The sequence below is a fragment of the Alosa pseudoharengus genome, unplaced genomic scaffold, assembly GCF_046254945.1.
Source record: "Alosa pseudoharengus isolate Yale_2024_CS ecotype anadromous, Long Island Sound unplaced genomic scaffold, YU_APseudo_1.1 YU_APseudo_1.1_scf_4, whole genome shotgun sequence".
NCBI lineage: Eukaryota > Metazoa > Chordata > Actinopteri > Clupeiformes > Clupeidae > Alosa > Alosa pseudoharengus.
Genome location: NW_027468774.1, coordinates 27,585,974 through 27,657,753, shown reverse-complemented (window position 1 = coordinate 27,657,753; position 71,780 = coordinate 27,585,974). Strand labels below are relative to the sequence as shown.

At 41.4% G+C, this 71,780-nt stretch overlaps 2 protein-coding genes across 12 annotated transcripts; one reads left to right on the top strand and one right to left on the bottom strand.

Moving 5' to 3' along the window:
* Nucleotides 1–1,189: 1,189 nt before the first annotated feature.
* Nucleotides 1,190–7,248, bottom strand: emc10 (ER membrane protein complex subunit 10). 3 transcript variants are annotated; one of them, XM_076265713.1, is made up of 8 exons: nt 7,145–7,248; nt 6,711–6,768; nt 6,478–6,590; nt 6,236–6,349; nt 5,918–6,102; nt 4,686–4,779; nt 3,094–3,196; nt 1,415–1,504 (listed from the first exon to the last, which is right to left on the bottom strand). In XM_076265713.1, the coding sequence occupies exons 1-7, from the start codon at nt 7,241–7,243 to the stop codon at nt 3,110–3,112; spliced, it is 750 nt and encodes a 249-aa protein (XP_076121828.1). In that variant the 5' UTR covers nt 7,244–7,248; the 3' UTR covers nt 1,415–1,504; nt 3,094–3,109. The 3 variants fall into 3 exon arrangements, with proteins under 3 accessions (XP_076121827.1, XP_076121828.1, XP_076121829.1); XM_076265712.1 differs by lacking the exon at nt 3,094–3,196 and having other exon boundaries at nt 1,190–1,504; XM_076265714.1 differs by lacking the exons at nt 3,094–3,196; nt 4,686–4,779.
* Nucleotides 7,249–19,296: 12,048 nt separating this feature from the next.
* mybpc2a (myosin binding protein Ca) lies at nt 19,297–66,244 on the top strand. 9 transcript variants are annotated; one of them, XM_076265711.1, is made up of 39 exons: nt 33,306–33,321; nt 33,589–33,609; nt 34,362–34,382; nt 35,176–35,196; nt 36,712–36,732; nt 36,844–36,870; nt 36,992–37,012; nt 37,422–37,442; nt 37,871–37,891; nt 38,451–38,471; nt 39,023–39,043; nt 40,677–40,691; nt 41,664–41,744; nt 42,950–43,098; nt 44,056–44,173; nt 44,357–44,408; nt 45,009–45,026; nt 48,105–48,161; nt 49,139–49,305; nt 50,054–50,186; nt 50,332–50,456; nt 50,775–50,880; nt 51,125–51,288; nt 52,850–53,015; nt 53,245–53,351; nt 53,459–53,488; nt 53,600–53,742; nt 53,954–54,113; nt 54,356–54,460; nt 54,890–55,078; nt 55,574–55,708; nt 56,098–56,265; nt 56,436–56,524; nt 57,022–57,214; nt 58,885–59,024; nt 59,171–59,330; nt 60,146–60,282; nt 65,446–65,632; nt 65,741–66,244. In XM_076265711.1, exons 13-39 carry the CDS (start codon nt 41,687–41,689, stop codon nt 65,773–65,775), a joined length of 3,291 nt encoding a protein of 1,096 aa, XP_076121826.1. In that variant the 5' UTR covers nt 33,306–33,321; nt 33,589–33,609; nt 34,362–34,382; nt 35,176–35,196; nt 36,712–36,732; nt 36,844–36,870; nt 36,992–37,012; nt 37,422–37,442; nt 37,871–37,891; nt 38,451–38,471; nt 39,023–39,043; nt 40,677–40,691; nt 41,664–41,686; the 3' UTR covers nt 65,776–66,244. The 9 variants fall into 9 exon arrangements, with proteins under 9 accessions (XP_076121824.1, XP_076121821.1, XP_076121822.1 ...); XM_076265703.1 differs by lacking the exons at nt 33,306–33,321; nt 33,589–33,609; nt 34,362–34,382; ... (4 more) ...; nt 37,422–37,442; nt 37,871–37,891 and adding exons at nt 19,316–19,352; nt 30,182–30,193; nt 30,282–30,302; XM_076265706.1 differs by lacking the exons at nt 33,306–33,321; nt 33,589–33,609; nt 34,362–34,382; ... (4 more) ...; nt 37,422–37,442; nt 37,871–37,891 and adding exons at nt 19,299–19,352; nt 30,182–30,193.
* The last annotated feature ends 5,536 nt before the right edge of the window (nt 66,245–71,780 follow it).

The window sequence follows — 71,780 nt, the reverse complement described above, 5'->3', positions numbered from 1 at the left end:
TGCATACCTATGCATACCAATATCTAAACCAACCAAAGCTTGACTGAAACATTGTAAAACCATTGACTTGTTTTAAATTAATTAAGAGACAGGTCCTCCTCAGATCGATCCTGCTGAAAACTGCTGGTTTCATCTCAAGCACGCACGTATTATGAACGCACGTTTTTTTTTTTTTTTTTATGTAGCCAGTCGCCGACATTAAAAAAAATGCAGCTATATTTCACAACTTTTGCGAAGTAGGCCTACTGGGAAAGGCTGGCAAGCAAGCTGTTGACAGATATTACAGGTATTATAACTTAGACAGATATTTTCTTCCCTAGGCTAGGCCAGCAACACACGTTGGAAAGATGCAAACAGATCAACTTAACATATTTCCTCCTGATTGCAAAAACGTTTGTTTTCTTTTTCTGTCAGTCCGTGGTTCCTTCCTTCGCAGCAAATTATCAGACGAGTGACAGAATCACTGCGCATAATTTGACCAGCAGTCTTCACGTCCATAGTTTGTGAAACCATGATGCCCAGCGCAACTCCAAAAAGGACAAATAAGCGTCCGGCTTATGGCTGGGCCGGACAGGGCTTTTAAAATCCATAGGCTATGTCCTGCCTAAATTCCAACGTATGGCCACCCTATCGCTAACTGGCTTACCAACTCTTTCTCCCGCTCATTCTACCTCATGTAGGCTACCTGCATATCTCTCAGGCCACGGCTACACCACGAAAACGTCAGGCATATTTGTACATATTATTACCGTTTTCACACCTTTAACCACACCCGTGAAAACATCTTCACTCTGTAACCACTACACTTCCTCCCGTTGCCTTATAGTCACTTATACAATTGCGTTTTAAATACACGAAAAACCGGATAGAGACATTTCACTCGCTCTTGCACTTGCTGGCGGTCCCATACGCAAATTTAATACCTCCCTTTCAAAAATTCAAGACATCCCAGACAATTTAAGACTTTTTTAGGCCTTAAAAACCGAAAGTTGTATTTAAGACTTTTTACGACTTTTTAAGGATCCGCGGGAACCCTGTTGTACACATGGCAGTCCAATGTGACACAATGGTGGTTTGTCATTGAGTGAGAGGGAAGGGTAACACACAGGAGACATACAGAGGGAGAATGGACCAGATAGACTGTAAATGCACAGACTGTGGTAAAAACGTATTATAGGCCTACACAACATTAGTGGTCATATTCTCTACGTTTTATTTCTTTCTTCAGTTACTTCAGTAATAAAAATGCAGTACAATTCACATCTCAGCAGGAGTTCATGGTCATGTGTTTGTGTGAGTGCACATTTAGTTGAACATAATTTAGTTATCAGTTTCCATTCATTCAGCATTATACACAACAGGAAGTTATCCACTCATGCATGTCACATCGGCATGGCGATCATCGGCCGCCTCCATTGGCTGCTCCACCGCCAGCCCCGCCCCCAGACTGGTCTTGTGCCCCGGACATCATGAGGAAGAGGACAAGGGGAACAATGTACATCCACTAGAGAGAGAGAGAGAGAGATGTGGAGAGGTAGACAGACAAAAACAGTGTCAGAGGAACAGAGACAAAGATTAAGTTTGGTTGAGTGAGTAGAAAAAAAAGAGAGATTGGAAAAAGATGAGGGGAAGAAAAGATTTGCTAGTTTGTCATCAGGTGTGCTTCAGTACAAATGCCTTAGTGTTGTCCTGGTTAGATCCGGTTGCTCCAAGAGAGAGACAGAGGGAGATAGCCCTAGAGACTGCTGCTGCTGCAACAATAGCTGGTCATTACTGGAGAAGTCATCCAATCATAGGTGATCCCAACATCCTCCAGGTACCTCCAAGTTGGTGACATAACCAATCAAATTCCGAAAGCGCCCTTTAGCTTGTTTAATCAGCCAGCCTGATCTACTAGCCTGTGTGTCAAACCTGAGGTGTACTAAGAGATTCACATCACTAGAGAAAACAAACACCAACTGCAGTGCTGGGGCTCTCTTGTACAGACCACCGCCCGAGGAAGCATGTTAAGCGGTCCCCAATCAACCATTCTGAAGTGTTGATACCGAAATGTTTTCCCCACATTGGTGACACGGTTCCATACCAAAAATATGTTGTCGAAATGTCAAATATGCTATTTTTTTACAGAGACAATTAATCTTGCATAAAGCAGAGTATCCATATATAGCTGTACCAGACATAGTGGTATGTTTGGATTTGCACTGACGCTCATCAGTATGTACTGTACACTGTTGCAAGAAAAACAATGTAAATATCTCTTGTTTGAAATGGATAGACAACAAAATGTCAACAGTTGGCACTATTGTCTAGAAATATTTTTTAATCTCGAAAGTCAACAACAGGCTTCGCTGGTATGCTTCCCCTCGGTGGCTTCAGGCTGGCACCTGGGATGACACATGGGTACCTCCCCAAGCAGTGGCACACGCAGCCTGTCAGAGAGGGCTTAGTGTGATGATGGCCACGCCGGGTGTCACTGATTGGGGATTAGATGCAGCAAGGTTGCTAATAGCACCATTAACTGATTGGTGATTCCCACTACAAACAGAATGGACCCCCCCCCCCCCCCAAGTGTCTCTCACAGCCCCTCCAGACAGAGAGGAGGAAGAGAGTGAGAGAGGGAGTGAGAGAGCGAGAGAGAGAGAGAGAGCGAGAGAGAGACTGAGGGGAAAAGAGTGAAAGACAGACACAGAACAGGCACCGGGTCAAACTGTCAAGAGTAGTATGTCCAGTCTCTCTTGACAACTGTCAAGTCAAGAGTATTATGGTAATTTTGTGTTCACATGATATTTTTATGGTGTTGCATATGCATGATTTGCTCCAAAATGTCCTGCATGACAGTATGACCCAGGAGAACAGGAACTATAACGGGCGACAATCAGACAAGCAAAGCAGAGCAAACAACGAAATTAGTTCTGACACTTACTCGGCTACTCACTCACTCATTCACTGAAGCCCACAATCACACACACACACACACACACAAACACGCAGTGACTGGGTGAGTATGGTGGCACGTGGACATTTGTGAGCATAAGTGTGATGGATACAGAGAGAGTGAGGAGGAACTGGAGTGAGCCAAGGTGAGACCAGTACTTGAAATGAATGGGAATCAGCTCTGCTCTCTGTCGCCCCCTGCTGGGGGCTGTGCTGAACTGGTGGCCATGAGGAACACTGCACCGCCCAGAATCAAATACCACTGGAACACAGTACAGACCAGCACAGAGTCAACAAAAAGCACAGCACGGCACAGTCAGAGCTCTCAGTCATCAAACACAGTCTAGCACAGACAGACACAACACACTATAATCTATAGATGCAAGGGGGAAAAACACAGTCAAGACACAGCACCGCAGAGTTTACACAAAATCTGTAACACAATCTATAAAGTTCAAAGGGGCACAGACATGAGAGAATGCGCTTCTAACAGGAGATGGGTGTCAAACTTAGATGGACTGAAGTTGTGGACTGAAAAGGGTTGAGCCAACTCATTGAAAGAAAATGGTTAAATAGGCCATGTCGCAGACAAGACAGACACAGGGCAGGGCAAAGGAAACGGACGGGTACAGAGTGATGACCACACAGGGAGAAAAACTGGAGGACAACAGAATCAACAAGATCACTCAACACAAGCCAACACTGATGGAAGAGAATGATGGAAGAGATGAAGACTTGCTAACTATATCAGCCTATCTATTATCCAATTGATAGGAATTATGCTAATAGTAATTAGGGGGAAAAAAATTACGTTTTTAGAAGGTTCAATAGATTTGATTTCTGTTCAGTCAGTAAGATCCTATTGTTGCCATAATCCAAGCTCATTTACATGACCCCCCCCCCCCCAAAAAAAAAAAACATGCACAACTTGTGAAGAAAGTTTTGGTAAATCTTGAATAATAATTCATGAATCTAATAATGTATGTTGTAAATAATGTCAATGAGCACATTTTCATGCCAGGAATAAACTGTTTTGAATTTGTTTATTGCCCAATTTCCATTTATGTCAATATTCCGTTTAACCTGTTTACATGCAAGTAGAATGTCACGTTTTGAGCATATTCCTTTTTACATAGCAAACGACATTATTCCGAATAAGTCAGCGACGCAACCCACAAATAGGCTCCCAACGTCATGACGTAAATCTCTGCTGGTGGAATTCCCTCTTTTGGTTGATTAATACAGCGTCTTCAGGGTCTTCCACCTGTATTTCACTTGTTCAGGCGTATGTCGATAGCCAGCCTCATTAAGTTTTTTACAAATCTTTTTTAAAAAGTCGCTATTACGACATTTTCTCACGTCGATGAACTCCATGACATTTGCATGATTGCAAGACATAAGTTTGTCTCCTCGTCTTTCCAAAAGTGTGCGCGTTGTTTCGCCATGATTAGGAAAGTGTGTGAGGCAATTGGTTAATTTTATCTTAATTCTGTGCGAATTGAGCATGCGCAGGCCTACAACACTGTTCCTTCTGGGAGGCATATGCTAGGGTGTGCAAATGGTTTATTAGTAAGCTGAATATGGCCTTTTTCAGTTTATTTCAATCAGAATAAGGTGTTTACAAGACACACGCAAATTCAGTTTATTCCCAATAAACTTATTCGAAACTGTTTATTGGCTGCATGGAACCGCGCTCAATGATGCAAACAATAGTGTTATTCCAAATGTAACTGAATTGTATGCCCACTTACATATTTGGCAAAGAAGGACTTCTGCTCTTGTGGGTTTTTGACTTTCTTCTCCATTTCCTGCTTTATTTGTTCAATAAACAGAGCAGTCTCTGGCCTGAAAGGGTGTGATAAGGGTTGGAGCCAGCCAATCACATACCAAACAATATGTACTAATTAGTGCAAGTAATCAATCATAGTGCTAAACAGACCAGGGCCCACTTCCCCGATAACGACGGAGACACGCTCTTAAGAGGGTTTTCTACGATTCATCTTACGATCGTTCGTTTGGTTTTTCCGACTGTTTCCCGAACATGCTCGTAGCGTGAACGCGCGTGCACTGCTCTTAAGATGCTCTTAAGGGGAGCTGTCCACGTTAATAGTTCTGAAATATCCTCTGATTTGACGGTGATGTCAGGTGACTGCACGTCACAGCTATAGGCCTACCATTTAAACTTTGACATCTGCATGTAAGCATCCCAAGTAGGTTATATACCACACAGAGACATAAATAATTGTAATTATTTTAAGATTAGATTGTAATGCAATAATTAGATGCAATAATTTTTCGCGGTGCCACTTAAGAACACGTTTGAAGATAAGAAAGAAGTCGAGTAGGAAAGAGAGGAAATGTGTAGGCTTAGATTTTGATGCAGTAGGCTACAGACTAAACCACATGTTGCTTTCTCTGCTTTTTACCTCATAGGCCTAATAAAATATTCACTTAGCAAAGATAATGTCAAACTATTCTGGCAACGTCTCGTTTCATAACTTGATTGCATTTTTGTAAAGTTGTAATTCCTCTGTATGTCCTGTTGGTGACCTCAGTGAGAAGTACTGTTAAGACGCTCTTAGCCGGTAACGAGTACTCTGGAGCACTCGTAGATCTACGAGTGTTTTCACGATGCTCTTAAGCTACGATGGTTTCGGGAAACAGTCGGCAAATCTTAAGACGTTCGTAAGAGGGACTTTACGACGCTCTTAGGCTTAAGATGCTTTCGGGGAAGTGGGCCCAGGCTGGGAGGAATAGCAGGTGGTAAAATCTCTATTTCTTGTAGAGAAAAATGTTAAACCTAGACCTTACATTCTCCGCTCTGTGAAAGTGTCAACACAGATACAATGGTTTAAATATAGCATAAACTTGTCAAATAACTAAATGTATAATGATATTACAGATATAATACTCGTTGTAGGCTTTGTCTTGCATAACTTGTCTATATACAGTCTAGAGGTGTCCAGGAATTGGGCTGACTTACGGGGGAGCATTGACAGGACCCATGACGCTCAGTGTGGTGTTAAAAGACTCCAGATCAACCTCGTCCTCCACCTCAACTCCTCGACAAGCCCCAGGTAGGGTCACTATGGAAACGCCAATAAGGTAGCCAGTGACATCAGTGTGAAGAGTGATGACATCACTCAGGTGTGACTCCACCATAGCACACTGAAAGACCAAAAGAAAAGAAAATATAGATAGATATACTAAAAGAAAATATGTCCACATACTATCATGAAAAAGACATTGTAACACAATAAAGACAGGGGGCTTTTTTGTTGTTGTCAGAGAGAAAACATACCGCTCTCACAAAAGCTGTGAGGTAGCCATCTGTCTGCTTCTCTATTTGCCTGTCTGCTTGTAAAGACACTCGGGGAACTCGGATTCGGTAGAGGCCATCCACAGCAGCGACTTCCTACTCCACAGAAAGAAAGGCTTGAGTGATTGTGATTTTTTCCCTAATGGCAGAAAAATGCATACAACAAAGCAGCAAAACATGAAGATGCACGGTGACCTTTGACCACCAATCCATCCTTCCCTCACCTTCAGCATGTTCCTGTCCTCCTCTGATAGCTGACTCTGAGAAATGGTGACGCCAGGCTCTCTCCCTGATCGCAACTCCAGCGAGCCTCTCCGCCGAAACCTTGGCAAATCATCTGAATGGGAGAACCAGACTCACATCAATGTCAATGTATGTACAATGTACAATGACAATTGTACATTTGTATGTTCTTTTCGACATGTGCTCCTGTTGACACTGCCTTCGCCAGACTCACCTATTTCAAATGAATGCTCGAGGAGTACAGAGAAGTCCGTGTCCAAAGCATCATTTGGCTATAGGAAAATACATATTGGCATACGTTTAGGGATCATTCAAGAATGTGTAGCAGCTAAGCAAGACGTGCAAGCTAACGTTACAAGAGGTACGTTACATCAGCGACCGCACGAATTGCTGTTTTGACAGGATACTATTTGACTTATCTCAGTTATGTACACCAAGTCTTAACGTTTCATAACTTCGACATTACGACATTTTAATAAGTGAATAAAAAAATGCAACGTTGTTAAATATCTCGGCTTATGCTGTTAGCTGAGTTGCTAACTTTAGCTAGGACTAGAAGCTAAAATAACGCTACATGAGCATTGGCTGTCCAGCTGTGCGAGACAAACCTCTACACGATCACGGAACTGAATTCATATAATAACTTACTCTTCTACCGAGATTGCAGCTTGCAAATTCTGTCCACAACAGCAATATAAATGTTGACAGAATCGACAACGAAATGTATGTTGGTCTGGATGAAGCCATTTTGTTTGGCGTAATGCAGGAAGAAGAGAAGTACAAGTACAAAAACTACTGTAGAAGATATAGAACTACAAATGTGCGTGTGTACGTATGCGTGACGTAAGCACTTGCAAACCTGAAAACAACCTCTAGTCGGAGCTGTAGAACCAGTTGATGCAGAACCATATTATGTCTCTTATCTGAGTTGATGACTTGATTAATGGTCATAAATGGTCATATTACAGTTTAGACTTTATGAAAACGCACATATTGCCCCCCCCCGCCCATATATTTTGTTCAGGCTATCTCTTCCCTATCAGACTGAATTAATTTCTGTGACTTAAGAAGTAGCCTAAGTCTAACGTTTTACTGTAACACCGCCTGTTTCTGGCCAAGGCCTAGGGGCGTAGCACAAGATTTCTAAAGTCATTAATAAGGTGTGTAATAGAGTCACTGGTGTCCAACAGAGAAGTATGTCAATGCTGTATAAGGAACAGGCAATTAAGAAGGCTGAATCCATCCTGTTAAATTATACCCACCTCTGCACAGCGAATTTGAGATCTTACCCTCTGGTTCCCGTTTTAAATATCCATTAGCCCGAACCAACAGATACAAACACTCCTTCATACCATCTGCTGTTCAGTTACTGAACTCTAGGACACGGAGATAACCCTCTGCCCCATACACTTCTTGTTCTATTTATTATTTTTAATTCTGTGCTTCGACTTATTTTAATTCTGTGTTTTGACTTATCTTGTGGAAGCGTGTGTGTGTGTAACTTTGCATGCTACCTCTGCAAAATAATTGCCCTTCTGGGACAAATAAAGTGTTACTACTACTACTATACCTTGTGCAACATTGAGATAGCAGAGTTCTATCAAGATGACTGGCATATGTTATGGGTCGTCCTAGGAAGTTAGGGACATTTATTTGGGATTTTGGTGACATAAGACTGTAATACACCTTTCTTAAAGGAACACGCCACCCAATGTCAGTAATGTTCTTACCTTAACTTTCACGAGTTGAGTCATACCTCTCCCGTGTCGGCACGTGCACTCAAACGCTCTGGCGCGCGGCGCGAATGTGTTAGCATGTTGCTATGCTGGCGGGCTCAGACGTAGCCATAAAGGGAGGAAGATAGCAGTAATCAAAAACATCCACGTTTTCCCTACTTAAATACAGTTGCACGAGTAGTTGATAAAAATGTGTAAGGTCACACAACATGAAACGTGGCAATTTTCCAAGCGAATAAACAGGAGAACTACAATGTGTGGCGCAATAGCACTTGGGCATGGGCGGACTGGCCATCTGGCATACCGGGCATTTTCCCGGTGGGCCGACGCACCTTTTGGGCCGATATAGAATAGGCTATATATATAATTTACTGTAATGATTTTGGCCAACAATCGGCCCAAAGGAAGGACAATCAGCGGCCCATTTGTTACATTTCCATATTGGCACTCGACTGATCCAATAACAGCTCACGTCAGGCCCCACCCCTCGCATTTTGGCTCAGAGCTAGGATTCTGTGAGGCATCAAAAGTTAATCGAAGTTGCCTACACGAAATTGCGGCGGGTGCCGGTAGTGACAATATGCTAAAGTAACACCAATGTAGGAGCTTCAAAAATACAATATTGCAAGTAGGCTAGCAGATGTCAGCAACATGTTGAAGTTCTTTGAGTTTGAACGAGGATGTAAGCAAGCATACAGAGCAGAGGGACAGTGAGCAGGAGGTGGAGCCTAGTTGAGGCTACATGATAAGAACTCAGTGGTGGAGCAGGCTAAGTGTGACATGCCATGCTGACGATGATGATTATGATAACTTATTAATTGCGATAATGTAACGATATGGTAATGATAATTATAGTAGGCTGATAACATAGGCCTAGTAGGCTAAGGCCGTGCTGTGATTATAATAACAAATAGCGCAACTTAAATGTTCTAAATGAATGATTTGCAAACCCGGACAGCAAAAGTATCAAATCAATGTTAATTGTTGGTCAGATTGATCAGTTTCCGTCAGACGCCCAAAATTCAACATCGATGGCATGAGTGGTGGTTGGTCTCTCAAAGTAAAGCATCGAAAGGGTTCTATCTGGGAAGGGTTATCATGGTAAAGATGGGCTAAAAGACTGTAGACTGACGGAAATGTAGGCTACAAAACATTAAGTCATATTCATGCACAAGCCAACTAAGCTATATATACAGTGACCTATACGATATGCTACTGGAAGACATTAAAGATAATTAGTTAATGTAGCTATACTGTTCCAAAATGTACCAGCAATGTAGGTAGGTAGTATAGCCTACAGGAATAAAATATTTCCAGCAACAGCCCTGTTTATTTCGTGTGGTTTCAATTGTCCTACAGTGATTAATGTCTACGACAATCTAGGAAATTTATCTCTTTACACATAGGCTTCAGTAACTGTTTGGTGCTGCTGTCAGTGGAGCATTGTATAGTTTAAATGTAGCCTATTGAATAATTTGAAATGATACTTTGAATTCAAGCAGATCAATCTTCATTAATACCGGTAATTATTTTTGTTAAACCATACAGACTGAATTACAAGGAGCTCATTTGAACACTTTCGTTTTGAATTGGGTATTTTGGACTGAGACATTTTATGCCCAAAGCAGTACATTGGTTATTGTAACACGTTATCTTTGTTATTATGGCAAACGTTATTGTACTATTTTGCTAAGAACTGTTAGTAGGCTACTTCAAGGTTGAATAGCATATTCTGACATTTGATTTGTGACATTGAACTGAAGGGTTCTATATTGAATTCATTGAGCATTAAGAATAGCATTATTTGAACGCTCAGTCTCTAAAGGTTGGCCAACCGATTTGTGTGTCATACATTTGTCAAGAGTGAGGGGTAAACTCATTGATTGTTTTGATTGACAAAAATATTTTATTTCATTGTATTTTATCTCATATCTTTTTACAAGTGCGATAGTATAATAAACCAGCACTTATTTTCTACTTTTCAAATACTGTTTCTGCTGGGAAGTTCTTCCTTTTGATTTCAGGTAATCTTCTCTGGAGTAGGGGCGTCTCATTCTCTGCTGTCAGAATAGTGTAGTTTGGGGAAAACACAGGGTAAGTGACACTTAACAAACCCACACTTATGAACGTGTTATGCTCTTTAGGTCATCACTGTGACACACTGAAATCCTGAAGCCTAAGCTATTCTATTCATCTAGTGAAAGCAGCATAGGTCTGAGGCGAATTGACTTGGGGGTTAGGGACACAGATCTTGTAATTTCCAGTCATCCAGGGAACAGGTGTAACCCTTACTATGCAGATGTAGATTCCGTCCGCTACACGTAGTAATATTAATTAACACCTAATTGTAGATCCTATCCACCACAGAGTCCTAAGCTGACCCCTCAGCCTCCCCCTCCCCCTCCGAGGCACACACACAGTCATTTCCGTAAATAGAGACAACCTGCCCTGCTTGCGTTAGTTTGAGCTGACTTAGCAAAGTAGCAGGTAGTGGTAACTTTGAACAATCATGGTTATAACATGCATTGTGAAGGGTTGTGATAACAAGCAGAAGTATTATAGTGATTTCATGTTTCATAGAATTCCGCTTCACTGCAAACGGTGGATAGGATCTACAATTAGGTGTTAATTATGACCGCCGCTAGCGAAGCGGTCATATAATGATTGTCAAAGTTTTTTTTTTTTTTTTCCCCGTCATCTACTTCCTGAATTTTTGGTCAACGATACCCGGGTCACCGAAACACCGGTGCACATGAATTACGGAAAAATTTAGTTTCGTCCCCGGGGGCCACTTCCCCCCCGTGCTGGGCCCCCCGAACCGCAAAAAAAGCAGTTTTTCCTAAATAACTACCTGAACCGTGGCACTGAGGATGAAGAATCTTTTATGGTATGTTGGTCTCAAGGGCCCACATCAACCTGGCCCATAATCACTCATTTGTGATTTGCACCCCCCCGGTAAAAAATGAAAATGCAATATTATTCTGCTTTAATCGCCCCTATCTTCAGTTAAGATGTTCAGAACTGCACCAAATTTATGCATATGATTGACCTGGCATTCTCTGGGGGTATGCCAAGTTTCGTAGAATTTCATCCATGGGGGGGTCTAAAAAAATTAGGTTATGTGTACATTTAGTGACTGTACACTCATTGGCCTGTAGATGGCGGTGCACACATATACATATACACATGCACACACACACAGGCACCCACATACTATCGGTATTAGAACGGCGATACATAATTACAAATTCAGTAGGATTAAAAGAAAGCCAAACTAAATATTCATCATGGCTGCATTTCCAGTATTGGCGATAAGTAGTCGTTTGTCCACTAGATGGCGCATCGTTGCAGTGAGACGTAATTTTGTTGGAAGTTAAAAGTGGGTTGGAAAAACAATGGACGCTTCCTACAAGGACTGTAGTTTACCGCAGAGAACGTCTAATAAGGATAGGACGATGTTCACATGAAATGTAATTCCCATTTCTTCTTGAAGCCGAAATAAATCTGAGGATGTTTATCGGACATGCTTGGTTTTTACTGCAGGTACGTTAATTTTATAATATCAATAAGGACCTAGGTAATGTTACCGTTAGCGTTGGTTGAGTGATGGAGGCCAATTTGATTGATTGCATTTGTAGAAAACTATAAATGCGGTTATACCAAGCAAATTGATAGCAGCACTGTAATTGTATCTTTCGACTGTCATTTGTTGCACGTGCTACAAAAATCATTCTGTGCAATGGAAGATTTACCAACGTTACACCGGTCTGATACAGTTTTGCCTATACATGTGTGAGACTGAGACGCCTGTTTATTTGTTTTAAGTGCGTGCAGTGTGTGAGAGGGGAATCGATGTGCTTTGATTCCAGCTTGGTAGTTGTAGTCTGTGAAATTAAAAAGCACGTGTGTGTGAAGTATCCAAACAATGACACCTTCATAGCAACACACCTTAAGCTACTGTGTAGTGGGTCACATTTAGAAGTGGCTACTTTATTCGCGCTTTCCTTGACTCATGAAGCTGCGTGAATTTTATTACAACTTTTCGCCACGATATGGCAATTTAAGTCCGCTTGATACTGTAAGGCATAAGCCATTGGTTTCCAAAGGAGATTTTATTTGTGTCGCCAGCATAGCCTATTGACAATTTATGTTGTAAATAGGCCTACCTTATAAGCCTACCTGTAGCTTAGGGAAGCTAACAGCTTTCTATTAGGATCTAGTTTGTTAGTTACAGTTTTGTCATAACTCCCTGATGCATTTTTGCATTTAGAATAGCCAGAGCGTGGATATCTCAATCGGAAAATTAAACAATATCGGGTGCCTATGGACTATGGAGACCTAAAAGGGAAACATGTTACAATAAAGACGCTAACATTACACTCAAAACTAAGGAGAAACACAGACATAAATGAACTAAAGATGACTAAAATCTTATGTAGAAGAAGAAACATTCACAAAAAATCCATCCATCCAAAAATGACCTTTGTTTGTGATAGCTGTTGAAAACGGCATGGAACTGACAGAGATGTTTTTGTTTATAAATAAATAAATCAATAAATAAATCAATAAATAAATAACATTATGCTGATACCTTTTGCTTTTCCCAAATACAATGTAGCCTACAGATGTAAGTGACCTTTCATCCATCTAGCCACCCCCTCGCTCTGCCAATGCTCTATGGCTACGTCTGAGCCCGCTAGCATAGCAACATGCTAACACATGTCGCGGGCCAGAGCGTTTGAGTGCAAGTACCGACACGGGAGAGGTATGACTCAACTCGTGAAAGTTAAGGTAATAACATATATTACTACTGACATTGGGTGGCGTGTTCCTTTAACTGAAGTTAGGAGAACACTGACTTAGGAACAGCTGTTCTGTAATGACTTTCTAAACATAGCTAGAATGCTTACCAAACAGATAAGATAGGATTGCGAGTTAGGAAGTTTCTGTAATATGGCCCCGCAATACGTGTTTTTAACATTTTAGACAGTAAATGATCAGATAATGCATTGGGTTTTTGGTAGAAATAAAGAAAGCACTTAATAAGAATTTGTTATGACAATTATGTATTGACATAATGTGCTGAGAATGGCCAGTCCATCTCTAAAATATATCTCCACTATCGCCACTGCCACATACAGTATCATCTCCGTAGAGGTGAATAGCCTAGGTTGGCGAAGTACAATCTTGCCATCTGACCTCCTGATGGCATTTTTCATTTCCTCCTAAGTTAGCCTTTCCATCCTCTTCTACTGTGTAACTGGCCGTTCTAAAATGAGCATGGCGGAATAAGGTGAATAGCCAATCACTTTGAGTTGGGGAATGTAACCATGGAAAGGGCCCTAATTTAAATGGCGGGCAAAATGCAAAGTCTGTCAAAAGGCAAAGTTCTCGCAAGATCTATCATCATATGTCATTTGGGATGGGCCTATTAAGCTTACTCGTCAATGTTTGCCCTTAAGGTCTTGCCTATAGTATTTCAAATTGCTCATTTTGCCTAGTTAAGTAAGAATGAAGAGAACTTTGTCGTCATTCAAAATTAGCGCCCAAAGTGAGCTAGGCTTGGATATTAAGACCGTAGGACAGGGCTTCTGCATTGGGCCTATGGGGTGGTGCTCCACCAGATGGCAATGTTCTACAACAAATATCAACTTCTCTCAGCGTGTTGCTCTGTGGTGGCTTTGGAAAATTGGATACAGGGTTGTAAGTATTTCTTACTGTAGTGGGAAGTATTTTGGTTCTTCTCTCTCTCTCTCTTTATTGGTGTAACGTATTTGGTTTGTGATCAGGGCTGCTACTTTCTAAATCAACGGCTGTAAGTCTTTTCCAATATTATTTTTGTTGACTTTGAATGTCTGAACCCAATCAATTTGGCACCTGAAAACCCCAAAATGTCAGTCGGTGCAACCGTCGACTGACAATCAGAAAAGTATATGGTATTTTAAACTATAAATCAGATAGTTAATTCAGAATAATTATTGTGGCATTTCATTTAATACACTGAATTTACAAATAGCAATAGTTCTAAAGTTGTTGACATAATTTAAAACTTTTTGTCCGGAAATTTGTTTATCTGAAATGCCACTTGCCTACTGTCCTGTGCATTGTCTCGTAACTCATATCACTTGTGTACTGTACTGTGCTACCCGTCAACTATACCAACCCTAACTCTAAACCTAGTTGGCAAGTGCTGCAGGACAGTAGGCAAGTGGCACAAGACAGTAGGTGAGTGGAACAAAACAGTAGGCGAGTGGCGTGGAACAGTATAAGAGACAGTAGGCAAGTTGCACAGGACAGTAAACCAGTGGCGTGGGACAGTATGAGACAGTAAGCCAGTGACGCAGGACAGTATAGGAGACAGTAGGCGCGCCAACAGTACAGCAGTACAACAACAGAACAGTTTTTGCTCCTACTGCTACTGGCCACCAGGGTGCTAAACCAATCAGCAACGAGAGAGGATGTGAAATCAGAAGTGGCTGTGGTAAATGTTGGTAGCATCACCTGCATGCACAAAAAAAGCAGTCGGAAAATGTTGTACATTTATGTACAGCAAAGATAGGCCTAAATGCATTGTTTCATGACTGGCAATGAGATTTATTATCAGTTGGTAAAGGTTTGACGTAGTAGGAAGTAACGTTAGGAATACCTGATTAATGTTATTGCGTTAACTGTGAAATCATTGGTCCTGCCTAACCAAAGTCTACGCTCATTACAATGCTGGAAACATCTCCCAATTGTGAGAAGCCAGACTCTCTTCACAAAGTGAAACAAAGTAGTGAGCCGGAAACCAGGTTAGATGCCACTGCCAAGTAAAGAAAAATCAGTTCAAAATCTTTCAGGAATATTTTGAGTGAAACATGCATTATTTTTAATTCGTCCCTTCTGGTCGGGACCAATTAAACAGGTCTGTGGGACAAAAGAAACATACAGTTTAAGCTATGTAAACGTCCCACATCACTAGTAGTTTACCACCTTTTCATGAACGGTCCAGTAAAAAGGGTTTTAGGGGGTTATATGTCTTAGTGTGTGTCTGTTTACACTCCAGCCATCATCATCCAGCGTGTATGTTGTGGTTGTGATAATATTACATTACATTACATTACATTTGGCTGACGCATTTTTAACCAAAGCAACTAACAACATGGTTAACAGTTTGAGCTTTTTAAAGCAATTTTCTCAACAACTTTAGGACAATTTAAAAAAAGGTCTAGTCCAATAAGAATAAGTGCATCAGTGAGAAAATTGTTTTTTAAACAATTGAGAGTCAGTTCTAGTCAGGTGGTAAGTGCTAGGATCAGCAAGACTAGTTGTAAGTAGTGCTACAAGAGTAGATGTACAGTAGATGAACATGGAGAGGGATGTCCCTGCTCTAGTAAGAACTAGTGAGTTCCACCAATGAGGAACAACAGATGAAAAAAGTTTGGATTGGCCTGAGCGTACCGGTGGCAGAGCTAGACGTCGTTTATCTGTGGAGCGCAATGGTCTGGAGGTAGCATATGCCTGTATGAGGGCATTTAAGTAAGTGGGAGCAAAACCGGAGACTACTTTGTAGGCAAGCGTTAGAAACTTGAATTTTATGCGAGCAGCCATAGGTGTAGCTGGATGAGCAGCGGGGTAACATGTGCCCTTTTGGGTTGGTTGTAGACCAGGCGCGCTGCCACATTCTGAATCATCTGAAGGGGTTTCACTGTGCAGGCTGGGAGACCTGTCAGGAGGGAGTTACAGTAGTCAAGTCGTGAGATGACTATTGCCTGTACCAGGAGTTGGGTAGCATCTTGAGTCAAGTAAGTCCTGATTTTCCCTGCGAAACGGCACGACCGAGGCAACATGATTGGAGAAGGTTAGTTGGTTGTCAAGAACGACATTTCTTGCAGCCCTGGTAGGCGCAACAGACAGGGAGTCAATTTTGATGTTGATGTCATGATTTATGGTAGGTTTAGCTGGGAGGACCAGCAGTTCAAAATATCGTACTCTATGGATGATACAATGTTCTGTATGAACCTTGTCAGGTGGCACAGCACAACTATATAGTCAGGTGGTGCAACCAATCATTAATTTAACCAATAAATAAATGGTTGGAAACTGTGATGCACATACTATAGCTATTTATTCTGCTATATTCATTATTATATCTTTAAATGTGAAGTGAAGTGAAGTGAAGTTTCTTCATTGTATGTGCCTTCTTATTTACTTTTTATATTGTTTACTTGAATGCTATGTTTGTCTGTGGACCTAATTGGTAAAATATGTCTTGTCTCCACCGTGGGATAGTGGGAAACGTCATTTCGATCTCTTTGTATGTCTTGACATGTGAAGAAATTGACAATAAAGCAGACTTTGACTTTGACTTTGACTTTAATGTGTGTAAATGTGAAGTGGATGTTAAAAATATGAAATACCTGGACACTACAATATAATAATCTTATTGTTAATGCAAACCTCAACTACAACGTAATAATGTGTTAGGCATTGTAGATACTCTCAAGTATTGCAAAAAAAGTATAAAAAGAAGGAAAGTATATATTTTTATTAACTTTCTGTTGCACCCCTTGACATTTTTACAAATACAAATACAGTCAAAAAATGAGGTTGACCACATTAAAATGTTCTTAAAAGTAAGACTTGTCGAAAAACACATTGTTCCAACTTCAATCAAATGTTTTCTCTCCATTTAAAAAAAAAAATTTTTTTTTAAAAAGAAATGTAAAATCTTTATTTGTCAATGACCCTCAGACCCCAGGTCTTAGCCTGACGTCGTCATACTCATTTCAGCTAGCTTTAAGACTAAGCTTGTATAATTAACAATACTTTTGATAAACTATTTTGGCAAAATGTCTCGCAAAATGCACTTCTTGAAAAAAAGTTCAATGTGACCACTAGATGGTGCTATCATAAAGGACTGAGATGACATCTCAGAACACCACTCTGGGTACCATGTGTACTACAGACATACACACTACACCAGGTGCATGGAAGCATGGACATCTCTTTAAAACATTTAGTTTCTTTTGGAATGTGTGTGTTCTGTCTTTACAGGGAAACCCTTGTTACCCCTGGTAACGACACATTTTCTGCGAAAGTAATATCCATCTGCTTTCTCTTTTTACTGGCAGGCCTACATGCCATTACTCTCTGTCATCGCCACTGTGAGCATATCTCACCCACGCAGTCTTTCAAAGCTATAGTTGGCATCATCAATGGGTGTCCGTGAACGCATGTGAAATGAAGGTTAACATGTTAAGGCGCTACATGACTTCGAAATCCACCACACAAGGACACTTAAGCCTTTTACAAAAACAGCCTGAAATGTCAGCACTCAAAAACAACTTGAAGAATGGAAACATGGGTGCAGAGTACATGGCCTCTCAACATCAGCTCTGTCTTCAGGACTTTGTGGGCAGTGAGTTAGCCCTCAGTTTCATCATCTGCCCCTTGTCCTTGTCCCCTACTGGCCCATACATGTTCCATCTCCTCTCCTTTCGTACACAGCTGTGCTCTACTGGCGGGATACCTGATGACCTTCTTTACATTCAAGTCTATTCTTCTTCCAGCAAAGCTCTTCTAATACACATGAATTATACTCACCCATTGTTAGATCCTTATCATGGCTACCCCCCCCCCATTTCTCACCCTCTCTCTCTCTCTCTCTCTCTCTCTCTCTCTCTCTCTCTCTCATTCATACACACACACACACACTCAGGTCCTTTCTTGCCATCTGAATCTCAAGTTGCATGAGCTATAAATAACACGGTCCACAATCTCTGTCCGTCTCTCTGTCTTAAGTTCTCTTGCCCAAATTAAAGTTCAAAAGAGCGTTTATTGGCATGGCAAGGTTACGTGGACATTGCCAGGCTAAGTGGCCAGAGTCAAACTCTCAGGAGCAGTAACAGGGACATGGCTCACATGGTCCAGTTTTAACTGATACACGGTCAAGGGCACATCTTGGTGTAGGATATGCATTAAAATTAGGTACAGATCTGTCCCCGAAGACGCTTGGAGCTCGCCGTTTTGTGTACAGCATAACTTCCTTGCTGATATGCCAGCTGTCACAGAGTTTTCATAGTATTTTCAAAGAGCATATTTATTTATGATCAGAGAGTAAAAGTGATTATTTCCGTATGTCATCACATAGTATTTCTAGAGAGCAGATGCAATGGCTGAGAAGACCTTTAAGAAACTAGAGGTCAGGGGTCAAATATCTGGGTTACTGAGAGAGAATAAACCCCACAACCTGAAATTCTCATCCCATGGGGATGGAGGATGGAAGACACCACCTACTGATTTCATAGTTAATGAAGTCCAATTTAACTCTAATGTCTGTCTGAGTTAAGAAATAACTGTTTTGCAACCAGATTTAGGCTTGGATTTTAGGTCTGGGAAATCAGGTTTAACAGCTTTAGGGAGGGAAAAAATGACTTCACCTCTCATGGAAAATGTGTCACTTGATAAGTGGTAGGACAAAAGGATCAAAAGCTCTCCTGTTCAATTAAACCAAAGTCAAGGGCTTGGTGCACGTTTGGCAAGGCCCTTCCTCCAATCCTCCTATACTAAATCCGATGTATCTTAAAGGGACAAGCACCCCATAGGCTTACAATGCAGTCTTCCAATGGCTGTCAATCAACACGTCAATCGGCATGTCAGTCAATTAGTTAATGTCCAAGCTCTCGGCCTAACGAGCTGCCTAATTAGCAGGTTTACCCACAGGTCACACTCTTCGTTATGGTGTGACACCCCTTTTGCCTCTCCTCCTCTTCTCTCTCACTCTCTCACTCCTCTGCCCAGCCGCCCACACTCTTCTTTGCTCTTCACCAAGTGTTCTGTCTTTCCTTTCAGAACTTGGATTCCCTCAAGGTCTCAAGTGACGCTCATTTTGTCGCCCTTCCACTGTCTCTCCATCTCCCTCCCTCCCCCCCTCTTAAACTCTCTCAGAGGGTGGGTAGGGGACTTAAGTGCCAGGGGAGGAAATGGGGGTGGGAGGGGAGGGGGGGGGGGTAAAAAGGCATAAAGGAGGGAAAGCAGACAGACTCACAGACAAAGAAAGTCGTCGAGAGCTGGGCGGCCATAGAGTGAAGGAAGTGACAGACGAGCAAGCTAAACCATGCCAGAGCCGAAGAAGCCAGGTGAGCATCTCTCATGTCATTTACATCGACCTGTCCATCTGATTCCGTCAAAGTCATTGTAATATATTTTGTCTTTGTCTATAAGTGGCTTTACTTTTGTTTTCAATATGCATTGATAGCTTAAAGATTCTTTGTCGCTCACTGATGATGATTTATTGATTAATGTTTACAAGATGTGTTTAGTAAGTCATATAAGAGTGCACAGGTGATGTGAAGATTTATGTGGGTTTATTACTTCTTTTCATGTAAACCTTGGTCCCTTCTGATTTGAACAAAAGAGTTTATTTGCAGGTATAATGTTTTGTTATATGGCATATTTTTTATCAGCTTGGAGTCTTTGGGTCATCGATAATGTTTTAGTCATGTGTGAGAATGACCATAAAATATCAGCACTCTTTTTTGGCTGAGTTGTGGGCTCTGTGGCGAAAGCGTATCATTGAACTTCTGGCTCAGAGAGATCGCTGGACTGATCTGTCAACTTTCTCTTAACACCTGCCAACCACTGTCAGTGATGCAAAATATATGGATGCAGGAAGTGCCTGCAGATACAGGATACTAAAAGTAACACTTTATTAGACATACAGCCATCCCCAGGCACGCACACTAGGACTTTCACAACTACTGATTGTACTAGTTGACAAGTTTTTCATAATAATTGTCGACCAGTTGTAATGTACAGCACAGTATTGTTGCTAACATTACTGCTAGTGCTGGCTGTTGGCAGCAGTGTTAAATATTTAGATGGTTACCCATAGCAAACATACTGTAGTAACCATAGATGGTTTACCCATAGTTGTTATTGTACTTTAATACAGCTGTACACAACTTGTGGAACAAGTCTCATTTTCGGTGAAGTTCTTCCATACATAGCCCATTTAACCCATTTAGCCTGAAGTCATTTTGTCCACAGCTAGTTGACTGTTGCCTACAGCTCTGACTAGTGATTGTAATAGTCGACCAGTCAACAAGTTGACAAGTTGACGGATCCTCTAATGCATGCACATGCACACACCAGAAAGAGTGTCTTATGCCTGAAGGCATAACTTTTAATAGTTTGATGTTGTGACATCTGCAAATGTTTATAAATGGTTGTCATACATACAGATGAAGAAATTGAAGATGTGCGCTGTAGTGTTTGTGTGGTCTGACTGGGGGATATAAAATATAGCCCTCTACTTTACAGCTGTGGCCTTATGGCACTATAAATCTACGGGTGGCGTGAAATCGGAGAGAGATTGACTTAAAGAGCGCGCGAGAGTCGGACATCAGAGACGAGGGCGGGTGCAAGGGGGAGAATGGCTGAAGGAAGGGGTGGTGAGAGTAGAGAGCAGAGAGGAGACTTTTCACAGGGGGAGGATGAGAGAGATGAGTGGCGATGGAAGTCCGTGTCAACGAGACAGTGAGAAGCTGCACTTTTTCTTTCCCTTCTCACCTCTCTCTCTCTCTCTCTCTCTCTCTGGCAGCTCTCGCCCTTTCTTTCAGACCCTCTCAACCCTACACATCAGCACATACATAGCGATACTGCCAGTTTACTCAATAGTGCTAAACCACAATTCACTGATGTGAATCAACACACAGCAGTTCCATTTAGAAGCGTTCATCCAGCAAACGATTGCTTCTGCGGCAACAGGATTGGTTTGGGCTGAAGAAATAGTCCTTGTGTCGTTCTATTTAGATTCCCTTTAGACTTTGGCTGGAAAAGTTTGTGCAAACACACAATGCTTTGCTTAGCTTTGTGTAAGATTCAATTCTAGGAGAGGTATTTTTGTCACTGTGGTTGGTCCTACCTACATATACCTATGTTACTTCTCCATTCTTTTTATCCAAGTCTTATAATGTGTATAATATTGTACAGTGCACGTCTGCAGGCAATTGTGCTGCATTTGGGCTTCAATATGAGGTAGAATAATAAGACCTTTCCAAAGGGATAATGATGTCAACAAGAAAGTGCAATGATGTTCTTATCAGGACCATAGACCTGTTGGTATAGCGTTGTTAGTGGCACACTCCAATAACATTATCCAGCAACAAATTCAATATGTCCGTCCCTGCTCAGCCATTTCCATCCTAACTGAGGGGCAGAGGGCGGGCTGAGAGCTTTTGTCAGTCTGGAATCTGGATCTGCAGTTCATCACCTGAACACATCCCCTCTACTTAGGGGCAGCCGTGGCCTACTGGTTAGCGCTTTGGACTTGTTTGCCGGTTCGAACCCCGACCAGTAGGCACGGCTGAAGTGCCCCCGAGCGCCGCTGTTGTTGCCGGGATTAGTGTGTGCTGTCTGTGTGTTCACTGTGTGCTGAGTGTGTTTCACTAATTCACGGATTGGAATAAATGCAGAGACCAAATTTCCCTCCCGGGATCAAAAGAGTATACTTATACTTATATACTTATATATCTTTTCATTTCATTTACCTCTCACCCTCTTGTCTTGTCATGTCTTTTTGAGTTCACATGACTTCACACCACTCATCAGTGATTCTTTCAATAAAACACATGACATCATATTACACATATCAGATCACACCCACATACAGAACAACCACCTCAGACAGACACACACACACACACACACACACACACACACACACACACACACACACACACACACACACACACACACACATTCCCCTTCACACACACTATCTCACCCTTTACACTCACTCACCTCACTCACTCACACACACACACACCCTGCTCCTCTTTCTTACCCCCCCCCCCCCTACTGTCTCAATGCCCTATCTCTGCACCCTATCTCATATAACACCCCCTCCTCCCCATGTTTAGTGTTAGACTCCCGTGATTAAGTCTGTCTGCCACTCTAGGGACTGCCGTGGCCCTCAGAAAGCACGCCTCCTTAATAAACAGCCTCAAGAATAGTACCGCCGCCCCAAGTAAGCGGATGGAGTGTACCTCGTATGAGGCAACACCAGGCATCAAGCAGTGGCTGATGTTACATTGAAAAGGAGCTGAATTTAGGCTTTACCTCATGAATGTCCCCCTAGGTGGTCTGCTGTAACAGATGGACATTTCCCCTCGATTTTGAGACCAGCTATGTTGTTTGAGTGGACTGTGGTGAGCTAAACAACAGGATTGTTTGTATGGCTTTGCAAGCCAAACCATGGGGTGGCTTAGTATTTAAATAGTGGCCAGGGCTGCCAGAATTGGAGGGGTTGGAGGAGGGTGGCTGATTAAAAGATCAGATGTGATTACAGCAGTGGAGATCTCTCTGGGTCTTATTCCAATTTTCCATTACTTGGCTCTGGTCTATTCAGGGAGTGATTTCAACTAAAATGTCAAATGGCTGTGAACGCAGGACAGGGAGTTGTTTACAAAGACAGAAGCTACTTTTGGTTTGGGCTAAGGGTGAAGGCAGGGGAAGGGGAGGGCGCAAAAAATGTCTCATTTAGATATAAATGTATTCAGTCTATTCAGACCCTTTTTGATTCTTTGGTAGCGTGAGATCACAGAGTAGCCTCCTGCATTAGAGATAGGCATAGATGAATGGAGAGAAGAGGCTCCTGAGGCACAACTCATTCTGGAGGTCGGCAGATACACATATATCAATATCTGGCCACCATTCAAGGATGGCCCTTCATCAGTCAGTTCCTGCTGATGTCCTGATGGCATGGTAGCACACATGGTAGCACACATGGTAGCCCCTAAGAGATCGTCCTCCTTACTATGATTCTGAAAGAGTAGGACTGGAAGTCATATCCGTCCAGTTTAATGAGTCAGCGGTTGTACGGGTCAGTAGAGAGTAATGTTTACTGTATCATCACCCCTGCAACACCATGAGCCTGCTAGGTGGTGAAAGACAAGGCAATTATGGATAATTATGGACACACACACATACTGTACACACACACATACACATAGGCGTGAGCACGCATGCATGCACGCATGCGCACACACACGCACATGCACACACACACACACATACACACACACACACACACACACACACACACACGCACACGTTTTACAACACACAAGCATTAAATTAACACTTCTTAAAATGACTTGATTCCCTTTACCTTCCATGACCTGGGCTATCTCTACTGCGGCTAACCCCATATATCCTTGGATGGGATAACAACCCAAACTCAGCTGCTCTGAGCAGACAGCCTTGTGGAAGATGAAGACCAGAGTCTCATGACCCTTGGGCGTTGGGGTAACATTACCTCACAACAACTCCTTCATCATGCCTCCTCTGGCATGCATCATTGCCTTTGATGAATGGCAAACAGATGTACAATCGCCACACTGCGACCGGGAAAATCAGTCTTGGCCTAAGACCTCTAGGCTTTTAATTAAGCTATTATAAACATGTTATAAACATTGTTTCAACCACAGAGATTATTTTCCGATGCTTGCTGAGTCTCTACAATTCATTGTGTGCTTAGGAGCTTTAGAGCAGATATTTTCTGCATCCCAAGCTTAATAAGCTATCCAGTCAATGCTTCATGTTATTTGCCCAATGGCAACTGTGTGTGCATGAGTAGAGAGGCTAAAATGGAAGTTAAGCCTTTTGATTTACGACTACTTACAATTTACGCTTCAACCAAAGAAGGTGGCATAGGTTTTGTTAAAAAAAAAAGTTTAAGTGACACCAAACAGCTATATTTTGTTACCTTTCAATCACTCTAGTCAAATATATGGTGATGAAGACCCCCTGCTAGCTTAACTATGAAACAGGACTGTGCTGTAACTGATAGCAATATGAAAGTCATATCTCTAGCAACAACTGTAAACAGCTCAACAACAAAAGATTTCGAATGTGAGCATTAAATAGAACAACAGCAGCTGTACCTACATCACCGCTTGAAATAGCAAATGCAAAGAGCTAACTTGATGCGCTGAAGTCAGCGACGGAGCGAGTCATCTTGAGCAGAGAGCAACCCCCATCCACCTTATTTGAAAATTAATTTCAGCACTGCTCCAATGGCATATCACATAGGCAGAGCTCAAATGAAACTAAAGTACTGTGTCCTACAGTATGTAACACCCTCTCCACTGTACGACTCCGATTTGCAACCCCCTCTGTTCCTATATGATATCATTAATCATGTTGTCATATGGTCGACTGATTATTGTTACTGGGCGAGAGAGGCAGCTTAAGTGTACCCTCACGCTGCCAAACGCTCCCTCCATTGCTCCTATAAAAACTCTGAAACCCCAGCAGGCCACGGTGACCAGAGGAGCATGGCCGAGGGCCAAATACCAGCAATGCCACCCATCTTCACCCACACGCTCAGCATTAAATATAGCCGCAATGGGTGAGCGACTAATGTTAATATTTGGCCTGTTTCACCATTGCATTTCCTTTAACGTTGATGGAAAAGAGCTCTGTCAACAGTATGTGTGTGTGTCTGTCTGTGTCTGGAAGTGATCAAGACATTACCTCTGCTATTACTGCAAAAAAAGATTTGAGTTTCACTCTTGTCTGTGAAATTCTGCACAGTGTTTACTCAAAGCAGGGCAGATGTGTTCATTTGATGTCAGCACTTGTTAACAGCAATACTTTTAGTAATAATTAGACATTTCGTGTTAACCCACCAAACATAGATTTCATCCATCTTCTTTAAATACCCAAAGCCAAGGGTGTGAAGTAGTGCAGTTGTCCACTCTTTGACTTGTTAGACATCAGGAGCACTGGCCTCTCTCTTTGTCCTTTGTGTCTGTGCATGTGTTTGACAGTAAACTATTTGTCACCTGACTGAGTGCGCCTGTTGCCGGTGTGCCGTGTTGCACCAGAGAACATTAACACACTACGGTGTGTTGGTAAACATGTAAAGTCGTGGGCACAGTTAGACAGAACTGCTGCAGGGCTTCCTTCTTCCTCCAGTTAACACATGGAGAGTCAGTGTTGGTTTACAGTCAGGGATATTTGAAATGCTCTGAAATCACACATTATAGTGTGTCTATGACTCAAACCCTCTCATATCATAGATGACATCTGTGAGGGAGGACAGACGCTTCCTCGGATGGCAGGGGAGCTCTCTTTGATGTGTAACTCGGTCAGCTGAGAGCCACGCATGCTGCGGTGATTAGCTCAATGCAAGACGGGTGCACTGATGGAGAGTTTCAGGGGAGCCAGGGGGGTAAATGTCAGGAGGGATTACCTAAGTGAACATTCCTCAACATTCCATAGAGGTTACCCGGTGAAAATAAGAGAGAGAGAGTGTGTGCACGTGAGTGTGTATGTGAGAGAGAATGAGAGTGTGTGTGTGAAAGAGAGAGAGTGAGAGTGGGAGTGTGTGCATGTGAGTGTGTGGGGGGAACAGTTTAGACTCATCAGCAAATTTGGGGAAAGGGCATGAGATGTGAGAGGGCAGACATTAAAGTCCATTAGAACGTGGCTGTGCCTTTAAACGATCCCCAGTGTGCAACCTACTGAGCCAGGCTTTTACTGCCGTACAGTGATAATTATACTGATACTTTGCATTGTACTTCTTTAATTGCTCCTCCATACTCTGAATGCATTTGTGGCTCCTGAAATAGCTAGATGACAGTCTGTGAAATTCATGCTATGCCTGTGGCTATTATGCCAGAGGCCCAATGCTAGTTCCCCTGTTTGGACTAAGCTGGGGTGAATATGGGAAGAAGAAATGGACATATCCTTGGCCTATATATAGAGATGAGACTGGGGATAACATGACTCATATGGGTATATTTAGAGAGAAATGAGTATTTGGTTAATTGTTTGGAAGCATGAGAGCAGGGTAATGGCTTGCTGTTTAAGCACTCTCACACACCCTCTTACCACTCCTCAGTAGCTGTGACATTGTCTGTCCATGTGCATGTCTGATTGGTTAGAGACAGATTTTACAATTTCATCGGAGGGTTATATGAATTTGACATGATTTTTTAGTCTAATGTATATATTGGATTTTGATTTTCAGTTCGGCATTTATCTTGGATACGTTCATCACTTGATGACTTTCTGATGTCATCAGGACACCTGACTCAATTGAAAATAGATTTTGGTGCACGATTAGCTACACTTCATTTCTTGCAGAATCTTTGTCCATTTCTACTTCAGTGACATTTTCAAGCAAGTTCCCATCAAAGAATAATAATGATAGAATTTGTCAAAGTGTTGTTTATTCTATCCCATCAAATGTTATATTGTGAACACTGTGAACGCTAAGTACTTTTTAAATTAAATTTACAGTGTCTTATCATGAGTTCACCAGCCTTGTGACAACCTAGACATGACATAAGTACAGCAATGACTTAAAAGCTCCAATTCCATCGGTCAAATGCTTCTTCAAGCCTAATTTAGCTGAAGGGTTAACTCATCAGTACTGCTGGCTCAGCCTGGGAGGATATGAAACTTTCATGACTGTACACCCAGAACATTGAAATTTGATGCTGTTTATTTCAGGCCTGGACTTGATTGGCTTGTGGTAGATTTCATTTCTGGAGCATGATGTGGGGGGAAGCAGTTGCATTATTAACCATCTTCAAATTAATAGTGGCTTTTGCATGAATGATTTACAGCTGCTCTGAATTTCACAGTAAAGCCCTACAAGTGTTAGTTGTTTTACTTGGTTTAATGATTGCTTCCTGTTTGGCTTGAACTCTGGAATGTTTGAACGCTTACCTTACTACCCTGTGATCAGAACTTACCAGGAAGATGCCATCCATATATGAACAGACCATGTTCCAATGACCTCCTTTCTAAGTTATTTGGCTGTGGAGGTAAACTGAATATGATGTGTATAAACTGAGACCCTGGCTAGATTAAAGAAAAGGCTAGGCAAGAGGGCATGCTAACACCAAGGGCAGGGTTAGGTACACATAGACTGTGGACCTCTCTTTCTATTAGCCTTTAGCATTAGCACTGACCTCTGAGGGGTCTATAGCACTTTTAGTCTGACTTAACGCTGTACTTACAGCTGTGTGTGTGTGTGTTCGTGTGTGTGTGTGTGTGTGTATGTGTGTGTGTGTGTGTGAATATGTTTGAGTGAATATTTGTGTTTGTGTGTGTGTTTGTGTGTGAGTGAGAGAGAGTGTGTGTGTGTGTGTTTTGGCTGGGAGAAGCGGCGGAGTCCCAGGCCCTCATGACAGAGAGAGTGCTGACAGGTTGTAACCAGAGAGTCCTTAGGGTGGGGTGGGATCAGAAGTATGAAATCCAAGGGCTGAGGGTTAGCATGGGGTGGACAATCACCCACAAATTTTGCCCCCTCCCACTGCTTTTTTAATAGCTCAGGTCTAAATTGGAGACATTATCTCCTGGGATTTACTCACTTTTCAGCAGTAGTGCTGAATCAGGACTTCCTGAGGAAGATTGTTTTTTTGACTTGGACATCAGATCTCTGCAAGCAAATGAGCTAAGATGGAGCCAGGAAGCCTGAGGATTTTTATTCCTCATCATCTGGAAAAGACATACACAATGTCTGGAGAGACGAAAATAAGAGGGAATTGAGGCATTTGTGGAAGAGGGAAGGGGTGAAAGAAAAGGGTAAAAAAAACAGCCTAGTCTACAGACAGACTGTAGTTGCCATGGTGATCTCATCTTACTCTGTCTGTTCTGTTACCATAACCTTGGATCATCGAACTGAGGGAGACAATGCAAGCTAGTACAGAGTGTATGACCCTGATGTCACACAACCAGGCATAGCTATTTTGATTTAGATTCTTCTGTTCCCCCTCATTGATAATCTTATCGCAAGAACGACCTCTCTTGTCACATGAAGTCTCAAGTGTTTGTCAACACTCCGTCACTGTCAGGACGTTATTGTAGTCCAGTGACCCATTTCCCCCTCCTTATATGGGTGAGGAGGACGGCTCGAGACCTGAGGGGCCACGGCGGATGAGGCATTTACAACCTGGTGCATCTCATGGCCTCGCCACCTTCGAGACCTTGAGAGGTGCCAGGTCTAAACCCTGCTGGCGTTGAGATCCCCGTTAACAGAGTGTGGTCTGAAAGACAAACCTTATCAAAAATAGAGGCGTCGGACCTTGCAGTATGCCAGCATGGTGCCCCCTCTCCCTCTCCCCCCCGCCCCCCTGGGGTCACTCTTGCAATATGACCTGAAGTCCAAGGCCAAGTCTGCGATCTTATAACCTATACACAGTAGGGACCCGGGGTCGAGACCTCCTGGTGGAAGGAATGGTCGGAGATGGAGATGAAGGATGGAGTGAGGGAGGAAGAAAGGAAACAGAAGATGGAGGGAGGATTAAGACAGAGTCTGACACAAGGCAAAGGGGCAGATCGGAGAGCTCAGCTGGTAACCTTTTCACACTTCAAACCAGTGGGTCCAGGTCTGAGACTCCCTGTGGCGCCTCCCCTCTACTGCAAAGCTGAAACCCGCACCCTGCTAATGACCCCAAGGAGAGAGAGTGACCATGTAGCCTACAAATGTGGAGCATTCAGACTATGGAGTGGACTGGCCACAACCCGTACGACAAATTGAGACTTACTGATGAGAGCGTGTCTTACTGTGGATGTCTTTGAGGATCCTTGGTTTTGTATTTCAATTTTATGAGGCACTCTGTATCCAAGTCATGCATACAAAGAGCAAAATGAATCTCACTTGTATGTCTCAGCCATAGGGTTCAGCTCACTCCAACTAACATAATGCTTTGTCGTATCTGTGTCTGTCTAATTATGTGTTTAGAAAATTACCAAATATTATCTCCCATTGCTTTGAACTGACTGTGTATTAGAAGAGGACGAGTCTTGATTTTATAATACTAGTCATATTCAATGAAGCTCAAGCATCAGTCATAACATGCAACCAACATCAAATATCATACACATGCACCTGTTGATGCACACTCCTATTTTTTTTACCAGGAGAAAACTCTGAGGAGTTGGGTAAGGATTTCACATGGATTCAAATCTGGAATGAGAGTGATGTCACTTTCCACAGTGGTGTGTGCCTTGATATGCACAGAGTATGTGTACTAAAGGATGTTTGCACCTGAATGTGATTTTTTTTCTTTATCACCTTTGTCCATATGAAACATCAAACTTTGCATGGACATGTTTATGACATCCATTCAGCCTGTAACGTGAATTAATTCACATGAATGATTTTTTTTTCGGCCCATACTTAAGAAAGGAAATTATTTGATATGCTTCAGTGCATTATTTATACCTTATTTGATTGTGGACATGAATGTGTATCTGTAAGTACACAGGCACACTCTGTATATGTTTGCACACTCTAAACACACATCATCATTTGTATGTTTGCATATGAAAAAAGATTGGTGTTTGCATTACTTGTAGTTTTTGTGTCTAGTCTTTTCATATCAGTGATGCTGAATAAAGCTGCCATACAGTATAGTCCTGACCATGTGTTTCTGTGTCTCTGCAGCCAATAAAAATAAAGAACCAGCGCCTCCTGCTGGTAAGTTCACAGAAAACACACAGTACCAGCAACACTGGGTCAGAACATTACATATTGTATAGCAGCACTCTTCAGTGAAGCTTCCAGTTATGTAATAGAGTTGCCAAGTCAACGAAATGATGAGAGCTCTTATGAACAATGTTTGACACAAGGTCTCTTATTTATAGATTCCAACACTGTGAATGAAACACAGTGTTGTTCCTTTCATGTTTAAGGACCTTGTAGTTCACTTGTCATTATGTAAAATTCCAGACATTCATGTTATGACAGCATTGCGAAGGTGGTGTGACAAAACATGGAATGTAAAGTAATGGGATCATTCCTACCATTAGGAATTTTCATAATATTTTCAAAAATTTGTCATAATCAATACATCTGGCTACTGCCAGAAACATTCTATAAATACAAGACACTGAACAATCACACAAGTAATGTAAACCATTGTCTCCTGTTTTTCTTTCCCAGGTAAACCAGAGGGTGAGTATTTTTGGTGGTATGTCAGCTTTTTCACTGCCCTCTGCTTTGCTCTCTATGCTAATGTAAGATGTGAATTTCCATCTCTCAGAGAGTCCAGATGAGGATGATGGTAAGGTCTCTAAACTGACATTTCACAGAAGTTTATCTTCTGTGGGTATACACCTGTCTGTTAGTGTGTCCATGGCGCATGACTCCTGGTCTCTACTTCATTATACTTCTGCACTATTTTCACTACTGTTCAGACTTCATGACAGTTACAATCTTAACATGACTCCTTCCCTTCCATCAGTTTGTAACTGTTCATAGTCTTTGTATGTTTATGTATGTGTTTGGGACACTTTACATCTGTCATTGTGCATGCTACACTGAGCAAGAGTTATCTGAAATGAAGCATGTGGATGTTTATTTTGTTGGATTCCTCATTGTGGACTGATTTTCCCAGGTAGAGATTACCTACATCTAGTGCTGGACCCTTGAGATTTGGCAGCCAGGGCATAATGGGGCTTTATGGATTTGCAGGACAAAGCTAACATGAGGCCAGCAATCTCTGTCCAGGAAATAAGTCCGCAACATACAGTATATAAACTACTTTCACATCAATGCTTTTTAAGGAAAGGGTTTTTAAAGGGATTCTTAAATTCTCAACACACTACTAAGTGCATTATGACATACATTTCTGAAACCTGCATCAGCAATACTTGAACCCTGTATTATAACACACTGACTAAATTGAACACGCTTTGACCAATGTTATATGATTTATTATTATTATTATTATTATTATTATTATTATTATTATTAGTGTTTAACACCCATGACAGCAAGAATAATATATGATGACAAATACCATCTATGAATTTTATAAAATCTACTGAATGTGACAGTCTAATTTTGCTAACTACTTTAAAGTTAGTTGGCAGTTACTTTACAACAGTCTCCATAAAAGTTCCTTTGCTGCAAATGGTCAACAGATTATGACAAAATTAAGCAGCAGCTTACATTTTATATTTTATGGCATGAACGGATACTGGCACCAGCAAATTGTTATCTAATTGGACACAGACTGCTGTAGCAAGTTATCATGACCCCATACGAGGCCTGTTCTGCTGTGCTCTTGACATAACTGTGTCTGTCTTATGGTGCTGAGCTAAGCTGAGGTGTTACAATATCTTACTTTATACCATGGTCTAGGTTGAAAAGGGTGTCGTTTAAAAAGTGATCTACTACACCTATGAAGTAGATCTGGTAAAAAAAAGTTTAATTGCCGTTCCATATCAATGCTTATGAATGGTAACTATAACAACGATAGTAGGACGACGGTTGAGCCTGCAGGCAGGCTTCGTAACAATGGAATCAACTGTAAACAGCTGAAAAAACTAACGCTTTTAGCTCTAAAACTCATTTAGTATTAATAATTGATTTCATATTTATTTATTTCGTAAGTGACCATGGTATAAACGAGATAATGCCCTTCGATGCGTCCATTATCAGAAATAAATGGACTTCGTGGAAGCAACCGTCCGACGCGAAGCAGACGCCTCCGCGTCGTCCATTTATTTCTGATAATGGACACCTCGTCGGGCATTATCCCTTACGTAATTAACTTAGTAGAAATGGGGGGGAAAATAGATATGTTTTTGCTGCAGGTGTGTGTATTTTTGTTACTGGTTTATCCTTCTCTTGATGGGTGTGTGTTGCTGTTGTCGTAACACTATCTCGGTGTTGACTTTTTAGTAAATATTACAATGATTGTATTTTCTGACATTTCAATTGATGGTGTACTAGCCAGATTAAGAGAGTGAGCATGTTTTATGTATTTAATGGTATTACTTATATTTGTGCACAGGTGTGTCTGTGTGTGTATATGTGCGTGTCTGTGTGTGCGTGTCTGTGTGTGTGTGTGTGCGTGTGTGTGTATCTGTGTTTTGTGTGCGTGTATGTGTGTGTGTGTGTGTATCTGTGTGATTTGTGTGTGTGTGTGTGTGTGGTAGAGAAGGAGGGATTGTGTTTTCTCAAAATGAAGTATCATTTTGGCTTGCTGTATAACTGCTATGCTCTCCCACTACATTGTCTAATCCTGCCATGTTTACTGACAGCCGCCCAGCCTGCTACAAGTGGTAAGGGCACTTATAGACTTCATATCACTTACTACAGGCTATTTCTAACATACAGTCTTATGAAGGTAGCTTCATAAAGCTATTAGCGTTGGTTGTGCTTTCTATAATTATTTTATATTTACTGACAGAAGTTTTGCCTGCTGTAGAGGGTAAGAACATTTTAATGCTTTAACACAAAAAATGTGTGTGTGTGTGTGTGTGTGTGTGTGTGCACGTGCATGTGTGTGTGTGTGTGTAAGTATTGTGGTTCCATGTGTTGTGTCTTGTGTGGTTCCAAGTGTTTCATCAAAATATTACTTTTCTATAATTTGTTTTTGGTTTTTATTTGGTTTATTTTATAACATGCTATGCTCTCCTTCTATACTGCCTAATGCTGCCATGTTTACTGACAGAAGCCCAACCTGTTACAACTGGTAAGGGCATTTCTGCTTAAACATGTACTGTAGTCTCTGTTGCACTTCTTTGTCTCTTTTGATGGGATGCAGTGTTATGATATTTTCATAAAACTGTCAGCTTTCCTATCTATAATACTATTATTTCTACTGACAGAGGTTGAACCCACTGTGGAGGGTAAGAGCCTCTTCACATATAATTGCTTACATTTGTCTTTCTGTCCTATGTATGTTTTGTGCATCAGTTTTCTTCGCTTGACAGTTTTACACAAATGTGGTTTTCCTCATGCCCCCTGTTATCCTGCGTATATATTCATATGCATGAATGAATGTAAGTTTTAGTGTGTGTGTGTGTGTGTGTGTGTGTGTGTGTGTGTGTGTGTGTGTGTGTGTGTGTGTGTGTCTGTCTGTCTGTCTGTCTGTTGGTTGGTGATACAATAGCTGTGTCACAGTCTGCTTTTGTGCCTGTTCATGCTTGAAACTCAATGGCACCATTTGCTTTGTCAATACGTATGCATATTAGTTATGCAATTTTATTTTCCCAATGACACAATCAATACTATATTGGGTGTTTTAATCCTATAATTTCTATTAACAGTGACCCAGCCAGCTGTAGATGGTAAGCATGCATAATGCTTACTCAAACTATAATTTATTTTTTGATTGTGTGTGATATATAGTTTTGTGTGGGAATGAGACAGAGAGCGGGCTGGCTAAGTGAGAGTGAGAGAGAGAGAGAGAGAGAGAGAGTGGGGAGAGAGAACGTGAGAGAGAGAGAGTGACTCAGTGGTTTTTGTATGATTTGTGGAAGTGAAGTAATATTTTCTGCTTGCTGTATAATATGCCGTGCTCTTCCTCGACCTAACCCTGCCTTGTTTACTGACAGAGGCCCAGCCTGTTGCAAATGGTAAGACATATTCCTGTTCCAACATGTTTGTGTACCCTCTTGTATAGCATATTATAGGCTGTGGGAAATGGTGCCCAGCTTGTGCTAAATTTGAGAATATGTGAGAACATGAGGAGAAAGATTAAAATAAACACGGCCCTCTGTCTAAATGCTACAGAACAGTGTCAGTAAACAGGCAATATGTTTGCATAATTCTCACCCCTGGTATTTGAAGATGTTGATTTAGACAGGGGGGAGATCTGTTACGAGTGAATTTCTACATGACACGCTGCTCACCGTAATGAGAGGAGCTCAGAGCAAATGGTGCATGGTAGATTAATACCTGCCTCCATCGTCAGATTAATTTACTCGCTCAATCACCAGTTCCCAAAATAACTTGTTAGATCTAAAGGCCAGAGCTTAACATATTTGACTCGGACCTGTGTCATGTAAGTGGAGAGATACTCAAGACAGCATAGAGTCCAAAGACTGCATGGCTGTCAAAGAAAAGGTTCCATTGACTTACTTTGCTCTTCTGAAAGATACCATTTTCAGTGCACTTTGTTGCTTTCGATTGAAAATTTGCACAGGACAGATGGAATTTGACATATATCCTGTGTATATTTGAAATCATTTTTGCCTGTGTTTTTTGCATGTGTAAAAATTAAAGAAAAGAAGGCCACTGTGTGCTAGACACTGTTTTGTGAAGATGTCTTCATAAATCTGGCAGCTTTGCATTGTGCTCTCTATGATTCTGTCATCTCTATTAACAGAAGCCCAGTCTGCTGTACAGGGTAAGAGCCTCTTAATGCATAACCAATTTGTACAAGGGCATTTGTATAAACTTATATCACTTACTACAGGCTATTTCCAACATACAGTGTTATGAAAGTAGCTTCATAAAGCTGTCAGCGTTGGTTGTGCTCTCTATAATTCTGTTATCTTTACTGACAGAGGTTTTGCCTGCTGTAGAGGGTAAGCACACCTTAATGCTTTAGTAACATATGTGTGTGTGTGTGTGTGTGTGTGTGTGTGTGTGTGTGTGTGTGTGTGTGTGCCTGTGAGAGCATGAGAAATGCTGAGACTGAGTTGTGTGGTTCCACTTTCAGGTGTTTCCTCAGTATTACTTATTGTATAATTTATTTTTGTTTTATTTTTGTTTGCTTTATAACATGCTATGCTCTCCTTCTATACTGCCTAATGCTGCCATGTTTACTGACAGAAGCCCAACCTGTTACAAATGGTAAGGGCATTGCTGATTAAACAGACTACTAGTTAGAAGCCTACATACAACCAATTGTATACTACCTAAAGTAGTATGAGGATAACAAGGGACATTTTTGGTTGTACCAATAATTTATTTTTGTTTTATTTTGGCTTGCTGTATAACTGCTATGCTCTCCCTCTACATTGTCTAATCCTGCCATGTTTACTGACAGCAGCCCGACCTGTTACAAGTGGTAAGGGCATTTATAGACTTCATATATTACTTACAACAGACTATTTCCAACATATAGTCTGAAGGTAGCTTCATAAAGCTGCTAGCGTTGGTTGTGCTTTCTATAATTATGTTATCTTTACTGACAGAGGTTTTGCCTGCTGTAGAGGGTAAGCACACCTTAATGCTTTACTGTAGTAATGTGTGTGTGTTTGTGTTTGTGTTTGTGTTCGCGTTTGTGTGTGTGTGTGTGTGTGTGTGTGTGTGTGTGTGTGTGTGTGTGAGAGAGAGAGAGAGAGAGAGAGAGAGAGAGAGAGAGAGAGCATGATAAATGCTGGGACTGTGGGCCAGATGTATGTACATTTGCAAACGTAGCATTATCAGCGCCATGGACAAACCACAGATAACGAACGCTGTGATACCTAAGTGTACGTGGTATTTATCAAACTTTCACTTTATCGGGAAATCTGCGCCTTTCTCCGCCCCCTACCGCAATTTACGAATGTCCACAACTGAACGGCATACATACAAGCGCAGTTGAATGAAGATAACTGATGACAACATTAAAAAGAATCAAACGTTTAGCAATCATGAAATAATACTATACATGATGAGATGTCAACAAGCAGGGAGATAATGAAGATCAGTAGTTCTACTCAAACTACTTGTGCACGTAGGCTATGGAAGATTTGTCAAATCTAGCAAGTAGGAAAGTTTAAGTGGATGACGTGAAAGCTTTGATATACTGTAGTACAAAGACGCAAAACTGGTGCTCTAAATAGCAATTCTGTTGTCTTTGAAAGGTTCTCTTATTGACACATTTAACCGCAATTTGGATTAACACCTGCTTTTACAAGGCGGAAATATTTAGGTGCAGAATAGACATACGTTTTCACGGGCAGTTTCTGTACATACCGCGAAATACATAATTATTGTAGGCGCTCTTCACACTTCCCCTCATATCTCTTTAAGGTAAACTCCCACTTTTCCCTTGACCCTCCCATGAATGCATATGACACAGAAAAGCGCAATTTGCCATTTTCAGCTCCCGCGACAAGCAGTCTGCACGTTTACCTCAGTGCGGCCTGTTTGTACATACCTCGCCATGATTTTACACACACATTGCGAAACAAGTACGCCTGTGGGCGCAAAAGCGTACATCTGGACCTGTGAGTTGTGTGGTTCCACTTTCAGGTGTTTCCTCAAAGTATTACTTTAATATAATTTATTTTTTATTTTATTTTGGTTTGCTTTATAACATGCTATGCTCTTCTTCTACTGTATATTGCCTAATGCTGCCATGTTTACTGACAGAAGCCCAGCCTGTTACAACTGGTAAGGGCATTGCTGATTAAACATGTAGACTACTAGTTAGTAGCCTACATACAACCAATTGTATACTACAGTATTATGAGGATAACAATGGACATCTTGTATCTATAATTTATTTTTGTTTTATTTTGGCTTGCTGTATAACTGCTATGCTCTCCCTCTACATTGTCTAATCCTGCCATGTTTACTGACAGCCGCCCAATCTGTTAAAAGTGGTAAGGGCATTTCAGCTTAAACATGTAGACTACTAGATAACCTACATACAACCAATTGTGTACTACATACAGTAGTGTTATGAGGATAACAATGGACATTTTTGGTTGTATCTATAATTCTGTCAACTCTATTGACAGAGTCACTGCCTGCTCTAAAAGGTAAGAGCCTATTGATGCTTTAACCATTGAAGTGAAACAATGTTTTGGCTTGCTGTATAACATGCGATGCTCTCCCTCTTCACGGCCTAATCATGCCATGTTTACTGATAGAGGCGGAGGCCCAGCCTGTTTCAAATGGTAAGGGCATTTCTGTCTGAAGATGGTTTATATCCTATTATGTACCTCTGTACTTACTTCATAAAACTGCCAGCTTTGGTTGTATATATCTATAATTATACTTATATATCTTCACTGACAGAAGTTTTGCCAGCCCTAGAGGGTAAGAATATTCCCATATATAATGTGTGTGCGCGTGCGCGTGAGTGAGTGAGAGAGAATGGGGTGTGTGGGTTGACTTGTGCGTGCGCGTGCGTGAGTGAGAGAGAATGGGGTGTGTGGGTTGACTGGTGTGTGTGCGTGCGTGTGCATGAGTGAGAGAGAATGGGATGTGTGGGTTGACTGGTGTGTGTGCGTGTGCGTGCGCGTGCGTGAGTGAGAGAGAATGGGGTGTGTGGGTTGACTGGTGTGTGTGCGTGCGCGTGCGTGAGTGAGAGAGAATAGGGTGTGTGGGTTGACTGGTGTGTGTGGTTTTTATTGGGGTGTGTGGTTTGAATATGAAGAGCTTTATCAAAGTGAAGTATTATTTTTGGCTTGCTGTATAACATACCAAGCTTTCTGTTTACTGACAGAAGCCCAGCCTGTTACACAAGGTAAGGGCATTTTTAGGAGCTATATGGGGCACCCTGTGTGGGGCACACATTTTTACAGTGTACTCAAAATTAGTTATGCCCTGACCCAAATAAGAAAAAAGTATTTTTTACTATTAAATTGTTATTCTCTGCCTTCAGAATAAGGGCTGACCTGAAAGCTCTCTCTTTCCCATCTCTCCCATGTATTATATATATATATATATATATATATATATATATATATATATACTTGTATATATACAAGTCATACTTGTAGTGGCACTTAGGGGAGACTGAGTATTTGTATAAACAGGGGATATAGAAAGCACATTTGGGGAAACATTGACATGCTTCTAACGTCTTGCCACTATAACCTCTCTTTGTGCATTTAAATATGATGCTAATTGTGCTTAATTCTATGCATGAGTCAAATCTGTTTCTATTAACAGTGGCCACACCAGCTGCTGAGGGTAAGCCTTAACGCTTCACTTACTGTTTGTTTATGTGTGTGTGTGTGTGTGTGTGTGTGGGTGCGCATGTGTGTATGTGTGCTTGCGTGTGTTTATGTGTGCGTGTATATGAGTCGGAGAGAGTGAGAGTATTTTGTATCTATACATAATACAAAATATACATGAATATATAATAAATACATGCTTAAGTATGTCATCCCTCAATAGTGGCAAAGCCTCCTGAGGTTACAGGCTATTTATGACTCACTGTTTTACTCAGGATGTGTGTGTGTGTGTGTGTGTGTGTGTGTGTGTGTGTGTGTGTGTGTGTGTGTGTGTGTGTGTGTGTGTGTGTGTGTGTCTGTGTCTGTGTCTGTGTTTACGTGTATTATTGTCACACATTTATGTGTACACCTATAGCTACAGTTTTGGTAAACATTTGGGACCCGTGTGGTTTTCTTAATGTATATGGCTGCTGTATCCACTGAAGATTTGAATGAGTTGATGATTTTCCTTCTCAGGGGTTATGTGTAGTTGTGAACAAGCCAAAGCTAACTCCCTTTTTCCTTCTTTTAATCAGCGGCAAAACCAGTTGTAAAGGGTGAGACTCAAGACACAATCCAAAAGAGATATTTTGTGCTGTGTGTTTTCTGTGTTTATATGTGTATTTTTAGTATTGTACTGTCTTTTGTATGCAGTCATGTAGTGGGTATAAAAATGTGCTGTACTGTATGTGACTGCATGCAGTTGTTTATGTGTAGGCTATCTTTGTGAGTGTAAATGTATTGTTGTCACTATGCCCTCCATACCTTTGTCAAGTAGCTTAATCCATTTTCATTTGTTCCATTGTATTGCATGAGAAAATCATGTTGTAAAAATATGTGTCAATATATATATATATACATTAATATAATTATTAATTATATTAATAACAAAAATATTGTTTAATTAAAAAAGTATGATTGTTCCCGAGAGCACAACAGGTGATACTTGACAGAGGTGTCTTTATAAGCATCCCCGTCCCTCCCACAAACTTTTCTTCTTTTTCAGCTCGGCTGTCTAGCATCTGTCGCCCTGTCTCATTGGTCTGTTGCCTTAACCTCTCTCTGTCCCTCTAACCGTCTCTTCCTCTATTGTTTCTGTTCACCCCAGAGCAAAGTGAGGGCAGAGATGGTAAGAGACAGAAACAATACTCACACCGTCCCCCAAACTCCCCCACCCCATTTTCTCGGCTGGCCCGAGTGCTGTGTGATGGCTCGTGTAGTTTGTGGTTATGTGCACGTGCTATGTGTTTGCACAGCTCCGTACCTGTGTCTGTGCTGTCCTTCAGTCACTGTCCCTGCTGGACCCTCTCTGTGTCTATTGTGTCCATAACAGGGGTTCTGACTGGAAAAACAAAGCAACGAACAAACAAACAAACAAATAAACAATGCACTTGGTTACTCATGAGCTATGGGATTGCTCTGGCCAAGCCCACTATAGCATGACTGGTAAGGTCAGTTGGTTACTTTAGTAGAAAGGTGAGAGTTGGTGACTATTCACAGGCCACCATCTATACCTTTTTGGTACAAATACACATCATAGTATAAGTTATTGTCATTGCAGCTGTACAATTTGCTCAGTTTTGTATGTAGATTTTGAAGAGAAGGTTTTTCCTTTAATTTATATATGTCCTTTCAGCAAAGTTAAGGTGAGATGTAGATATTTAGATTGATTAGAGGGTGTCTCTAAAACAACAAGTTTAAATAAGCATCTTGATGTTTCAAATGAAAAATTGATATATACTGTTAGCACATAGGTATATATCGTTGAATATGATTTTGTTTCTGTGTGTATATGTTTGATTGTTTACACTAAGAAAAACGCTGACATATACAGTAATGTCTCTACAGGTTTTGTGTCTGTCACTTTGTGGGGATTGACCAAACAACAAGTTTAGCTTTGTAGTTTTTCCCTCAGGGGTTTCCCCCTATCCCTTTGTATACTGCCTGTGGTGAGACATGCCATTGGAAGCGTGTCTCTCAGTGTCGCGGGTTTCCAATGTGGATGTGTGCTGGTTGGTTCACAGGTAATGGGAGACAGCTTCTCCCCAAGCACTGATCCAGTGCCAGTTTTCCCTCGAGTCCAGGCCTATCACTGTCTATACAAAACAAAGAGGAAAACTGTTTCAGAATCAGTGTTTGAATGTTGTATTTCGTTAACTGAGGCTATAAAACATTGTGTTGGATCACCCTGGCTCCACTGGGGCTGCATGACCATGCCTGACTCATTCTGCCCCTTTACCTGTCATGGTCCACTGCCTATGCATTTTGATAAAGTTTGCTTGTCTCTTAAAACAACTTAAGTTTATCAATTCATCCTCTCTAGCATATACAGTATGTCAAACTCTAATAAAAATGGATACTAATGCATACATATACTGAAACAAATAATGGGTAACATCAAACACTAATTATTGGTTAAATTGCAACATAGTTGAATCTGTCCTAATTCATATAATAATGTAATAAATATGTTATACAAAATCTGCATACCATATTCTATATTGAGCATGTGTTTACATGAAGTAAGGTGTTAAAACAGTCTAAAATAGAATAAACCCAACAACTTGGGAGAAGAGGGAAGTGCATATGAGTGTGGATGAGCATGTAGGTATGAGTGAGTGAATGGTTGTTTAAAGATTTGTGTGTGTGTGTGTGTGTGTGTGTGTGTGTGTGTGTGTATGTTAGGCTGTTACCTCATTGTCTAAGGGTTACTGAGTTTAGTAACTTTCTGTCATCATTCTTTCTCTCTCTCCCTGGAACAGAATTACCTGAAGATGGTAAGACAAATGCATGCGTTAGCACAGGATGTATTTGCCTAGGACAAATACATGGAGTAATACCTATCGCTTCATTAACTAAAAATAATAAACAAGCAAGCTCTATATCATATCATATATTAAAATATAAAAGCAAATATAGCAAATAAAGATTACCTCTAATGCGTATAATTTGTAAAAAACTAACTAAAAAAAAAACATTCACTCACTAGTACAACTTTATACCCTCAACTTAAGAAGATAAACAGTCAAACTCTGTACAGAGGAAACTCTGTTCTCTGACTCACTGTCTCCTGCTATGGATGCGTGACCCGGCAGAGCAGAGGAGAAGCAGCAGGCAGTGCTGACTGCAGGGGGCCTTGGGGAGTATTATCTGGACTAATATGGAGCAAGTTCAAATGTCAGCCGGTGCCACAATACTATTGGAACTATTGGCTATTGGAAAGGGGGGTATTTGGGAGCTCTGTTTTTGGAAAGCTTGGTGGGGATGCACGCATAGTTATCCCAATGTCTTAGGCAGGGATTGTGTGTATCTTAGAGGCTTTGGCTCTGAAAGTCAGTGTTTGTATAGGATAATTTCCTGAGCTTAAAATGCCCACACTCTCTCACACACACAGCCATAATTTTATGAGGGGTGCTTATCAGCCCAAACGACAGAGCCTTCGGAGAGGTTGCTTACCACACTATACCTATTAAACTCTGATAGCCTTCTAACCCAGCTGTTGGCTGAGTAGCCGAAAAGAAAAAAAAAGGTCTTAAAAAAGCCCAGCGCCAACCCATGTTAAAAAGCTTTCTGTTCTTCCATCTACCCCCTGTCCACTCACTGCTTCCAGTTTGTCTTGTTTGTGTTTATCATCAGCCCACTGGCTGAACTAATGGTCACTTAGCCTGTGGTCTCACCCCTTCTCACTCTCTCTTCCTCTCTCTCTCTCTCTCTTTCTCTATCCATCTCTATTTTTGCGCTCTCTGAAGAGGTTCCAGGGGAGGAACGTCAGATGTCAGAGGTCACAGGCCTCTTTCTTCTGAAGCCAGAGAACACCACGGCAATTAAAGGTAAAACTTTTTTTAAAACTGTTCTGAGAATCGTCTTGTTAGCCATGTGGTTACAGGAAAATCCCTCAGAGGCCTTAGATCTTAAAGGATTGGTGATTATGGTTTACATTAAACTCTGAACTCACTCATTAATAGGTAATACATGTTGGTAGTATTTGGACAGTGTTTATGGTGCTATGGTACCTATGATCGCAAATCATTACAGGAAGTCAAAACCTCAAAACCAACTTTTCGTTGAGATGTGTCATAGTCATGGACGGATTATGAACCCTGGGCCCAGATGTATTAAGGGCCCCCCACTAATTGTCGCATATGTGAAAGGGGGGGTTGAGGGTCCTCCCTCAGAAATGTTTTAATTAGTTTGATGTGATTTCCTGTATTCTGGTGCATTTTGGGGATGGCCAATACTAAATTAAATCAGATTCATAGCCTACATCCTGATGTGTTGATATTGAGGCAATGATTTCATGCAAAGGCTTGGGCTTCAGGGCCCCCTGACCCCTTGGGCCCCTGGGCCTGGGCCCGGTAGGCCCGTGCAGTAATCCATCTCTGGTCATAGTACCTAAATACTCACTCTTGCCTCAGTACTTGGTTTAGTAATATAATTTCTACAAAAACAGTTTGATGAAATAGAATGTACACTGCCGTTCAAAAGTTTGGGGTTACTTTCACAAATTTTCATTCCATTCCATTATAGACAGAATAGCAGCTGAGATTAGTTGCATTGTTTTTTAATCAGGGCAGCAGTTTTGGAATCTGTTCACCACAATGTTTAATGGATCTGACAAGTTGACTGATCCGAATATGCTACACTACCTAGTACCTACTATGCTTAACAGAAAAACCAGTGTAGTGAAATAATCTTATTTTTAATAACAAACATGTATTTGATGAGATAAATGATATAGCATACAGTATATAATGATATAACATTTTTTGTCTTCACAGTTTGCTTTTAATGCACCATTATTGAATATCAATTTTAGCACAGGCAAAATACAATTAATCAAATATATGTATCGCAACAAAAAATCCAAAACATTACACACCGTTGTTGTGTATCCAGCTACACTGAAACCTGACTTCACTCTCTCAGCCTGGTTGCACTTACACAGACCCATAATAAATCATAAATCAATAACCTTTGCTTACTGCGCTGATTAACTGATAGTGGCTGAGTATAGATGATTGACTGCTAATGACAGGGAAGGATGTCACCCTCGTGGCTAAGGTGGACTCCTCCAACATGCTGAGGAAGCCAAACATAAAATGGGTGAAAGGAAAGTGGATGGACCTGGGCAGCAAGGCGGGCAAACACCTGCAATTTAAGGAGACGTATGACCGGAATTCCAAGGTGGGTACCTGTGTTTTTAATAGGATGTTGGGGAATTAGCTTTTAGCTCTGTCAAGGTTACTCTGACCTCTCCTTCCCTTTCCTTTCCTTTGCTTAGGAGTGTATTTTTTGTTTGTTTTTAAACATAATTTAAACATAAAAATAGCCTGGGAAAATTGTGAATTTTATAACAGCGTGTGAAACACATTTTCAGACATTTGATGGCAAAAAAAGATTTACCAGACCCAGGATGGGAGTTCTGACTTCTGAGCAGCCTGCTCTTCAGTCATCTCATTTTGTTTTAGAGTCAGTAATGCGATTCGATTTCTTTCTTCTCTAGAGAGAACTGATGTTAACGTTAATGAGTCTCATGCATTCACTAACCTGACTATTGCAGGTGGCTGTATATGAGGTTCAGCACTTTTTCCAGTTTTTCGGCATGTAAACTTGAACTTGAATGTTATCAAGCAGAATAAGACTTTTGCTAGCATAGACAATGAACTAGTTAGCGAGTTAATAAGAATGCTACTGCATGCACATTCTTGCATTCTCATTCTTGTCACAAGAATGCTAATGCGTGAACAGAATTGATTATGTGTTTGGCAATGTAACAATGGGCAGAGGGTGGAACATTTGTTTTCCCATCACTTTAGCCAGGCATTCAGCCCAAAGACTCTCAGCCTATCGCTTTTGCCAGGCCAGACCTTTAACTGCATGCAAAACTAGGAAGCTGGGGTATGGTTGATGGTTTATGTCCCCTTCTCAGTCAGAATGCTACAACAAGTGGGAATACTGTTAGTGTACACAAACAAATATATGAGGGACATGCAGTAACCAGCAGGCACTCCAAGACCAAGGGTGAGCATGGGAGTTGTAAAGAGAACTGTAAAGAGAAGTAGTGTTGTGTAGCGCTACAAAAATTCACTTAAAAGCCTCTCACACTTTCTAAGTCTCCCTTTTTCTCACTGTCCATCACAGGTCTACACATACGAGATGAATATCATAAAGGTTGTTGACGCAGATGCAGGAGGATACAGATGTGAGGTCACCGCCAAAGACAAGTGTGACAGCTGCACGTTTGAAATCACAGTGGAAGGTCAGTTTGCGCGTCAGCACGGCACTCACTCACTCAGCGAGATTCACTCCGCATGCCATCATGGCTGTCTGTCAGTCAGTCATGTGTCTCTCTGAATAGATCGTCTCATGTTGAGTGACAGAGTGTCTTATTTGACTATTTTTTTGTTGTTGTTTCATCTATTGTTGTTTCATCCTGTTTCAGCCATGGAAGAGCCACAGCAGCAGGCCAACATTCTGGAGGCATTTAAGCGCTCGTAAGTGTGTGTGTGTGTGTGTGTGTGTGTGTGTGTGTGTGTGTGTGTGTGTATGTGTGTGTGTTTGTGTGTGTGTGTGTGTGTGTGTGTGTTTGTGTGTGTATGTTTGTGTGTGTGTGTGTGTGTGTGTGTGTGTGTGTGTTTGTCTAGAGATGGTATGTTAGTCTTGACACAAACTCTCCCTTTATGAATATATCTGTGATTGGTTGTTGAGTGTATTAGATATTTATTGCTATATTACATATAACTTTTTCTTCCTGTACTTAAGCAAATATTACTGCTTGCTTTTATCTGTGTATTCCAGTAGCTTAGTCTTAAGGGAGCATATCTTTGATTTCAAACGTCATATCCATATTTTACTGTTTGTTCCTGTCTCTCTTCACCTGTCACCTGTCTCTTCAAGTCTCTGTCTTTCTCCATGTCTCTGACACATGACTGCTGAGCATGGCTAAACACTGTTGTTTGTATTGTACACTTCCTAGTAAAGATCACACGTACAGTATGTGTTGAACCTCTGTGTGTGCACTGTATGTGTGTAAATGTCATATCTGAGAGTCTCTTTGGTTCCCTGTTTTAACGCCATCTCCTCCTTCTGCTCAGGAAGCCCAAGAAAGAGGGGTAAGATAAGAGACACAGCAGCACTATGTCCACATATACAGCTGTGTCGTGTCATGTGTGTTATAGTCTAAGTGTGGGGTGGGGTGCTCTCCGTGATTTGTGAGCTAAATCAGTGAAGAGAGAGGGGAGGACAGGGGCGAGGGAGAGAATGGTGTATAAAGGTAGACTAATGGGTCTCTATCTCATGTGGAGCTCATGATCTGACCTTCCATTCTCAATAAGTGTTTCTTTGTGTTCGGTGGGAATTCTGGGTTCAAACCTGTTGGCCAGTGCAGGAAATGTATGAGAGATAGAGAGAAAGATAGAGAGAGAGAGAGAGAGGGGGAGAGAGAGAAAAAAAAGAGATGAGTGAGTGAGAGAATGGTTTATGAAGGTTTGCCTTATGGGTATCTGTCGTGGAGATCTCATGACCTGACCTTTGACTGTCCATAAACATTCTCTGTAGCCTACAGTATATGAAATCTGGTAAATCCAGATTCTCATACTGTATCTCTTTGTGCCTGGTAATCAACCATTTTTCTCTCATATAATAGATAGGAGCCTCATACTGAAAATGCCCTACACCCGACATGTCAGATGAGTATGGATTATTAATCTACACGTTTTTATACGTACACATAGCATGAGATAATGGTTTACCAACCTTTTTAAATTGTTTAATTAATTTAGCTATTGTAATGTTCATATTATGTAAGTTGTTTGGTAGTACAATACCATAACCATGATCATAATTGTGACAAAGACCTGATCTTGACAGATACAGTACATGTTCACATACTGAAACAAATGCACACCATCCTAGAAAAAAACAATTCCATCTCATAAAGACAGTGATTTTTTTATACTGTTTAGTAGTATTGACATTATCAAATGTAGGTCATCTGAAATATTATAAATGTGTGCAGTGCACAATACAGAATATACTTTATTTGTATATTTTATAGAAAGAGTAGTTTCCTCGTTCAATGGCATATTCACTGGACCACGGAAAGGGCATAAAGGACATGCTTCCTACAACATGTTACTTATGGCCATTTCTGCACCAGGTGTGTGAAGGCTCCCTGTGGGATCTGAGTCAAGCCAGAATGAAATCATGATTCTTGTCTGCTCATGATGTGTCAGTGTTTTTGGATGCAGTTGTGTAGATGTCCAGCTTGAGTGTATTCGCCTAGATACAAATCCTCCTTTATCTAAACCTGTGACCGGTGGAGTGTTTAACAGTAGTGTTGAACTGTTTTTTTTTCTTTGTGTTTTGTTGCCATGGGAAATGCATGTAGGGTTTTTAGGTACATTTCTGCATGTTTGGGCATCCTGTGCGTTTCGTCTCAGTGTTCCCCCAGGAGAGTGCCACTTTGACTTCCTGTATCTGGGTCTTCCTCTGCCCCTGCAGTCGCTCTTTGCCTGCCTGTCTGTTCGAGTTTCAGTCTTACTCTTTGCCTCTGTCAGGTACCCTTCGTCATCTGACAGAGTGCGAGTTGGCATGAGTGAATATCACATGTTGTACTAAGTAGTTTTAGTGGTGTAGATACCATGCTGTTACTTGTCTACCGTCTGAAGTGATGTCACATCTCTGGGACTGTCTGGTGTCCGTTTTAAATGCCATCTCCTCCCTTTACTTAGGAAACCCAAGAAAGCAGGGTAATATAAGACAGCCTATGTCCACATCCAGCTGTCGTGTGTGTTATAGTTATGTGTGGGCCAGGGTGTGGTATATGACCCCTGAGCTTAATCGGTGAATGGAGAAATATGGAGACGAGTGAGGAAGAGAATGAATCATGAAGGTGGACTGATGGGCATCTGATGTGGAGATCTCATGATCTATCTTCCCATTCTCAACAAGTTTTCTTTTTATATTTGGAAATGTACATCTGGAGCCCCCGGGTTCAATGAGTGGAATGAACAAGACTTTATGGTTTTATGGTTGGTTGCGTGTATGGTATGGCTGGCATTTGTTAAGGTTTGAGGTTAGGTCCAGTACAGTCGCTGGCACCCTTATTGGAAACTATGATTATTCCATTGTGTTGCTCGTGATGACTATGATCAAATCTATGATAACACCAATTTACGAGATGACTCTGAATGACCTCCTCATAAAGAAACATGAGCTTTCCCAATTATAAAAAATCAGATGCTATGGAGCCTGTCTTTTTTATGATTACAGTAGTATTACAGGACATGTCCATTACAAATAAGTTATTTTGTAAATATTTCCTGTGCTATTTTGGCTAAAATGTAGGAGAGAAATGTATGAATTCAAATACTTTTTACCAGTTACCAGCAACATTTCATTCTGAATATATTCACCAACCCACATCTGCATTTTCTGTATTCCAATTCTGACCACTAGATTCCCTTAGGTAATGAAGCAACTTGCTATTGGAAGCATTAATCACATTTTACAAGAGTGTATGTTAGGCTACCAAACATATTGCATACAGTAAGTCAGACCAAGACACTCATATTCAACATACTGTATTCAACATTTTATTTTAAATATGCTAGCATCTAGATAGCCCATAGCCATTTATGGGTTCTAAATGTTTACTGTATGTCCCATGTTTATTCCACTGTCTATGTGTATGTTAGCCCTGCTGGCATGTGGCAGGGCAACATTCATCACAGACCTATTTGTGTGACCATGTCTTAAATCGCTGCTGGGTCAGTGTGTGGTGGTAAGTTCAGTATAGACTGTAGTCATATACTGTGTTTGTAGAAGTGAGCAAACAATGAATGGGTTGAGAATAGCACTGGTGAGTAGCTACTCATCATCTTGCCCTCTAGTCAAGCAATGGGAAAAATAATCTCCAGAAATTGGTAAGCTTTGTGAAGTATGGAAATGATGATTAGAGTGACGAAGAAAACCAAATGGTGACAATTTGTGTTTAGTTTAAGAATGTGTTCCCCTGGTCTGTTTCACTTTGTCATATCATTGTCCATGCGGTTGCTTCATATGCACTTGGGGGGTTCTTTTTGCTTTATGTCCTCTTATTCTCTTTTTCCCTTCCTCTTTCTTTCTTTCTTTCTTTCTTTTTTTCTTTCTTTTTTTCTCTCTCTCCTTTGTCTCTTATACACAAAAAGGGGAGATGCTGGAGAAGATGCTGGTGATCTGGACTTCAGTGCCTTGCTTAAGAAAAGGTCAGTGAGCCAGTGTTGGTCTTTGTGACTCCATGACATAGTATTGCCCTAATATTCCTGAACACTTGAACATTGTCTTTATCTGCAATCACTGGGGATCCAGACAGAATTCACAGGAGATGTGCTGGAAGAATAATTTGCTGGGAAATGTGATTGCTAATTATAGTAGTTCCCTTAAGCAAGAGGTCAGTGTTTAGCAAAAAGTGTTCAAGTTCAGGAATTTCATCACTTTATATAAGGTTCTTAGCGGGCAGATTATGTGGGTTACAATATAATTTGTAATTTTGTCAGGACTGGTTGGTATTATTCAAGTGTGAGCTTGTTGCCTTTTAAGCCAATTGCTTTTATGACAGAGATTGTGTACATGAAACTTACCAATATCCCTTTACTTAGGAAGCCCAAGAAAGGAGGGTAAGATAAGAGACACAACCCATATCCACATATCCACATATCCAGCTGTGTCGTATCAAGTGTGTTATAGTTATGTGTGGGCCAGGGTGTGGTATACGACCCCTGAGCTTAATCGGTGAATGGAGAAATATGGAGAGGAGCGAGAAAGAGAATGGTTCATGAAGGTGGACTGATGAGCATCTAATGTGGAGATCTCATGATCTAACCTCCCATTCTAAACAAGTTTTCTGTCAGCTCATGCATTTCAGAAAACCTGTTAAGCAACTTCCATTATATAGAATATTGAATATACTATATATCCTTTGAATATACTGTATGTATATCCTTGAATATACAGTATATAGAATATGCTGTATACTGTATACTGTATATAGATTATACTGTATTGAGTGTAATTGTGAAGCACGGGAAAATCCAAATTAGCTGTGTCATGTGTATGTTAGATTATACTATATATATAATATATATATATATATATATATATATTGGTTAAAGGGATATATATATATCCTTTTAAACTGATCTTTTTCTGTCTTCCTCTTCCTCTCGCTCATTGATTCTCTCAGGGAGGTGAAGGTGGAAGAGAAGGAGGAAGTGGATGTGTGGGCGATCTTGACGGCAGCTAAGCCCTGCGACTATGAGAAGATTGCCTTTGAGTATGGCATCACTGACCTCAGGGGCATGCTGAAGAGGCTGAAAAAAATGAAGAGGGTGGAGCCCAAGAAAAGCGACGGTGAGTGACAACTCTCCAATCTCAGTCCATGACCCAGATATAGTTATTAAACGCTGTTTTCTAATGTTGCTCTACATTGTGAAGTGTGGTTTTGAGGAGTGTTCAAGCAAGGAAAGGGTCTGAGGGCTGCAGTGCTGGAACACCAAATTGTTCAGTATTATTTCAGCTGTCGTGAGCATTATATAAAATTGTTACATAGTGTTTGAGTCAAAGATATTGCCAAACTTCCCACAGAACGCCTCAGAATACATATCAGTATTACATGCAAGATACATGTCTATTATATAATACTGAAGCACTTACAATCCAATTAAGCTTCGTTATGTTACGTGCTAGAGCTATTTCAAGCTATGCATCCAACGCAATTCCTACTCTTCGATTCAGTTGACATATGTCAGTCAGGGTGACATACAGTAGTCAGGGTGTTTGTTGTCATTATTGTGGGCAGAATTAACTGAAATTGTTGCAGTACTTCTCAATTTATTTTTATGATACTGTATTGTAAATGTTTAAGATCAATTGCAAATAATCCAGAAAATGTTTTGCCAAAATATTGAGGTAAAAACTTGAAAATACAAAATCCTGGAGGGACTGCTAAGTAAGGAGTTGGTGCAGTGCATTGTCAATATACACAAATGCGTACAATAGTAAAATGTTTATTTGCTGTGTGATCCATTTTCCACTGATGTGTGTTCTCCTGTGCAAAACTATCTAGTATACCTTACATACAGTGTTTGTTTTTCTCCAGCATTCCTGAAGAAACTGGATGATGCCTACTCAGTGCAAAAGGGCAAGAGAATTCAACTTGTTGTTGAGGTGGCTGACCCCAATGCTCAAGTGAAATGGCTGAAGAATGGAGTCGAGATCAAGCCCTCTGCCAAGTATGACCTTGTGTGTTTCGTGGCTGACATATGCACTCATCTGAGTTTGTGTGTGTGTGTGCATGTTGGTTACTCTCTCTCAGTGTGTGTGTGTGTGTGTGTGTGTGTGTGTGCTCATTCTTTGCTGTTTCTCACTGTTTCTTAGGTATGTGTTTGAGTGTGTGGGGAGCCTGAGAAAACTGACCATCAACAAATGTAACCTCTCAGACGATGCAGCCTATGAGTGCGTCGTGGGAGAGGAGAAGTCTTTCACTGAAGTCTTTGTTAAGGGTACCTGTGGCAACACAATCTATCATCTTTTTTACCCTCATTTCCTTGACTTTAATCACAAATATTGTACTGAAACCTAACGTCCTGATGATCATCACCAGGACAACTGCAATCACCTTCATTCTTTTCATTGCTGGCTTTGCTCATTACTGTCATTACTGTGAATGTAAACATGATCCCTCATGTTCCTCTTCCAAGGCTCATCACCATCGATGTATTTCAATAACAATGTGCTCTTTGTGGGAGAGTGGAGAGTTTGTGTATGATTATGCATGTCTATATGTTCATATACTATACAGTATGTCTATATGTTTTCAGAACCTCCTGTTACCATCACCAAGCCTCTGGATGACATGCATGTGGTGGTTGGAGACAAGGTGGAGTTTGAGATTGAGGTGTCTGAAGAGGGTGCCAATGTCATATGGTGAGAGAACATATCAGTCAGGTAGAAGTCACCGTAATGGACAAGTATCTCTCCTCTTGCGATATCTTTCTTTTGTGACCTCTTTCTGTCTTACATAGTCAACACATGACTCTGTGGCTTCTGTATGTCGGTCCATGGTGTCCTTCATTCTGTCTCCCCCGAACCCCTGTGCCCCCGTCCAATCCATCCCCGTCCAGCTTTCTTCTCACCACAGCACTTCTCTGCCTTCGTCTGTCTGTATTAGGATGAAGGATGGCATTGAGATAACCCGTGACCTCACCAGGTACCGCATGAAGAAAGATGGCAAGAAGCACACGCTCGTCATCAACGAGGCCACTAAGGATGACATGGGGTCATTCACCGTGTTCACTAATGGGGGCCACTCTGAGGCAGAGCTGGAGGTGGAAGGTACAGTACTTCCTCTGTGAGACGGCATGTCAGGTCCAAATCACTGATATGTTCGATGTGTAAGCAGTCTTTGCAGTGTAAATCTTAGATATCATTTTTTATTTTTTTTTACATATTTACTGTCAACTTGTGATACAGCAAGTATTAAGCTTATTTTCCCTATCCCTTTCCCACTTTAATTTCACATTTTCAGTGTTGGGTGTAGAAAGTTAGTAGAAGTTGTGATTTTTTAAAACCTGTAATATAACATATTATATTATAAAAAGTAACATTACTTGTCATACCTAACTGAGATAATATTATATATGATTTTCAACTCAATCTCATTATGCTGATCCTATAACATATTATCGATTACGACACACAATCATTTTGACATATTTCTTGATGGATAATACTGTATACAATTATAATGGAAGCCAAAAAGAAATGGGAGGGACCATGGTAGCAAGTACAAGAGATAGATTACTGTGAAAAAACATGTAATTTGTTCATACAATATTATGCTGTTTTCAACACAGTAGCAGCACTGTAATTAAATAGTAATGATATTTTCTTGCATTGTCCAAATATCGTTTGGTGAAAATTCATAAATATCCATGAAAGATTCTTAATGTAAGAAATGTGATACAAAATATTGTCTGCAGTCATCGAGCGTATGCTACAGATGTATGGATTGAGTTAAAAATAAAAATAAAGACTGTCCCTTTAATCATGACCATTCTATCTAAACTAGGCTCAAAGGGCCCTTGTAATGGTTGGAAGCATAGGGCAGAAATGGATGAACTTGCCACGCCTAGTTTCACCCAGTTTGACATATGCAATATTATAATTTCTTCCTGAGCAATCTTGATGCTTGAGGTGCTAACAATGTTCTACCTCTTAAGCAGATATTTTAATAAAATCAATCACAAGTCATCATGGTCCATTTCAGCCTCAGATAAAAGGCCAGTTAATATCATGCTCCCTGTGTGTGTTAGCCATGGGTCTACCCAGGGTCAGCTCATGATAGACTTACCCTACTGCAGATAATTCAGCTTATCTCACAAGCCTTTTAGGGAAGCAATTCCTTGTAAAAATTCCATTGACAGTTCATAAAGGCCATGTCAGTGATACAAGAAAAAGGGAAAGAGTAATTGTTAGATCAATTTAACAGCATATTACATCAGACCTCACAAACTAAGTGCATAAGAAACACATTTGAACAATATCTGAAGCTTTTAATTTAAAAGGAATATGCCGCTCTCGTATTAGTTATGCCTGAAATGCATATTCCTCAACTTTGAATTGCACTGGCCAACTATAATCTCTGCTTTATGTGATGTTAGAGGCTTGCAAGTTCCCATCTGCCATGCTACTGTAGTTCTCAAACTAGAGCCTGGGGACAATCCTGACAGAAAGCAATATGTCAATGTATCATATTAGTACGAATATGGCATACATTACTCTTTTTTTCTCTCCACTATAACCTGCCCAACACAGGTCATCCTCACCCACACTTGCCTCTACCCTTGTGTGCTGTGCCTCCCTGCCTGTATGTTTTGGCCCCTCTGTCTTTCAGATAAGGAGCTGGAGGTTCTCCAGAGCATTGCTGACCTGACGGTGAAGGCAGCGGAACAGGCCGTGTTCAAATGCGAGGTGTCCGATGATAAAGTGACTGGCAAGTGGTTAAAAGATGGTGTGGAGGTCCTGCCCAGCAAGCGCTTCAAGATGACACATGTGGGAAGGTACAGTGTGCTCTGCTGCACTGGCCCTTCACAAACATTTCCTGTAAAGAGTACACAGGGCTGACGCTGTTTTGTTTACGTAATCCCGGAGAGCCGCGGATGCGGGTTATTGAGTATGTCGTTGCCAGGGAGACGGGTCCGTGAGAGCACAATTTGCTTTTTTCCAAGTGACCGCAAGGTCATGTGAGTTTGTTGGTTGCCGTGGTAACGGGTGATGATTGTGGCGCAGGTTTCACAAGCTGACGATCGATGATGTGAAGCCGGAGGATGCGGGAGATTACACCTTTGTGCCAGATGGATACGCTCTCTCACTCTCTGCCAAACTCAACTTCTTGGGTATGGAGATAGAACATCGCTCACAGTTATATGCACTAAAGATGACTATTGAGTGACTGGATAGACTGAGGCTCACAATGCTCCCTTGTCTCTCTTATTTTTCATAGAAATCAAGATCGATTATGTTCCCCGCCAGGGTGGGTACTGACAGAACACTAGTTGGCACATGACATGACATCCATCATCTTCTGATGCAATACACAAATCCAATCATTCATCTTACTCAATTATTAAATTTTTCATTACAGACCCACCCAAAATCCACCTGGACACCACTGGGAGTACGGTCAACAAGAACATGCTTATCGTTGTCGCCGGCAACAAGCTCCGCTTCGACGTGGAAATCACAGGAGACCCGGCCCCCACTGTGTGCTGGAAGAAGGGGGACACTGTAAGGGCTTGTGGGAAGTCAACTCATTAAAATAAATGTTCAAATTGAAAGCCACCAGAGCAGCAGAATGGAGCAAAAACAGTCCAGTCTGGCACATTTGCAAATTTGGGCCTGTCGGGGTGTTTGGGCTCCGCTGTTAAATCCTCCACTGATTTGAGACGAGCACTCCGGGCCGTGTTCTCATTGTGATTCTGTCTCCGCCCGGTTTCAGGAGATCACCGAAGCGGAGGGTCGTGTGCGGGTGGATACCAGGAAGAATCTGAGCAGCTTTGTCATTGAGGGGGCTGAGAGGGGCGATGAGGGGAAGTACAACATCACTGTCACCAATCCTGCTGGAGAGGACAAGGCCGAACTCACCGTTAAGATTGTGGGTGAGTGACAGGCTCAGCTTGCCCCGCTCTGTCTCTCTTTTCTCCTCTCTGCTCCACTAAATGATGAATGTTCTTTAGTGGGCCTTTCTTTAATCTCCTTTATGCATCTCATTAAAGTTTCTCAGTTTCTCTGTACTTTTCTTTTTCCTTCTGTTTATTTGTTTAGGACTCTGATAAATGCACTCCACTCTTTTTTTCACCTCTCGTCCTCTCTGATTCCTTTCTGTCACTGACATGTGCAGATGTGCCTGATCCCCCTGAACATGTCAAATGCACTGGGGTTGGAGAGGACACAGCTACCATCACCTGGAACGTCCCTAAATTTGATGGTGGAGTACCCGTTAAAGGTGAGGTCTCACACGTAACACATTCATTTACAGACCCACCCAAAATCCACCTGGACACCACTGGGCATACGGTCAACAAGAACATGCTTATCGTTGTCGCCGGCAACAAGTTCTGCTTCGACGTGGAAATCACAGGAGACCCGGCCCCCGCAGTGTACTGCATTTAACACATTCATAGATTATTGATATTATAAGGTAAAAAGTGCATTTTGGGTTTGGGTTTTTTTTTAGGGGGGGGGGGGGGGGGGTGCCCAGTGTCTCTCTGAAAAAGGTTGAAGTCCCCTTTGTATCTGAATTGTTTTAGTGCAAAAACAAGGTCAGAATGTACCGTACAAATGTATGCAATGGGTAAGAGAGCAGTAGGGGTTTATACTCAATACCATGGCGATAGTGTTTCACATCAAAGCAAGCTCATGATGTAACTTCTAGGCTATCTGATGGAGAGGAAGAAGAAGGGCTCCCAAAGATGGACCAAGCTGAACTTTGATATCTTCGAGTCCACTACTTACGAGGCCAAGAAGATGATTGAGGGCCAGATGTATGAGATGAGAGTTTTTGCTGTCAATGGCATCGGCATCTCACAGCCCAGTGCTACTTCTAAGCCTTTTATGCCAATAGGTAGGTAGTAGTTATACGCATGTGAATTTCTCTACCCTCTTTACTCATGCACATGATGTCATTCTCATGATCTAAAAGTTGTGGTCCCCCCTTGAATAGCTCTTGAATGTTGTGTAAAGATTCTCAGATTTTATCTTGAAGGGCTTCAATTTGTATGACACGCCACGCACCATGCATGTGATATCGTCCTGCATGAACTAATGCTAATTTAATCATTGGCAAATGGCAAAAATATCTTGCTAATTTAATGTCACACAACACCGGTGCGTCAACGCACAGATGAGGAGGTTCTCAGTACATGCATTCCTTCCAATTAGCGCTGCGTCACATCAATAAATTAGAAAATAGTGGTTTTACCACCTGTTCTGACTATCTGGTTTCTGTAGCATGGTAGCCGTGGGTAGCTTGCGTTTCGGATTCAAATTTGTGCCTCAGAACTTTCTGTGAGCTCATGACTTGCCTTTGCTTTTGTTTTTGTTTTTGTTGGCCCTTAAGCACCAACAAGTGAGCCCACTCGTCTCATGGTGGATGATGTCACAGACACCAGCTGTGCCCTGAAGTGGCGCCCGCCCGAGAGACTTGGGGCTGGAGGCATCGATGGCTACATCATCGAATGGTGCAAAGAGGGAGGTAAGACTGATTAAATACACAGATGTAGATCTTAAGAGGACTAGAAAGACTGAATATTGGTATGGGTGTCCTTGTGATAAAAAGTCAGCGTTTGCTGTGTTAGAGGTTGCTTTAGACTGCATATTTCTGTCTGAACCTGATCTGAGCCTGAGAAAGTGGGAGCCTGACACAAACCCAGCAAACTTTCTTACCGAACATGAACCCAAAGCAGACATAATGTATGGGGTTAAAAGTCAGCTAAAATGAGCCACAGTTTCAATTTGCCAAAACTCAAATGTTTGTCAGCCTACGTGATTAAACTCAAAGCTTCATTTCAACATTTTCATCTGAACCGAACCCATTGGTACACCTTGTCTCTACCTCATGTTACCACTGGTTCTTCATCTCAGGAACCGAGTGGGTACAAGCCAATGAGCAGCCAGTGGAAAAGAACAATTACCGTGTCAGGAATCTTCCTATGGGCGAGAAGCTTTTATTCAGGGTTTTTGCAGTGAACATGGCCGGACGCAGTCCTCCAGCAACCCTGCAACAAGCTGTTACCATCCGAGAGATCATGGGTAAGTGTAGAGGTCTACAGACACACACACACACACACACTCTTACATACACTCTCTAATCTAATGGCTTGTAGACTAAATTGTCAGCCTAATTGCTTTCTGTCTGGCCACTTTTAGATCTTTTAGATCACATTTTGGCCTCTATCTGAACACTTCTGTCCTGTTTTCAGAGACCCCTAAGATTCGTCTCCCACGGCAACTCAGAACCAAATTCATTAGGACGGTTGGCGAGAAGATTAATCTCGTCATTCCCTTCCAGGTGAGACAGCAAACTGGTGTCTACAAGTCCTGACACCTCAATCCACACTCTAAGGGCTCCTGCAGACTGCCTGCGTGGCGTGAGCATGTCAGCTGCGTGGTGTGTCCGTTTTTATTCCGGCTCCCATGTTAACAAGTAGAGGTTGAGGTTGCGTGCATGACACACGCGTCTCAGGTGCGGCTCGAGCCCGCGGCAAAAACGTATGCATGCTAGAAATAGGACCGACGCCTATTTTTCACGCGACACGCAAGTGTGTTGGAAGTGTTTCCATTCAAAAGAGAAAGTGAAGAGATGTTTTAATAGGCAGAGGGGGCCGTCGCAGCGCAGCGTCAGACACGTTTCTGGTGTGTAAAGACATAGAAAACGCCACGCGGCCGCCACGCAGGCAGTCTGCGGCCGGCCTAACATGTCATCTGTAGACGAGCAGTACAAAAAATGTTTTTCATAGAGAAAGAGCTGATGGTCTTACATCCTGACTATACCCTCTCTCTGAATAGGGCAAACCCAGACCCAATGTGACCTGGACAAAAGATGGCAAGCCCCTGGAGTCATCAGTGAATGTGCGCACGAGCGACTTTGACACCATCCTCTTCATCCGCTCAGCTGAGAGGGAGCACTCTGGGAAGTACACACTAACCGTGCAGATCGAAAACATGGAGGACAAAGCCACTGTGGAGATCCAGATCGTGGGTGAGTGCCACTGACAACTATTCTAAAGCCAATATGCTGACCGAATTCACTCTGCCCAAACACACAACAACAAATCAACAGCTGTTGGGTTTATTAGAGGTTGTTTGGGTTCTGGCTGGGTGTAAAACCTGCAATAGTTAAGCAAAATAAACTTCCATACAGTATAAGTAGGAAATGTGTGGCCCATTTTCATCTTCTACTGTAGTACTAGTTCTGCCACTGCAGAGAAAAAAAAAAGAAAGTGCCAGAATGTATAGAAAAGAAAAGTGTTCAGAAAGTATATTTGTTTGCATTTACCCATTTGTCTTACTCTTGTGTGTGTTTGCTCACATGATTGTGTCCTGGAAAGAAGCTCTTGTTTACCTTTTGCAGCGAGGCATCAGAGACAGATTAGTCTTAACATTCACTAACCCTAACCCCACCCTCAGATTGACCCCCCACAGAAGCAAATAACCTCACTGATCTCTAGAATCCCTTCAAGTGGCAACGTAAATCTGTACAGTGATCCCAACTTTTATTTGCCCCTCGCCCACTTCCACAACCACATGCTTTGCAGCTGCCTTAATCTGGAAGTTGTAAAAGTTACCTGCATGATGGGCACAGGGGGGTGCACACGGGTGGCTGATGTGCCGTTTAATCTGGCGGCAGCTGTGGGTCAGCATGCCACGTGAGGGATTACCGGGTGGGGTCCCGTGGGGATTAGCAAGGGTGCGGAGTGGGATTAGGAGGCGGATTAGGGGACCCTCATGCTGAGAGGGGAGCTAATGAGGGGAGCGGCACCCCTTCAGAGGAAGCTGGCTCTCTCTCTCACTCACACATACACACACAAATACACACACACACACACACATACCCCCCTCCATACCAAACACACACACACACACACATACACAAATTCAGATACACACATACACACTCACACACAAATGCATGCATACTTACACACACAGTACACTCACGTGTAGACACAGACACTCCACTTTCTCACACACACATTTTCCCTCAAAGCGAGGGAGCAGCAATCCTCACTGCCAGCGAGGGATTAATGCCAAATGTGCACTGCCTTCAAGATCCACTACCCCACCACCACCAACTTTCTCTTTCTCTCTATCTTGCTCATTCTTTCTTCTTCCTTTTGCCAGCCCCATCTCTCCATCTCTTTCATGGTCGGTCACTTTTGTTCTTTATCTCTTTTGGCTTTTCCTCTCTCTTTGTCTACCTCTCTTCTCTCTCTGAACATCACCCACTCATTTTTCTTTGCTCTCTGCTATTCTCCCTGTCTATTAACCCTTACTAGTCATTTTTTAAGAACATTCTTTTCTGTCCCATATTACTAATGTGCCACATTTGCCCTCCATCTCTTTCATGCTGGTTTTAGAGCCACTCTAATGCACTTGCTCTCTCTCTCTCTCTTTCCTCCCCCTTTTTCTCCTTCATTCATGATTCACCTAGCATCAGCCCCTCCTCTCCTGGTCTTTGTGCCTTGTGTAGACGTGACAGGAATTGGCAGTGTGTTCCCATCTCTGTCGCTCTCTTCCCTTACTCTTACACTGTAAACTGACCTGTCATCATTGTCTCTCTCTTTCTCTCTCTCTCTCTTTCTCTCTCTCTCACACACACACACACACACACACACACACACACACACACACACACACTCACACACACAGACAAGCCTGGTCCTCCTTTGGCTGTGATGGTAACTGACGTGTGGGGCTTTAATGCTGCGTTGGAGTGGAAGCCACCAAAAGACACTGGCAACTGTGAAATCCTCGGATACACCATCCAGAAAGCTGACCTAAAGACCAAGGTTTGTTGCCATGACATACATTTACATACATTGTTTAAAGACCCATCTTCTCAAAACTCATACGTTATGGCAACTATGACAACACCAACAACAACAACAACAACACAATGATGGCATGAACCTCTATCCCCTCTTCCTCTTCTCAGGGGTGGTTCACAGTATATGAACACAACCGCAGGCCCAGCTGCACTGTGTCGGACCTGGTGATGGGGAATGAGTACACCTTCCGTGTGTTCAGTGAGAACATCTGTGGCATGAGTGATGATGCTGGCATGTGCAAGAACACAGCTGTCATAGCCAAAACAGGTAAAGGCATTGGCATAAAAAAAAAAAAAACTGCGTTCAAAAGCTGCGTACATACAACCAAATCATGGACAATGACAATTTCTTGACAACCACCTCTACCCTTGCATATTTTCACAAGCAATGCCTTTGTGGCTAGGGTGAAGTATACATGATAACCTGCACCTAGATTGCAGAATTACTGAGAGCACATTCAGTGCCTTCTCCCTGACACATACAGTATAATCAGTTGTTACCAGGATGTCCTTTCTGATGAGATTTAGTGGATCTCAGAACTGATGTCCAAGCCAGAACAAGAAGCAGTGCATTTGCACACTTCATAACGAGATGGAGTAGCTAAGCAATGCCCAATGTAGAGAGGTTCAGTGAAAATTTAGCAAATGGCGACTCAGTACCTGTCTTGCTCTTCTCCTTGTTTAATTGGCTATTTAAAATGTCAACATTTGAGACAAGTGGAGTCAACCCTTGCCAACTTCAGTCTGAGATACTCTGAGTGCAACTGACTTTGGAGTTCAGTGCAATTACTCTGCCTTCAAAGGCTCACGGTAACATGTGCGAATTAGATGGACCTCAGACCTTATATCTTACAGCGGCAGATACCAACATATAAATGGGGTTATTGTGCCTGCTCTTTGCAGAATTAACAATAAAATGCAGTTTTACGTTTAATAAAAACTTTACGTTTCATTAATTGAAGTTCATTGATTAAATAATTAATTAATTAGGATGTGTTAAAATATGCATATAGATTACTTTTAAATTTCAGATAATATGATGTTTCAGCAAACTCTTTATCTTCTTCTTACTCTCTCTCTCAGGGCTAGTACACAAACCACCTTCCTACAAGGACATGGACTTGAGCCGTTCTCCTAAGTTTACCACACCTCTGGTGGACAGGAGTGTCATTGCAGGCTACAGTGCCGCTATTAGCTGTGCTGTTCGAGGGTTTCCTAAGGTGAGTATACTGTAGGCATGTCAGGGTTGTGCAAAATTCAGAATTTTAGAGTTGGACTCTATTCAATGCATGAGTTGGAGTTTGAATTGAATTGGCTGCACCCCACATGATGAAGAATTGGAATTTTAATTGGAAAAGGAGGAATTGCTTCAAAATATAAATAAGGATATTAACCAGGACCAGTCTTGCTAGAGTCTTACTCTGAACGTGACTGAAAAAGACACATTTGGAAAAACAAGGTAACACCGAATCTCTTCAACTCAGCCCGTGTTCTGTTATTTGGCGATTGAAACAAAGTCCTTTTAGGCAAGTCCCTCCACTCGGCGTCCACATTGCAACAGTTTTTGGGCACTTATCGGCCATCAATTTTGGGCCGAACTGCGAGATCACAACACATGATTGGCGCAATGTATTCACAACACACCACATGAGATGGCGGTGGAAGGGGCAGGATATGTGTAGACGACGGCTATATTGACGTTACAAACGAACCCCATGCATTTCTATGGAGGATTATTTGAGTGCTGTGTCTCCTCATTAGAAAGTCTCTGGTTGAAGTGCAACAGCTTGCTTGCTGACACTGTCCATGGTGCTGAAACGTCACATGCTGTCGTTAGTGCATGCTGTAAATGAGTTAGAGCCAGGTTCAATTCTGAAAATGACTCACAATTACCCCTTACAATAATAGAAACTGAGTACTTTTTGGCCATTTTTCACATAGATCTCTGTTTCTCTAGATCACCGAGTACTGTCGGTAAGGAAAAAAAAAGTGCTATACTCTAGGGGCATAATCATGATCAAATGACAAAAGTCATTGTACATGCAATTAACATTTATTCCAAAACATAACTTATTGGGCAATATTGTTACATCTAATTATCAAAAGATTTTCAAAGGTTTTATCATTGAGACTACTGTACTGATATGAATATCTTTCCTGCTTCACTGAAGATACTTTCAACAGGTACAGTGTAAGCAGGTATAGCAAGATATTTGCATGAAAGTTAAGCTATAGTACAGTAGGTCAGGAAAGCTACTATGGTTAAACCAAATGGACCAAAGGGTCAGGTGTGCTCAAGTGTACAGAGACCTCATCAGAGGCTGTGGCCACTGGCACGCAGTTGATTGACTTTTCATTTAGGGAAAGAGTTTGGGACATTTATTTGGTTTCCATTTAGGGAAAGAGTTAGCGACGTTTATTTGGTTTCCATTTAGGGAAAGAGTTTGGGATGTTTCTTTGGTTTCCATTTAGGGAAAGAGTTTGGGACATTTCTTTGCTTGAGTACTGCTGTCATCAGAGCTGGCATTCACTTTTGGGGGAGGGAGACTTGATTTTTGCAGTGAGTGTCAGCTCTTCTCCAATACACCAGTCCAGTTTGAATCTTGAATCAAGAGTCAACTAAGGTTTGTAGAGTGGACACAAACTTTTTGTTACCAGTCATCTTTATGGGCCCTATCATGACATTCTAAAGTGCATCGTCACTCGTCAAAAGCTTATTCAAATTTAGTAGAATGTCCAGTCCACATTGGGAGGGTTTTCGTTATCAAACGTCGAGTGCATGGCGCAACAAGGTGTTCCTAGGTTTTTTAATCAGTCATGGGTGTGTTTGGGACGTAACATAATTTAAACCAATGAGAATGACATCTGTCATTCCCTTTAAAAGCGCAAAGCGCGATGTCAAATAAATGCATCGGTATTTTGACATTCAACGGCGCATTTGAAGGAGGCTGCTTGCGAAACCGTATGGAATAGTCATTCCACTAAATCATGCTTTACTTAAACCTAAACACACATTTGCACTCCTCTATTATTTGAACTCATTGACAAAGTGAAACTAACTTCACCATGGTGTCAGTCAACGGTGACAAGACAAGTTATATGTAGTTACTTTCACTATTGACTGACAATGGGTTACCATCGAAAACAGGCTGGAAAAAGCAACACTTACCCTAATATTGCTCAAATGACTAAATAAAACAGAATTTATCCTGCAGAGAAGTTGCTTATATCTCGTGACAGTGCGTCTTCAGCTGTGCTCCATACATGTCTCTCGCCTCTCCCCTAATCACTTTTAACCGTCATTACCAATTTACAAATGATGGTGAATAACTTCTCATCATGAGATGTACAGTATTTCGTAATATCTTCATTCTAATTATGTTTCCTATTGTAATCGTGCAATTTGTAATGTTTTGCTTGGACGTGGCTGGTGTGCGTTCATGGATGATAGGTGCACCTGCCAATATGACTGTTGACAATGCGCTCTTAAAATAACATATAAACAACTCGCCATAGACTTCTGACCAGGTGTACAATAGCGATTTTTAGACAATGCGCTAAGCCACTCCCTAAGTTGTGAATTGTCACACCCCTGGGCGCATTGTTTAAAAATGAAACATGCAAAATAAGGAATTAAACTTCGCGCCGGGTGGAAAACGAGTTTTACGCCATGCGCCAGTGTGCAAAATACAGCCCTATGTCTTTAAATGCATACCATAAGCCTCTGTCACAAGGAATCACAAAGCTGGAAGTTAATTCCTCTGCCAGACATCGGTTTGTAGCCTCCTCAAAGGGTTCCAACACCTCACAGAGTTCCTGGATGATTTTCAGTCGCTATATAAATAAAACGTATTATTATTATATTTATATGATGAACTACTCTGGTCAGCAAAAGTTATTAAAGTAATTGAAATATTAAGGGCAGATCTCAATATCTCCTGCGGGTCACATTGGCAGGCTGAAGTATGTGCCCTCCCTCAGTCTAGACCATCAGTAGCCGGTGCGACATAAGAAACTAGTTTTTGGTATTTTTTCAGTATGTTTTTTATGGAGCCAGCTTCATTCGGTATCACAGAACACAAGTTGTAGACTGTGGACAAAACCTGAGCTCTTCAACATTCACTGCTTCAAGATCAGATGTCTCATCCTGCTCCTCCTCTTCACTGTCAGCAATATTGGTGGGAAGAAGGTGGATTCCTTTATTACATTGGAAGCATTGTCAGTCACAATGAATAAGGATATATTCTGAATGTTGTACTTTTCAAGTGCATCTTCATAAACTCTGTAAATGTTCTCAGCCTCCCTTTAAAACGCTGACAGCTCAGCATTATGAAATGGCCTGTCATTCCAAACAAATGACCTCATAGATTGGTCTGACCAACTGTCAGATTGCGGTAATCAGATTTGGTTTTTTTTTATACAGTAGCTGAGCACTGAGGGTTTAATGTAATGTTCATACTAAGGTTGTTTGTATAGAACATTTAATGCACACATAAAGTTGTATTGTTAAACCCTTCACCTAAATAATGTTTATGAATTTCTCTGAATTTTAATTTCTCTTTAGTTCAATTCAATTTCAGTCAAAAGTCATTCTCAATTCAATTCTGAATTTTGTACAGCCATGTGTACGGGTATGAGTACAATGAGGAACTGCTCCACCACTGAAAGAAAATATTTTTTTTATCTTGTCCCTTAACTTCATGCCATCCCTTTAATAGCTGAATGTAAATTTCCCTTTAATTTACTACTCCTCTTTGTCCTCTCATTAGAACTTTCTGCAAACTCATCCATAGCTAGCTCGTCAATGTCATCAATGACAGTTGCATCCTCTGTACATTGTATCATTTTATCATTCAAAATGAGCTGTTTTCTCCTAACCCATTTGTTTTGTGTATGGCTGCAAGAGCCAAGCACATGAGTAGCATTCTACATAACCTCACAGGGTCAAGAGTTCCGTTCAGACGGTCCAGACAAAACAGTAGCCACTTTAAATAACTGTATTTGTAAATGCTTGAACTCTGTTTTGTTTATTTGGCAGGGTTTCTTTTTTCCCACCACCCTCTAACCCAGGGTGAGGGAATTAAGTTCAGGTAAAACAAAACTTTCCCCTGTGTGGGGTGAAGTTCAAGTATCCGCCCCCACATGTCTGAACATGTTGCTCTGCTCATGTCCATAATTAATGGAAGCTTTAAAGCCTGAAGTAAAGAATAATAATCTCCATCATTGATCAAAAGAAAACTTTTAGAGGGCATTACTGTTCATCAATGATAAACAGAATTATTTTGAAACATTTTATACAATTTTACTTGATATACTGCTATTGTTACTTGTGGTGAATTTGCTGGTAAAACCTTTCTGAAAAAAGGTTGAGAGAGCAATTACATACTGATATTACTGAAATAGGTACAGTATATCCATGACATTTTTTCATGAATGTTTAATGGCTATATCCTTAGCTCCTTGCGGTTCCTAGATAGTTAGGCTAATTAATATATATATTTTTACCACACAAAAGCGTTATCTGTGTTTAAGTATTTTGGAGTGTTGGAGAGTCTTTGGACTCACCACTCATGCATGTGTATTTTAATGTCTTTCCACACCAGCCCAGGGTGAAAAGCACTGCTTATGTGCTTAATAATAGTGATAATCTAATTAATCTTTCCCAGCATATGCCAAAATGCATCTAAATTCAAAAGATATGTCCATAAAAATAAAACGTTTAAGGCATTATCCCATTAGATCCTATTTGATAATATCCAAAGGCAAAAATTAAAGAAAAAACATTTACTTGGCCTGACCACAAAGATCCATATAGAGAGTCATGGCTATCTCTGTACTCATTACTACATGCAGATCCAGCTACTGCAACATTTCCATCAATGATACCTTTATTCTGTAATGAGCACACCAAGGCTAGACCACATGGCAGTTGCACCGGACAGATCTCACCCCATGTATGGGGATGTGAGCGTACGTGGTCCCCATCAAACGCTTCTGCCAGAATAGATCCTGGAACCTTGGAGTGCAGGGCTATAGACAGGAGCAGCTGGTGCTACATTATCTGGGAAAGAACCTCAGACAACATCAGGCATCAAACGGTTCTACTGAGGAGACAAAGGAGAAAGGCCTGGATTATATTATTATGCCACTGTCCAGTGTCCAGGCCTCTACACACCCATGAACACCAGTGTCAAATACATAGGCCTATATAAAATTTCAGGAAGAAGTTTGTGTAGTGTAACACAATGCAAAGGGTAGACACATATGGTATGTCCATAATGGTACACATATAAGGGTTTCCAAATATGGGTACTCACTCTCTCTCTGTATGTTTGTTTGTGTGTGTGTGTGTGCGTGTGCGTGTGTGTGTGTGTGTTCACCAGCCAAAGATCATCTGGATGAAGAACAAGATGATTATCGGTGAGGATCCAAAGTTCCTCATGCAAAATAACCAGGGAGTTCTGACTCTGAACATCCGCAAGCCCGGCCTTTTTGATGGAGGGAAGTACACCTGCAAAGCTATCAATGACCTGGGAGAAGATGAGGTGGAGTGCAGGCTAGAAGTCCGAGGTATGGTCCCAGAATCAGCAGTGCCCAAATTCCCCTCTGTTTTGTGTTGGGCAAGAAAAATTGCTGACATATGTTTGTTTCTAACGACTGCTTTATTATGTCCTGTAGCGGTAACAGAAAAAGACGAAGAAAAGAAGAAATGAAAGGAAAAAAGAAGAAATTGTTCACAGGAAAGACGACAAAGAACAACATAGCTTTTAGAAGTAGAATAAATGCCTTTCTTCAACATTTTCCCTCTCATTGTTATTCTCTTCAATAGATTTAGAATATATGAACCCAAAAAAGGAGGTGAAGGATGGCCAATAGTCACGACAGCTATTAGTGTTAGAGAAATATTCTTCATACATGTACTAAGACCTGGCGAATTGCATGTTGAGGAACTCATAAAGCATGATTCATATCTTCACGTCTTGTAAAATGGTCTGATTCCCTAGACATTTTTATGAATGTTAATAAATCTGTGTTTTCTGTGTAGTGCCTGCTAGCATTGCATGGCATTTGATGGTCTATGTTGCTTTGGGAGAAGGTGCCAGGATGAACTGCTATAAGGCTTTTCAACCCAGGTTGCTATGAGTCCATTCAGCATTAAAATAATTGTTCTGGATTATATAATACTTTCTCCTTTTTATATTTGTGTGCGTTCCTGGGGGAGCGAGAGAGAGAGAAAGAGAGAGATTGGTGTGTGTGTGTGTGTGTGTGTGTGTTTGTGTGTGTGTGCGAGACAGAGATTTGGTGGGCACACCAAATCAAGGTCTCATTAGCATAAGACACTAGAGACTAATTAACGCACCCATCAACACTGGCCTAATTAGGCTCTCCCACGTCATTACTGAGCAAACGAATCACCGCTAATTTACACACCCGCAAAACAAACACGGCACCGTCTCCACCGGGAGAGGCCTCAGCGGGAACTGGCTCAAGGTTTGCGCACTAGGCTATAAAACCCGTTGTGCCCATGCTCAAAGCAGGAGCCATCACGAGGAGACATCAGGGGTCAGTTCAATTTTTGTCTCACATGTGCCTGCCCAGAAGTTAGAAGTCAGCAAAAATACCACCCAAAGATGTCTGCCTCATATGGGCCATTAGGAAATCTATACAGAAGGAAAAATGACATAAAGCCTGTATAGTAGGCCTATATTAATATGGAATTATCAACAATAACATTGAACTTTTAATGGAAAAGGAGAATAAAGCTAAGGGACTTCCTGTTGGAAATCTAGAGTTGTACCTTCCTCTGACAGTGACACATTGAAAGAATCACAGAAATATATATCCAGATGGGTGCAGACTAGCAACGGATGTCAAAGGAGAACCCACCAGTAAGCTTTGACCAGCAGAGGGTGCAGATGTGTTAATGAGTTTAAAAGACTGAAAATCCAATCAGATGCGCTGACTGTTCATCCATGCCAGTTTGACCTGGGTAACTTGATGAGTAATTGGTTCCCATCTAATTTAAAGCGCAATAGACAGTATTGCCTTTCCAGAGGAAAATTAATGACCAGTGGAACAGTAGGAAGTATCTAGAGAGACACTCTAAGGATTATATAAGCCCAGAATGTCTTTTTTGTGTCTATTGTCTGTCATTTGTGCACACATTTCATTTGTCATTCCTAAAAGGTGGTTTATGGCAGTCATTTAGTTTTACATTACACTTATTCATTCAGCAGATGCTTTTATCCCAAGTGACTAAGAGGACAGTGCAGTGCAGATATACAAATTTCTCCATCAGTGTGTGTGCTCTCTCACAAGGCCTATCAGACCAATGATGACCTTAGTGAAAATATAGCATCTTCCCATAACAGTTTATAAACAGGAGGCACAATAATTTCTCATTGAAACATTATTTTACTATACTGTGTAACATAAATAAAATAGATTTCATGTTTTGCATATGGTCTTAGATATAGTAGTCATAAAGCATCAGCCCATTAAAAATAATCAATGCATATACATGTACAGTACATGGCATAACTAGAAATTTTAGTGGCATGGTTTCAGACACTGCATTGTACCATACCAGAATTAACAGTGTGAAAATATCAGTTACAGATTACAACAGAAGGCCTATTGAAATGGGAATAGAAAATCACACTTTGATATGAATCCAGCCACCTTGATCTCAGTAAGATGCCTATTTTGTCCAGTGCCCGTCTTTCAAAAGAAAGAGCGCAAACTCACAGTATGCACTTCTATTTTTAGTTGCATGAATTTCAGTGAGGGCTGATTTTGGGCGTTTCCATTTGCTAACACGTTACCAGAGATGTAAAGTAACTTAAAAGTATGAAAGTACTTTAATTGAGTTTTTATTTTTCTTCCTACTTTTACTTTTACTTCACTACATTTACAAATGAAATGTATACTTTAACTCTGCTACATTTTCATTAGCAGCATTACGTAGAAAGTAGGCTAAAATAATGTGCAAAAGAAAACAAAAGCCACAGTTTCCATTCAGCATGAGAAATTTGCGACCCCAAGATTTGATTTTCTGACCTGATGTCACCACAGGGACACAGCAATGAATAAAGACACAGTGACAGAGTTAAGGCCTAGCAAATATAGCTAAGACATAGCATACCAAGACCTACGTAGGCAGTTGTAAGGGGCTGAAGTAAATTCAAATATTAACTGCATGCTCTTCATTAATAGCACTTTTGTTTAGGCTTTCAAAGCGTGTTTATGGAGTGTGATGTAGCTGCCTTTCTAAACATGTTGGATAAACTTCATTATAGACCAGTATAAAAGGAAGCAGAAGTGAAAAAGGTTGGGCCGTCATTAATTTATCAGGCTTCGAATACATTGTGTATGAAGTGTAGCCTAGCCTATCCAAAGTTCTGACTGCTTTCATTTTCATTAAAAGCACAATGAAGGGAAGGGGTTGTCGTCCCACCTGGCCTCGAAAGCTTTTACTAGCACGTTGTACTTCTACTTTCAGTACTTAAAGAAGCCCTATGCAACAATTTTAGCAAAAATGACCTTAATTTTGCAGGTTGAGAGTCGTTCTGATGGTTCTACAACACTTTCTGGGTTGTTTGGTGGGTGCTTCGTCCCCCTCTATCGCTTCTCCGCGGAAAAAACGAATATGCAACTTTCTGAACCCGGACCAGATAAATCCGGATGTGACTCAGTGGAAGTATCCAATCGCGCCTCAAAATGTAGTCAGATTGTAGTTTCTAAGAAGACTGCAAAACGGACGCCGACTTGGCTTTGTTGCTGTTGAAATTGTAAGTAGCCTACCCTTGGGTGAACTTCGTTTTTGTAATGTGGTTTGATAGTCTCTTGAACAATGTGTTTGCTCGACCATTTTATTGTGAGCCCTGTATGTGTTTAGCTTGGTTTCTTGATGGCTAGCTTGCTAGCTAGTGGGGGTTTAGCGTAGCAGTCACTTGCTACCGAAGCTGCAGGGGGAGCTATGTCGTGAAAAATGCGAGCCCAAATCTGGCAAAAACCCAGAAACAGCGAAGGAATATCCAGACCTGCATAGGGCTTCTTTAAGTATGTTTTATAATGGGCTACTTGTCATACTTAACTACTGTAAATAATTGATACTCAAAGACCTCAAAGAGTGAAGGCCTTGTTGCTCTTCTCTGGTATACTAAAAGCAGCAGTACGCACTACTTCACCACTTATATGCTTTTAAAGAGAACAAGCTTTGGTAATGTAACCTGATAATTCGTGGGTTTGCAGAGTTCACTCTCTCCAGTCTCTCAGACGTGGGCAAGACGAAGACAGATTACACTTCGGTTATAACTTATTCACAACCAGGTCAGACAAGCCAACAAACAGTAGCCTACCGCACGCTCCCTCCTTTCCAACTCAACTTCTTCTCAAAACCGTCCGGTGGGGAAACCAGTCCCCCTGGAACCAAAACACCCAAAACACTCAAATGTATGGGGAACTAAAATCCTAATATGTTAATCGTTCACCATTACATTTACAGAATAATGGAGAAAGATGAATGAAATAAAATAACAATAAACAAAATAATAATATAATAAAATCATTGTTTACAGTAATATCTCCAAAATCGTGTTGATCGTAAATGTGAAGGACTAGCCAGCCAATAGTGCATTTCCAACGCTGCTGATATTAGTCTCTCTTAGTCACCACATTCATGGCTTTCAGGAAACAAAGTCCTGGCTCTGTCATTCTGTAGTCAGACATGGTAAAAATATAATAAAAGCTTTCACAGCATAACACAATATTGCCAAAAGAAGCCAGTCAGCATGCTAGCAAGCCTTTTATCATTTCCACTTTTCCAGTGTTGGTGTTTTGCATGCCTGTGATGTAGTTTTAGCTCCCTAGTTGTGGACCAGACTTCCTCACTGCGGCTTTAATGTAAATATATAAATGAAATATAGGGAAGCATTAGTCAGAGAGCTATTGTTGCTTGAAACATGGGTAAAATAGGCTAGAGGTGTGTTCAGGAGAAGCATCAAGGCACATCACATCTACGGACAGCTTTGAAATCAACAAAGTTTGTCACAGCAGTGGGTGCAAAAAGGAGCACTCGTCTCATTGACACCACTGTCTGTGATTTTCCCAGTCTCCCTCAAAAAGTGTCATTCTGTTGCTAAGCAATCACACTAATTGTACCTGCTGGGATGTCATTGCGAAATCTTTGCCATAAAAATTACAGTCAGAGTTGACATCTACACCTCCACCCTACAAAGCGACACATGCACACAAGTATACTTGAACAACACACACACGCGCACACACACACACACACACAAAATGTGCATGTGATGGTTTACTTTGCTAGGGATGAGGTAACACACATTAACACTATGAGTAAAAATAAAACAGACTGTGGCATTTCTACTTTGTCACACTGACAGAGAGAGAGAAAGTGCTCAGAAGAACTAGACAGAGACAGAACTATGTAGCAGTAGGATAGAGAGAACTATAATTATGTAAGTAATTATACATGAACTCAGAGAGAGAGAGAGAAAGAGAGAAGGGGAGAGAGGGAGCTGTGAAGATGTCTCATCCATGTAATTACAGTATAGAAACCAAACGAGATACAGAGAACAAGGAAACACAAGCACATCATGCCTTCATGACCAAACCACAGTTCATTTAGAACACACAGACTGCCCCAACCCCCCTCACTCGTTCCCTCTCTTCTCTCTCTCTCACACCACATACAGTACACACATTTAATACAATATTCCCATGTCCAGTGTACACTTGCTCTCTCTCTCACACCACATACACACATTTAATACAATATTCCCATGTCCAGTGTACACTTGCTCTCTCTATCACACACCAGGCTTGTGCAAAATTCCAGAATTGAATTGAAACTGGCTCTTAAATTACAATTCAATTCTTGAATTTCACTTGCATTTCAATTAAGGTAGCAAACAGGAAACAGAATTGCAATTCGAATTGTGCACAACCCTGTCACACACACACACACACACACACACACACACACACACACACACACACACACATACCGTCTCTTCTGTGGCGCTGTGTGCCTTATCGTTTCTGTCATGGCATTCATTGATTAAAGGGTTGAGCTCTTACTGGGCTCACCATCCATGTAATGAGTAAACTGAAGATGCTTGAATGGACAAGCAAAAAAAACACCAAGGCCAATCTGCCTTTAAGCAGCACGTGACACACACATAGGGATAGCCTGGCTATGACCTGAAAACATGTATGTATGGAAACCACTCAAAGATGTAACCATACATCACATGGGGACACACATGGGGACATGCATACAAATGGCATGACTCATTTTTTATACTGTACTAAAATAGAGACTAATTGACGGTCATCCGTGATGAAAACCATAGACTTGGACCATTTAGAGATTTTTTAAAAATATTTGTTTTAAATGTACATCTCTGTAAGACAGATGACTAGGACAAGTGGAGCTTGTTTCATTTGCAAGCTCAGCCTCCAGACTACAACCACAGCAAAACAACCACATCAGGAAGTAAGTGGTTCCAGCCCACCTCCTCTTCCCTCACCTCTCCAACCTTTGTGCCACAGTCATTCCGGGCAGTGAAGGTGGTAGCAGCAGACACACTGTCACATGACCATGTCCCTCTAGCTGGATGGTACTCACCTGTCTTTAAGAGCCCTCTGCTGACTGGTCCATTAGGCTATTTGTGGGTGACACTTCAGTTTT

Excerpts from the sequence above, each read along its gene's own strand:
- emc10 (XM_076265712.1), bottom strand. The coding sequence starts at position 7,243 with ATGGCTTCATCCAGACCAACATACATTTCGTTGTCGATTCTGTCAACA. Across the intron at positions 6,769-7,144 it reads GCTGCAATCTCGGTAGAAGA|CCAAATGATGCTTTGGACAC; the intron begins GTAAGTTATTAT and ends ATTTTCCTATAG. Across the intron at positions 4,780-5,917 it reads GGTCCTGTCAATGCTCCCCC|GCCAGAGACTGCTCTGTTTA; the intron begins GTAAGTCAGCCC and ends ACACCCTTTCAG.
- mybpc2a (XM_076265703.1), top strand. The coding sequence starts at position 19,331 with ATGCCAGAGCCGAAGAAGCCAG. Across the intron at positions 50,187-50,331 it reads GAGATCAAGCCCTCTGCCAA|GTATGTGTTTGAGTGTGTGG; the intron begins GTATGACCTTGT and ends ACTGTTTCTTAG. Across the intron at positions 53,016-53,244 it reads AAGATGACACATGTGGGAAG|GTTTCACAAGCTGACGATCG; the intron begins GTACAGTGTGCT and ends ATTGTGGCGCAG.